This window comes from Python bivittatus, unplaced genomic scaffold, assembly GCF_059951505.1.
Source record: "Python bivittatus isolate LINGU-HERP-01145 unplaced genomic scaffold, Pbiv_v1 ctg000430_np1212, whole genome shotgun sequence".
NCBI lineage: Eukaryota > Metazoa > Chordata > Lepidosauria > Squamata > Pythonidae > Python > Python bivittatus.
In genome coordinates this window covers 5,441,141-5,497,875 of record NW_028277071.1, presented here as the reverse complement: position 1 = coordinate 5,497,875, position 56,735 = coordinate 5,441,141, and the positions used below count along the sequence as shown (strand labels likewise).

Genomic DNA, 56,735 nt, shown 5'->3' with positions numbered 1-56,735 from the left:
CAAAAAGGAGGATGTGTGGATATTCAGTTATTTATAACATTCTCCTTGAAGTTCAAGTATTTTTATTTATTTGCTTGCTTGTTTATTTTTATTTACAGTCCATGACCAATATTTAAAAGAAAACGATAGAAGACAGGCACTCAGAGGAGTGAATATCTTAGTCTCTACTGTACTGTATATGTGTACTTTATCTGTCTTTGTGTGTGTGTGTGTGTAACCCAAATTGGGTCAATTAACGTCCTTCTTATAAGTGTTTACTTTCCATTTCGTAATAATATTTCTCAAATTAACAGTGGTTGGGGTTGTTTTGAATGCTGGTTCTTAGATTTAACATCTACATTTTCAAACTCTACAATCATACTTGCCATTAACTTTAATGCTACAACTGGACAACACAAGAAGGTTCTTTTTCAGCAATATAAAATTGCATGCTCCTCATGAACCAGTTTGTCTTCCAGAAAATCTAAAGATGCTGGGTTTAATACAGGGGGATGGAGACTGGGGTAATTGACATTAAAACATGACTTGAAGATCCTTCATATTTTAATTTATTTCTGACATTATTATAAATATTTACATTCCAGACCACTGCCTACCAACTCTTAAACATTTTATAAGCAATACATTTGTGAAGACTTGTTACACAGAAGAACAAATTGATTTATTCTCAGTTGTCCTAGAGGCAGGACCAGAACCGCTGGGTTAAAATTACAAGTAAGTATTTTTAGGCTAGATGTCAGAACCATACAAGCTATCAGCCAACTACCAGAGGAAATGATGAGTTCCCTTTCACTAGAGGTCTTCAGACAGAGGTTGGATGATCATCTGTCAGAGATGATCCAGTGAATCCTGCTCTGAGTGGGGATTGGATTATATAACCTCTAAGATATCTTTCAGCTCTATGATTCTATGACTTTTCCAGATCATAGTGTACCAAGCAGGCAGTTCTTTGCCATTATTTCTTTGGTTCAACTTCTTATTTTCTTTTTAATATATTGAATTATATATTAATAAGCACAAAATTCAAAGTATTTAATTTCTAAAATTTGTTTAAAAAATTTAACTCCCCAAAGAGGCAATTACTTTTGAAGTTTTAAGCATACCAGTCATGGAGATTATTTTCTCTCTATCTTTCAAACCCATATTAAACTATAATAACTCCATTTTTGAAGGAGTGTTTGATGGATCTGCTACTCTCTTAAAGATTAGTAGCTCTTCCTGAATTATTGTCATTGTTTGCAGATGTTCAGAGAAGATTATGGCTACATTATATACAAAAAGACTGGCCAGGCTCCTTCCTATTCACATTCAGAGCTTTAATATGCTGATTATCTCTAGTTTTTATAAATAATAATAGTGAACAATAATAGTGAAAGTGGGCAACCCTACTTAGTACCTCTAGTTATGAGAAAGTATTTTGAATTCGGAGAATTTAACTGAGTAGGAGCTAGAGATTTACTAGGTAACTGTTATATATTAACATGTTTTTCCTATTATTTGATACTTTTCTATTAGTTTAAACAGATCTTGGATTTCAAGTATGAATGTGAGTCTGATGTTCACAGAACTGAAGACAGCATTAATTGGCATGTCAGCACTGATAGACATGCACATTTACAAGCTGCGTTTTGTTCCAAATTCTTGGAATTGTAATCCCAAGGTATTTGAAAGTCTCTGGTTGAGAAAATCTTCTTTAGCTGGGGGTGGAGGGCAGGCAGAAGCTATGGGGGTGAGAAATAATACTATTAATTTCTTGTTTTGGCTTTCCCTTCCCTTGGAAGCAAGTTATATCTGAAGAAAGAATGCTGCCTCATGGAATGAATGTGTTCTCTCCCCCTCCCGCCCCCCGCCTCTGTTTGCAGATAAAATGGATTTCCGGAAAAAGAATGGTACAAGAGTCAATGAATTCCTGTTGGCAGCCATTTCTCCCACATGGGAATCCCAAGTTGCTCTCTTTGTGGTCTTTCTCCTTGTCTATGCAGTGACCCTCATAGGAAACACCCTCATTGTGGTAACAGTGGGGTCTGCTCCCCAACTACGCACCCCCATGTACTTTCTGCTAGGGAATCTCTCCTTCCTGGATCTTTGCTACTCTACGGTCACAGCTCCCAAAATGCTGATGGACTTTTTGGCTGAGAAGAGGAGCATCTCCTTTGATGCCTGCATGGCCCAGCTCTTTTTTCTCCACTTTGTGGGTGCTGCAGAGATGTTTCTCCTCACTGTCATGGCCTATGACAGGTATGTGGCCATTTGCAAGCCTTTGCATTATCCTAGTATCATGAATAGGCAGCTCTGTAGTTGGCTTGTGGCAGCTTCCTGGATGGGTGGTTTAATCCACTCTACAGTCCAGACCATCCTCACCATGAGACTGCCCTTCTGTGGGCCCAACTGGGTAGACAACTTCTTCTGTGATGTGCCACCGGTCATTAAACTGGCTTGCACCAACACTTATGTCATCGAGCTCCTCATGGTCTCCAATAGTGGCCTTATCTCTACTGGCTGTTTTGTCATCTTGTTGACCTCCTACACCACCATTCTGGTGAAGATACGTTCCCCTGATGGGCGCCGCAAAGCCCTCAGTGTCTGTGCCTCCCACCTAACTGTGGTGACCTTGTTCTTTGGACCTTGCATCTTCATCTATGCTCGGCCTTTCTCCACTTTCTCAGTGGACAAACTGGTCTCACTTCTTTACAATATCATCACTCCCATGTTGAATCCCTTGATCTACACCTTGAGAAACAAAGATGTGAAGATGGCCATGAGGAAACTGAGAAGCAAGGAAATAATTGCTGACAGTGATGGGAAATAGATGGAAATCCAAATAGCCATTCAGAATAACAGTTTTCCACCTAAGCTGTAACCTACTTCTCATTCATAACCACATCAATTTATTGATTACCTTTATTTCTATAAAAACAACTGTTTATATATATATATATATATATGATAATTTTTCATAAATATTTATTTATATTTCAAATATGTTACTGTGGGGTGACTCTGGGTGGTTGACAGTAAAAATAGAATAAATATTGATTAAAATAGATAAAAATTAATTAATTAAAATATAATAAAAAGAAAAAGCAATGAACTTTATTTCAGTTTACAGCTGAGATTAAACCTTTTTTCCACCTTTTTTCTTTGTTCCTCCATTTTTCTCTGATAATAATAATAATTTTATTGAAATATAGAGGAAATGTTGGAATATGTTCTTCAATAACTTTGATTATAGCAGATTGTGAATCTAAATTTCATTTTTATTTTTTTTCTGGAAAGTTTATTTTGGGGTATTTATAGTCTTAAATGGTTGTGGCAAACACCTTTTTCCTTTCTTTGTTTTTATGAATTCATCTTAACGGTAGTTTCTTTCACAATATGGAATAGTAAGACATTAGGACCTCCTTCTATGTGCAGGGAAATCTTACCTAGATTGAAAAAAAGAGAACTGAACTTCAGTTGCTTTCTTACAGGATAAACAGCTTTTACAGAGCATTTGATTGAAGCAATTGTATGTAAGTGATAATATTTAATGAACAAAAGGTGATGAAATTTTGATTAGTAAATTTTTCAAACTGACGACTGAAGAAGAAATAGGTGGAGAAGGTTGGGGTTTTTAAAAATTGTCATTGTTAGACTAGGAAATCAGGCTTTAGAACTGATGAATTTATAAGGCCCAACTACCATTCTTCAGAAATCCTTCAAGTCTGGTGATGATTTCATACACACATCCATGTAGCTTTCAGGGTAGTGAAACTTTTCGTACATTACTATTTTGATTCTTTGAACATTGAGTCAGTGGGTCATATAATAGTTAGAGGAGATCTGAACCAAATTATAGAACTTTTTTTATACTGCAGTATCTCCCATCCAAATTATATTCTCAGATTTGCAAATTTAACCTAATGAACATTTGACATTCTTTTACTTCTTCAGAATATGAATAGATTTTCTTGTCTTCTATGCATAAAATCATTTTCATTTAAAATTTTCCTTTGGCATGTAAAGTTAAGGCATGAGAAATAATGTAACTATTTCAAACCATGCTCTTGAAAACTGTAATTTATATACATTTTCAAAGTAACCTTTGATTGTATCCTTGTTGAATGATAATTACTTTTTTAATCAGATGAAAGTAACTGAAGATAGGTAGATTTTTTTCCATATGAATAAAGGCTCAATTTCATCATTGTCATTACTATAGTAAAAACATTTATTAAAGGTCATACTATTGTACACATTCCTCATTCGAATAAATAACCCCCAAAATTAAAATTAAATTCTTATAGGAGAAAGTTAAAGAATTCATATTTTATGCATTCCATTTATCTCCTGAGTGATATAATTCTTTAATCTCTGCTCAATACAGACTTAAAAAGTTGTAATCTCATCATACATAATAACATATTTTTACTGCATTGTACAATTTATGCTAAGAAAAAAGGAAGTCCATTAAACTATTGACTTTTTATCATTAAAGGAATTAAGCAACCACTAGGGACACAGAGGGTGTAAGCTTTTGAGATATGTAGATGATATGTTACATTTTATCAATCAGCCAGAAACTTCATTTTAATTTCATTTCATTAATAAATTTCATTTCCTAATTTAATTTCATTAATAAATGAGTTCAGTTCACCATTTGGCTGATAGAGGTTTCCATGGGGGGGGGGAGAGGTAAAAAAATCAAGATGGCAGGTGCACCCATGTGATCAAAGCCCCGCCCCTTTTTTATATTTATTCCATACATATTAAAAAGGGGGCAGGGCTCCAACTGTGCAGTCATACCCAGCATCTTAATTTTTTTGATCCCTCAGTGGACAGCCCTGCTGGTTGCTTTACAGACTGGAGCAAACCAGAAAACCTAATTGAATCTTAGCATTAATTCTGACATGAATAGAGACTGGGAGTTTTAAGTTGCAGTTTCTGATTCCTTTACTTCAAGGGCTCTTGTAATCCCCTGAAAGAATACCTAAAATTGTGCAACTCCTCTCCCCTCACAAATTAAACCAATGATTTCTTTGGGATAGGGTAGGATAAGAAGTAGATGTACCATTTACTTTTAATAATTACATTTCATCTATATGTCACAAAGCTTCTCTAACGTTGTAGTACAGTAACCTCCTGCTTCAGGCTTCCATAGTCTGATAACATTTCCACATGGTCTGTGCGAGTCTGATCAGGTTTAAAAGCATTTTATGACACTTCTGTAAGCTGACTGTGACTCTAAAGGGATCATGAATCACAGCTTGAGAATTTGTGTTGTACTTGGTGTAAAGATTCCTAAGGATCCTTTCTTAGCTGGTAAATTTTAACTTATTTCTAACACAAAAGAAAGAAGAAATATGGAGTCCTTGGGGTTCTCTGAGCTTGGTTGTTTTCTTGCAGATGTTTCATTACCTGACTAGGTAACATCTTCAGTGTTAGAAGGGAGTGGGGTTTGCTGTCTGTTTATATATAGTAGTTTGCCCTGTACAAATCTCATTCCCTTCTAGCACTGAAGATGTTACCTAGTTGGGTAATGAAACGTCTGCAAGAAAACAACCAAGCTCAGAGAACACCAAGGACTCCACAGTTCAACCCTGAGTTACATATATTCTCTTCTATTGGAAAGAAGAAATAGAAAATGGACAATGTTCCTTTATTTGGGATGATAAAGATGAATTTAACTTTGAAGTTGATTTATATTTTAAGAATTTTTCCTATTGTCATTCCTTTATACCCATTCAAGTGAATTGATACGATACTAACCAGTTTTGTCTATCAGGGGTAGCCCTCAAGATTTTCCTTGTGTGACTGCAAATTACCTATTGGAAAACATAGATTTAATTGTCCACACTTTCAGGCTCAAATATTTCAACCATAGATTTCAGTGGTTCTACTCTTCACTCAACATGTTAAACCATAATGTACTTTGTTTGGTTTGGACTTAGTGTACTTGTGAATCCAGCCACTCTGAGTTGTAACCATGGTTAAGACTTCGCAGGTTACAAAAACCCAGCCAATTTTGTCTAACTCCATAACGTATCACCAAAAAAAAAAAAAAAAAAAGCCTAAGAATAGTTGAGCCATGACCCAACCCGAGATAGTGCTATGAACCTAGCTTCATGTTCTACAGAGATGTACAGCTTCCATGGGCTCTAAGGATAGTTAGTTGTCAGGTTCAGCCCAAAGAACTCCACTAGACAGTACAGTTACAGTTCTGTTGCATTTATTAGCTTCCACCTACAAGACAGAATCTCGCCAGACTGAATCTAAACTTCCCAAGCCAGCAAGCAAACACTGAAAATTCCTTAGGGTGGTGCCAGTCTCATCCTCTTCACCTTCCCATGCTCATTCTGGGGGCTAAGAAAATGCTTATCTCCCCGAGCGCGGCCTTCGCCATACCATTCCATCACAATAGTGGGTTGAAGGGATGAATGGATTGGTAGATAGATAAATACTCACACATGGTATAAAGCAAATGTTGACCTAGCAGTTTCCTTAAGGAAATATTCAACAAAAGCATCATGCCATCCCCCCTCTGAAGTGGTACCATATCATCTAACTCCTAGACCAACATATCCATACAAAATTGGAATAGTTTTTTCATGTATTATCTCAAGATAACCTCTCCCACCCCAGCAAAAACTTCATTAAGAATGATTAAGGCTTGAAGACAGTGAGCTGAAGTTCTTGAATATCTATGGACAACCAGATGCCTCCAGAGGCAGCTCAGCGCTAGTGAGCTACTCCTAGAAATCCATGTGTCATTGTCCCCAGCCTTGGAGACAGGACCACAAGGAATTCTTACATAAATTAGTGAGGTAAGAAATGGTTTTGTTATAATGAGCCTATGTCTTATGGGTCTGGTTGATCACTCAGGCAGTGGTGGGCTGCATGCAGACAAACAAGCTGTTACTATATTCCTGCAAATTGGACACATCATATGTAACAGTTTTCTGGGCAGGAAATTACAAAAATGGCCATTTCTAGGTGAGGTAGTTTTCATCCTGGCTCAGCCACTGGGACTGATGGACTGATTCAGTAATTGCCTACATGAGAAATTACATATTGGACTAATTCAGAAGATACAACTGGAGCAGAACATAGTAACCATAGTAGTGACTCACATGCCTTAGTGTCCTGTGCTGAACTTCTGGTTGCCAGAACCAAGAAGCTTATATCAGTCAAAAGATAGATAAGTATTCTTCAATACTTATAGATAAAATCAGTCAAAAGATAAATGAATTATCCTAGTGGCTTTATAGACACATTTGTATCTTATATTGGTAATAAGAGTTTTCCCCTCCACATTTAACTGAGATGTCTTAATTATTTAGGAAAACTGATTTGGTGTGTTTGGACTTTGTTTTAGTGATTAACAATCAGATGGGTTGCTAACATGGTACTAGATGGTTTTATTATTTGATAGTACAATATTGTCACAAATAATGTCACAGTGGTACAAATGAGAAGGAGTATCTAGATGAACAAACAAAAATTAGCATCCATCTTAGTGGAATAGGACATGAGAAACAAGATTTGTGTGCCTTTTTTTTTTCAATAAAGCTTAGGCAATGAAAGCAAGATCCTATGTCATGGTACAGTGTTCATCTTGAACAAGCCCCACTCAGAAGTTGTATAATCAATGGATTAAGAACACCTTGATCCACCAGAAGGATTATGAGCAATGGGTCAGGAGAACAAATGGTAAGTTCTTATTTTATTTCTGACCATCAGTCTCCCATAGTTTTGTTTTTCTTTGGTTGGATTCTTCCTCTTAGCTCCTTCATGCAATTCCCCTTCTCCACTTGCTATTCAGAGGAGAAAGCAAGGATGGCATTTGGGAAGGGGCAGAACAGATCCTTTTTTCCAGGCAAAGGAAAGGGAATCCTTTTTTCCCCCCTTCCCCATCCTTCCCTCTCTTTGAATGGCCATCAAATCATTCATATATATCTTTTGAATCATTTCAACCGGTTAGACCTTTTCTTTCCAAAGCTAGGTTTGCTACACAGATTTGGTGGCCAGAATAAGAAGCTGCAAGATTAAAAAAAACTCATTACGTTTTAGTGTATAGCAGCCACATTCATCATTACTAAACAATGGAAACATGTGGATAATATTTCAATGGATAGATTGAATGACAAGATCTGATCTATGGCTTTTCTTGAAAAAGCATCTGATCAGATTCATTGCATCCCAACCAAAGTAGTCAACTGTTGCTTTACAAAGAATGATGGGATTTCAGTATTTATATAAAAGGTAAGAATCCTGGACATGGGGCAGGATTGAGCATGGGCATGTTAAAATGGACCAGTACTTTGTAAATTTTTAAAATTCAAGTTATAAATAAATAAATAAATAAATAAATAAATAAATAAATAAATAAATACAAACTCTTCTATGGTGCACCATAAGGTTGTAGAACTAGGATTGTGGAGATCCAGCTTTGAGTCTACCCGTTGTCATGAAAGCTCACTGCCTTTGGATCAGCCACTTTCCCCCCTCTCTCTCTTTCTCTCTCTTTCTCAACATATCTCACTGAGAAACTGGGGGAGTGGAAGAAGGAAACATTATGTATGCCCCTTCCAAGTCCTGGAACAAAGTCAGGGGATATAAATCATCATCATCACCAATTATATTACACAACCAAATTAAGAGGAAAAATAAGCCCACAGTATCACAAGTGATTAAGGAAAATCCTAAAGTTTAACCTAAATAATGAAAATACAGTCAGAGCTACCAACTCATGACCAATACCAGTAATTTGGTATACTGCAGGAACAGTTGATTGAATTCAGATGAACCTTGACCAGGAAACAGAAAATTGATGACTATCAATAATGCTTTACACCCTTGTGCTGATGTTGATAGATTAAATCATCCAAAGAAGACTGAGGGTGAGGACTTTTACAGGTAAAACAAACTGTAGAGGCAGAAAAACAAGGGTTTAATAATTACATCAAGGGAATTAAAGACACTATTGAAAGAATCTCACAAAGCTGGGCTGTTTACAGAAAAGGTATCTAAAAATGACTATAGAACAAAATAGCTTGCAATGTGATTATAAAAATGGAAAACAAGAGCAATTGTAGTAATTCCCACTCACCATACTGTACTAATGTTCCTAAAATAGGAAGGGAGGAGTGGGTACAGGTTGTGACAGTTACATAGGTGGAACAGAGGATTAGCACAACAAAAGTCAAAAAGGGCAATGAATAGCAGATAGCTAAATGCTCATATGAAGAAGCAAGAGAAAAAGAGTGTAATGGGAAGCAGAAATGACCTTGAGGGACAGGAAGAAGAGCTGCTACCAAGAACATGGTCAGATAAAAGAAACCTGAGTCTAGCGCAGAACAGTAATCTGAGAAAATGTATCAGACAAGGCTCCCCCTAGTTCCCACAAAGATAAAGGGGTGGGGGGTGGGCAGTGCATTCAGACTTCCAAGATTTTGTTACTATAACTTGATAATAAAAGTAGTATTGGCCTGCACGATTTTGGTTTCCTCATCTGGTCCACCTTGACGGGCTGACACAGAGACAGAGAAACCTCAAGCAGTCCCTCCTGTGAAACAATATGATCACATTTGTATATTAAAAGTCATGGATGCAGATCTTCAGAAGATATTAGTGTTAAAGAGCCCTTAATAGAACCTTCACAGGAAGTAATTTAATTCTTTTTTTAATCAAGTTTGTGTTCTGCATCAAGAATTTCTAATGCAGCTGTCTCCAGACCTCCAAAAACATTGGATTACAGATCCAATAATATCTCCAAATTTGTCCAAAATCCATATTAGTTGAGAATTATGAGTTCTGGTTCATCAGATCTGAAGGGCACCTGGTTGAAGAAAGCTGAACTAGTTTAGGGGACCCATGGAAGGGGATGGGAAAATGTTAAAGGATCTGGACCTCTTAAAATTGGTAATGGAGGGTCTACCCATTTCAAGATGATACAGATCACTATAGCAACTTGAAACAAGGAATTAAAAATCCATAGGGTTAATAAGGGCAAACAGTGGAAGTCTAGCTATCTTGTAAAGTAGGTTTGGTCATGCTAGTGGGCAGTTCTGGGGATTGAGGTCCATTGTTACTCAGGACATGCAGATTGGGAAATGCTATTCTAAGGGATCATCTAAAATTAGACTTCCTTCCAAAAAAATATTTAGTCATCTGTTTCCTAAGAAGCAGGTGGTCCAGATAGACTCTAACCCTGATACCCAACTGGGATTTAAAAACTTCTATCTCCAGGGCTCATGGTGTAATGGCATGTGAGAATGACCTTGGAAGACAGCAGGGAAGAGATGCTGCCTATGGAATTATTAGACAAAAGGGAGAGAAGCCCACAACTGAGTAATGGGCAGAGAAAGAAACTTAGAAAGGATCCGCCCTAACTTTCAGGTGGTAAAAGAAATGGCGGAAGATTTGTACTTTCAGATTTGCAAGATTCTGTTAATGTAGCCTTACAATAAAATAGAATTAGTTCATCTTGTCATGTTTCTTGTCTGGTCTACCTGGGAGGCTGATATATGGACTTATTGCTGTGATATATTTGGAGTTACTTCAATGTTAAGTGGAAAATATTAGCTCTGATTGCCTCTGTTATTCTTCAACAGATCTAAGGATGGAAAATGGAAGTCATTCAGCAGTAACTGAATTTGTCCTCCAAGGATCATCACAGGTTTTGGGGTTACAGCTATTTCTTTGTGTTCTGCTGCTCCTTTTCTATATCATCATCCTCCCTGGGAATATCTGCATAATTGTGACAATTCAGAATAATCCCTCTCTGAAATCACCCATGTTTTTCTTCTTGGCCAATCTGGCCTTGCTGGATATCTTCTACAGTTGTGTCACCCCTCCAAAGCTCATTTTCAACATCTTCTCTGGCTGCAGGACAATTTCCTATTTAGGTTGTATTACTCAGATATTTTTCATTCATTTTCTAGGAGGAGCTGAGATGTTCCTCCTCATTGCCATGGCTATTGACCGGTACGTAGCCATCTGCCATCCATTGCACTATGCCACAGTGGTAAGCAGAGTCACTTGCTGGGCTATGGTAATAGCTTCATGGATTGGAGGATTCATACATTCCATCATCCAGGTCATTCTCATAATTCCACTTCCATTCTGTGGCCCCAATAGGTTGGATAACTTCTTTTGTGATATCACCCAGATTATCAGATTGGCTTGCACCAATACCTACATTCTTGAGTATGTCATGTTTGTCAGTAGTGGCCTTGTAAGCACTGCATGCTTCATACTCCTCCTCATCTCCTATGGCACACTGCTGGTAAAAGTGAGGATGGGCTCCAGTATAGGAAAAAACAAAGCCTATTCTACCTGCATCACCCATATCATTATCATCTTCATCATGTTTGGTCCAGCCATCTATATCTACTGCCATCCTTTCCAAGACTACCCTTTTGACAAGGTTGTGGCCTTTTTCCACACTATGATCTTCCCCTTGTTGAATCCCATGATCTACACCCTGAGGAACAAGGAGATCAAAGTTGCAATGTGGAGACTGTTCAAGAATATAAAATGTAGACACTGAATGAATGAATTTCAAGCTGAATGAAGGAATATGTGGTTCAATTTTGCATTGTTGGTATTAATTCTTGTTAATTACACTTAATTTGACTTTGCCCTGGAGTAGATCAATTACGTAGGAAACTGTGAAATATTTGGCATATTAAGGGTAGATAACCATTATAGTTCCCCCCATTTTTTTTTTTTTTAGCAGAAAATTTGGCAGTCTGTTCTGTGACTTGTTAGACTATGATTCTAGCAACCCACTACGACCTGCAAAGCTTCAGGCAGTCTTGACACAACACTTGCATTATTAATCATATAAATCATGTTGGATGCTTATAATGGAATTTCACATCCAACTTATCTGAATCCCACATGGTTTGGAAAGGCTTATATACCTATGTGCCTAGTCATAAAGAGTGAAAGAAATATGCATATTCTTGAATAAAGTAAAATCTCCTTTGAGTCCATCTAAACTTGTGATGACTCCATGTAGATCTGTATGGTTGGTCAGATAGAAATGGCTTGTCACTGTCTTTGGGGTGATTTAGAGGCAATCATCCTAAAGCCCTGAGATCTCCTGATAGCCTCCCATTCCAGTAATTATGAATTTCGCCACATTTCACATTGGCCAACCTCAGCTAGGTGGCAGGTCCTCAGTGATATGGTAAACAAACTTCCAAACTGTTTTAGTTCAGAAGCAAGCTATGATTAATTATATACCAATCAAAACAAAAGAAAGGATTCCTGTCTCTGTAGTCCTTTAGGGCACAGATAGGCAAAGTCTCACAGCCCTCTTTGAATCCAACGAATCTTCTCTGACAAGATTTGCTATAAGCTGATAAGAATTTTCCATTGTTTGAGCTGGGGAAAAAGTACAATTGTCTTACTGTAAATACTGAAATAGACAACCACATCTCTCTACCCCAATCAGGGTCGGGAGGGGACCTGAAAGTCCTGATTTCTTCTATTTGCATAACATTAGGACTAACCTCTCCTACCTTTGCTGTGTTTCACCCTTCAAAAAGCGATCAGTGTTAAATGCCCAACCCTGATTCAGAACTGAATGAGATTTTCTGAATATCATGGCCATTATTTATCTGTGAACTTTCCTCACAACTTTTCCTATTACTGCATGACATCTCCCTCCCCATTCCATCCTCATGTTCCTCTTGCAATAGCCAATGAGGTGATTTAAAGATCTGAGGGACATCATGTTGGAGTCTCTTCATGTTTGTACATGGTGATTTACTATGTGAAACAGTGTAGTTTTACCCTAATTTTCCCTAGATCAGAACTGTAAATGGAAGATGGGAGGGAAATGTGTAGAACGATAGTTGGGCAGAAAGAATTTGGTTATGTTGGAAAATGACCAGCGGCAACTTTATTTCAAACTAACTGGGGGGAATATGAATCAGACAAAATCTTTCAGCCTGTTCCAGTTTGATAAGGAAGTTTTGAAGACAAAATGGATATAAGTCTAATGATGCATTAAGAATTCCTCCATGGAAAGGCAAAGGAAGATAATATCTAAAGAAACACATATCACTGAAGAGATTGGTATATACCATAATCAACCTGTCAATCTTAACAACAATTTAATGAAATGATTTTGGCTTAGTGTGAACAAGCAGGGCATTGGGTCCTAAAATTAGGGGAATCCAATTCCAGTTTGAACTAAGGCAGCTTTTCCTCCTAGCTTACAGGGTAGGAAAAGATCTATTTGGGGATGTCAGAATTAAATTGTAGGAACAGGTCCTGTTTTGGGGGAATTCCAAGAGGTGAAGTCCAACAAACTGGAAGACAAGAGCTTGGAAAAAGGTTGGAGGGTCACATGCTGATAGTCAATATCCCTGAAACCACAGAAAAGGAGAAGTTATACCTTGATGCTATTTTTTTAAAGCCCTGTTGCAGAATATGCTGATGGCCACTATTAGTTTTCTTAAAACAGTTTTAAAATGTATACTTTCATGGAAGAACATATTGATGGAGTTGGCTACGGTGCAGTGGAGGAATTCATCTCTGATTTTGAGAAATGGCAGTGGGGGGAGAGAGACAGAAAGCAAAAATGGTTACTCTGGCCTGGGAAAGTAAAAAGCATGAGACAGAGACTCAGAACAGCACTGCCTTGACATTCCTGTCCTTAAAAGCAGGTGGTGAAGGTTTTGGAGAGTTTTTCAAGATTTTGTTAACATTCTGCACAACAATAAAATAGGATTCCTGGAATTCCTGTGGTGTCCATCTGTTTCTTGACCTGTCATAACTCAAAGGGCTGGCAGAAGTCAAGATCCCTATGCGCCACCAATGAAGCATGTTGCTTCTTGTTCTAGCGATATAAGAAATGATTCTCTGAGGACGGTTTCAAGAAAGAAACAGGACAACTTATAAAATCATGGTCCACTCAAAGGATATCATGATTTAGAGAACTTATGTCTCATGAATATATCTAAGGCAGCACTGATTTTTTTTTTTTTAAGTTTGCCTGATGCTATCTTTATAATAAGGACCTTGGAGACCAGTGGAAGGAATTGTACACTGGGGCCCAGTTTGTACAGAAAAACACATAAACTTTTGGCTCTCTTATGGCAGAAAATAGTATACCTGTAGAAATGAATTGCTGCCAGAACTTAAGGCAGATACAGGAAACAAACACATTATCCACCTTTTCTTTTCCTTTCTATCTGCTTAATTTGCTCACTACCCACTTTATTAGTGTCAGGATGAAATCAGAACAAGAGGTTGACTGAAGAGTAGGGCAAGAGCTTCAACGGCTAAATTCAGGTCTTATAAAAAAACTTCCAATAGTGCACCCAGCTCGGCCCTCAAAAGAATTTGTTTTGCTTTCTTTACTTTTCCAGTTCCCATCAGAGCAAAAGGTTTTTGTTCATCTGACTACCTTTAGCTGATTTGTAGCTTATAACGAAGCATTTGATAATTTCTACCTCACATATAGTTTTCTGAGACAGGAAAGTACCAGATATGTCTCCCAGAAATGGGACATGTTAGATGTTTCTCCATCTTCTGCAGACACAGCACAGGGAGGCATGAAAATGGTTTTAGATTCAGGATACAGTATTTTTTTTTTTTTTTACTAAAGGATACATAGCTAGTGGGAGAAAACAGGTACTGCTAAATCTAGCAATCAAGAATAGGTTCTGGGCTCCCCCCTTTCCAAAAATGCACCCTTGCTCCCAGTTAACTCTATCTAAAATCACAAGCTTCCATTGCAAAGGAGGCCACATTTTGTCATCAGTTCTCACTGGTGATAATTGAGAGATTATCCTGTGTTGCAAGCAATTCACTAGTTTAATTTTGCAGGTAGCACAACTGCACCTGTTTGTAAACCTAGTGTCCAACTCCTGGATGAATACAGCCATGTTTTCTTCATCTCTCTATTGTGCAATTCCACAGATAGGATTGTTTTTCCTGCACTGAGATATTTAACCCTCCAGCAAGAGTGATTTCAGGCAAAGAGCTGAAGATCTTGAATATCAACAGACAGCTAGATACCTCCAGAGGCAGCTCAGAGCCAGTGTGCTGCTTCTAAAAATCCATGTCTCATTATCTCCAGTATCAGAGACTACAAGCAATTCGTATATGAATCAATAAGGAAAGGAACTGTTTATTCTGAGTTCATCCCTTGTGAATTTGGCTGGTGTCTCATGCAATCGTAGGCTGGATGTAGACCAAGAAGCTAAGACTAAAACCCTGTAGGATGGAGACGCCATGCATGAGAGTTTCCTGGGCTGGAAATTACAAAAACAGTCAATTCTAGATGGCATGGTTTTCCTCCCAAGATCAACCATTGTGATTTGTGGACTGATTGTCTCAAAACTGGGTTACTCCAACATATTTTATGTGGACCTGCCCTTTGGAATGATTCATAAGATACAGCAAGACTGAGTGACCAAGTTACTGACTCAGAAACCTTAATCTACTACTGTTGTGCCCAGCGATCTTCACTAGCTACCAATCTATCAGGATCAAAAAGCTCACGTTCATAGAAAGGTAGGTAAAGGCTCCTTTGAGTGAGGCTTCATTCCTGGTCACTTCATGGACATGTTCATAAGGTTTCCTTGGTAACCTTTGAGTTAAACCAGGTAGAAGGGTTGATGTACCTTTAGTATTTTAGAAAAAGTAATGTTTTTATGGGGACCTTTTTAGCTGCTAACTTCCATTCGTAGCTGTCATTGTGCCAGACAGTTTTATTATTTGATAGTATTTATAACAAACAATGTCAGGATCATACAAAGAGAAGTAACATGGAAACAAACCTACTTAAATGAGACAGTGAGTTATCAAAATTAGTTAAGCAGGATATGGAAAGCAAAGTTTGTGTTGCCTTTTTATTTTAACTTTTTTAAAGACCTTTTAACTCACTCTCTCTGTGTGCTGCTGCTACACACAGACACCCACACATACAAACAAACATTCAGGAATAAGTCAGGGACACGTTTTGAGCCCGCTGTCCAGGGAATATCAGAAGAATCACATACAATCCACGTGCTACCATCTGTGATATAGGAACAGTCTTACCCTTAGAGCAGTTTATATGACACCTTGTTACTTTTCCCACCCACTGCCCCATCAGAAGCACTGAATCCACCTCTGAGAGATCTAAAAAGCCAAGCTGATCATTCTGGAGAGGATCTATCCATCTGATCCCTAAGAATCAACACTGACTTGGTGGCACTTAATCAACCAGAGACTGCGTGTTCACACTCTGGGACCTGGAAGTAGTTAACTCTTCCAGCTCCTGAGACTTTCACAACTGAGAGTATGGGTCAAGGAGAACGTTGTTTCAGCAGGGAGGATGTTTCTTTCCTTCCTGTGTAGAGAAAGGATTTCTTGCTGTAATTCCTATTCACCATATTATTATGCCTAGTGTAGGACTGGAAGGGTGAGGAGTGGTTGTGATAGTAATAAAAATGGGACAGAGGGACAGCATAATGAGAATCAGAAAGGAAAAAGAATAGTAGATAACTCAACATGCACATTGAGAGAAAGAAACACAAAGAGAAACCTCAAGCTGTTCCTTTTTTCATAAGAACCTTCCTCAATAAATATTCAGTCCCCTTTCTGAAGAAAAGTCTCCTTTGAAGTGCCTTCATTGGGAAGAATCTCTTCAAACATGCTGGCGCTTAGACCTGACTACTTGAAGAAATCTATACTGGACTGAACTCTCTCACTGTTGTTCTTGGGCTTGGCCTGACATCAGGGTTGATTTGTTTGATGATCTATTGGTTTGTTTTCTTGGCTGTCCATGGTATTCTCAGGAGTCTTCTCCAACACCAAAGTTCAAAAGCATCAATGCTCTTCCGATCCTGCTCTTTTAAAACCCAACCTTCACTTCCATAAGAGTGTCACAGGGAATACCATTGTTTGCACTATTCTGATTTTGTAGGTATGGACACATCATGGCATCTGAATATCATTTCCAAGGTCTTCATGGCTAGTCTACCAAGTGCTAGTCTGTAACATATCTCTTGACTGCTGATCCCTTTACTGCTGATGGTTGATCGTAAAAAGCGGAAGCTATCTACCGCCTCAATATCTTCATTGTCAATTTTGAGGCTGGTTATTGTATCTGTTGTCATTAGTTTGGTCTTTATATTTAATTTTAGTCCCATTTTTTCACTGTGCTCTTTGACTTTTATTACTAGAACTTGAAGTTCCTTTGCATTTTCAGCTATCAAAGTGTCATCAGCACAGCACAGGTTATTGATGTTTCTTCCTCCAATTTTAAAACCATGCTCATCTTCTTCCAATCCAGCTTCCCTTAATATATATTCAGCATATAGGTTGAATAAGTAAGGGGAGAGTATACAGCCTTGTCTCGCTCCTTTGCCAACTTGGAGCCAGTCTATTTCACCATGTTCTGTCTATACTGTGGCTTCCTGACCTGTATATAGGCTTCACATGAGGACAATGAGATGTTCTAGGATTCCCATGCACATCTTTTAAAAGGAGATCATTTATAGTGCAGTGAGTCACCTTTCACATATACTGTTAGGGATGTCCCACATTTGACAGTAACCCAGGAATGGGTATACATAATCTGGGCTGGAGTGTGACTGAAATCTTCTTACAGTATAAATAGTAAGACACATGCAAACATTTATTCCTACTTCAAGCCAGTTCTAAATTTCAAAGGAAGAAGTCATCTTGCTCAAATCTGTTCCTTGACACACTCCACAAATTAATATGGCCGTGTTTCTATACCAAAAGTCATAGGTGCAAATCTTGGGAAAATATTAGAGTTGAAAAGTCCTTAAATCAGTCTTCATGGTAACTAAAGGTTTTAAGATAAGGTGTTGCTGATTCTTTTAATCAATTGCAGAATGTGTTCCATACCAAGAATTTCTGTCTACAACCTCATGTCCTACAAAAATGTTGAATTCCATGTCCAGTAAAGCCTGCTAATCTGTTGAAAATTCATACTTGTTGGGATTTATGGGTTTGGGTTCATCAGATCTGGAGGGCACCCACTTAGGGGAGGCGGAGATACAGTTGAGTATTTCCTGGACAATGGGAAGAGACAGAAAATGTTGAAGGATCATGCAGTCTTAAAACTGGCAATGGAGTGTCCATACAACTTAAGGCAGTGGTAACCGCATATCAAAGTAAAAGAAAGTATTGACAATCCAGATGGTCAATAAAAGTAAACAGTGGCAGTCTAGCTGTCTTGTAAAGCAGGCTTTGATCATACTAGCTTGAAATCATAGGAGTTGAAGTCTATTATATCTAGAAGGAATCCGACTGAGAAAGGCACCTGAGATAGACTTTCTCCTAATAAAGTAGTCACTAGTTCTTTGGAAAGCAGATGGTCCAGATAGATTCTAACCCTGATACCCACCTGGGATTAAAAACTACTATCTCCAGGAGTCACAAACCTATTGCTGTGTTATATTTGGAGTTACCTGAATGTTATATGGAAAACATTAGCACTGATTGCCTCTGTTATTCTTCTACAGGTCTAAGGATGGACAATGGAAGTCATTCAGCAGTAACTGAATTTGTCCTCCAAGGAATATCACAAATATGGGAGATACAGCTATTCTTTTGTGTTGTCCTGCTGCTCTTCTATATCCTCCTCCTCCCTGGGAATATTCTTATAATTGTGACAGTTCTGAAGAATTCCTCTTTGGAATCCCCCATGTTTTTCTTTTTGGCTAACCTGGCCTTTCTAGACATTATCTACAGCTTTGTCACTCATCCAAAGCTCATTCTCAACATTATCTCTGGTTGCAGGACAATCTCCTATTCAGCCTGTATCACTCAGATATTTTTCATTCATTTTCTAGGAGGAGCTGAGATGTTCCTCCTCATTGCCATGGCTATTGACCGGTACGTAGCCATCTGTCATCCATTGCACTATGCCACAGTGGTAACCAGAGTCACTTGCTGGGGTATGGTAGTAGTTTCATGGATTGGAGGATTCATACATTCCGTCATCCAGGTCATTCTCATAATTCCACTTCCATTCTGTGGCCCCAATAGGTTGGATAACTTCTTTTGTGATATCACCCAGATCATCAGATTGGCGTGCACCAATACCTACACTCTAGAATTCATCATGTTTGCTAGTAGTGGCCTAATGAGCATTGCATGTTTCATCTTCCTCCTCATATCCTATGTGGCCCTGTTGTTGAAAGTAAGAATGGGCTCCAGCCTAGGGAAAAGCAAAGCCTCCTCTACCTGTATCACTCACATCATTATCATCCTCATTATGTTTGGTCCAGCCATCTATATCTACTGCCACCCTTTCCAAGAATACTCTTTTGACAAGGTCATGGCCTTTTTTCACACTGTAGTCTTCCCTTTGATGAACCCTGTTATCTATACCTTGAGGAACAAGGAGATCCAAGGTGCCATGTGCAGACTGCTCAAGAATATTAAATTTATCTATTAAATGAATGAATGTCATGACAGAGTAAAGGAATGTATGGTTCAGTGTTGCATTTTTGCTTATTAATTAGCAGTTTTGGACTTTGCCCTTGGACAGTAGAAAAGCATTAACTTTATAGTACACTATCAAATTTGTGGCATACTAGGGATAGCATAAAATAATTTATCACTCTCAATTTCTTCTTATCAGCAAATTTGACAGTCTATTCTGTGATTTGGTGGACCATGATTCCAGCTGTTTGCTAAGATCTGTGAAGCTTCTGTGTACTTCTGACAAATCCAATGCATTTTTTTACTCAAAAAGACATAAAGCATATCTGGGTTGACATTATGGGATTTGACTTCCAATTGATCTGAATGCTATGTGATTGTATTCCTCTGTGGCTAATAATAGTGATGGGGCATCTTTCACATATGAAAATCCTCCAGAGTACCCCCAGATCTTCTGGTATCAATGACCTCTGCCTAGACATCTTTGATTGAGTTTCAAACAGGTGGATCTCCAGAGTTCATAGCTAGTTTCTCTGACAAGGGGTACTCATACAATAATAATTTTAAAGTAATTATCATGTCTGAAGATCTACCTTGAAATCAGGCAGGCAGGCAGTCCAACCCTTTAGATGGAAATCATTCATGTGTAAACATCTGTTGCAGGTGAATTAAACATATTTAGTGCATGGTCCTATGCCTCTCCAACTAGAAGTAGGACCTATTGATTTCTATGCATTGTACCTCTGAAGAGGCATTTATATGACCATCCTGTTAGTCTTATTACAGTTCTGTGAATAAATTTTGACAGTGTGAACTGAGAGTGGGTTGACTCCAAAGTGAGTGGGAACCAATTCCAGACTTTGAAAGAAGATAGATCTTCCTCCTACCTTACAGTGCAGAGAAAATCCTATTTGGACAAGTCACAATTAAACTGCTGTATCACATCATGTTGTCAGGGCTTTCTAAGAGCTGAAACCCAACACACATGAAGGAAAAGAGGCTGACAAATAACTCAATTGTCATATCCTGATATTTAATATCCATAAATGTGCATCACCATCATTATTATCATCATCATCAACATGGCATGTTGAAGCTAGCATCCTCTTGATTGATTGGACTATTATTCCCATCAGCCCCGTGCATTGCATGAAGAGATGAGGACACTCTGAAGGGTACCAGCTTGGAAAATCAGGTCTAATAAATAAACTTAATGCAGAACAGATTTTCAGAAATGTTTGCCTGGTGTTCATTTTTTTAATAAGGACCTTGGAGACAAGTGAATCATACACCAGCACTCAGTTTGTCCAGGGAAATGCAGAACCTTCTGGCTCCCTGATGGCACACATTTGTAGAGATGTATGAGTGCCAGATCTTAGGTGGAAGGGATGAAGGATATAGCTACTCACCCTTCCTTTTCCTTCCTCTCTCTGTAATTCACCCTCTACCATCACATAACCTTCTGAGTAGGAGGAAAAGTGAATGAGAGGCTAATGGAAGACCAGAGCAAAGGTTTGAAGGGCTGTATTCACTTCTTCTAAAAACCCTTTAATTATGGACACAATTCTGTGCTTAAGTTTAGGTTTTGTTTGGAATTTTTCCCCTAGTTCCCATCATAGCAACATGTACATGTTCATCAGAACGACTTTAACTTCTTTGAAGTTTACAAAGAAATATGTGCTATTTTCTACTTTGTGTACATTTTTATGAGACAGGAATACAAAGGACAGAGGTCAACTTATAGATACTCTGCATGTTAAGAAACCCCACCAATATTCTGATTTTTCTAATAGAGATTTAGTCCATTTTTGCCAGTCCTCATATAAATAGATAGATGGGATGTATGGATATTTTCACAGGTTGGAAGCATGAAACTGGTTTGGATTCAGTACGTATGTTTTCGTGAAAGATATGCAAATAGTGGGAGAAAACAGGCATTGCTAAATGAGAACGATTTCTGAACTTCTCTCATTTCTGAGAATGTTCCCTCATTCCCACTCCATCATCAAAAATCTCCCTCTCCAAATTCCATTTTTTTCATCTCGGTCTCTTTCCTGTAGTTCCTTTGCAAATCTCATTTCAAACCTTGAGAAAGAGGGAGAGGGAAAGAAAGAAATTCACATCTGGCCATCAGTCTTCATTGATGATCAAGCATCCAGGATTGCCAGCCAGCTACAAATTTAATTGAGAGAGAGCAAACCAACATCCTTTTATTATTGCCTACAAGTCAGATAACCTAATTGTTGAACTATGTGGTTTGCAACCTTATTGTCCAGCTCCTGATCCCATTTATTGCACTGTTCCATATTCAGAATTGTTTTCATGGATTACCTCCAGATTAACATCCTCCCTGCCAGCAAGTTCAGCTTTAAAGACTGATTTCAGGTAACAAGGCACTGAGCTGAGTTTGAATCTCCGTGAACAGCCAGATACTACCAGTGGTAGCCCAGAGTTATATGTTGCTTCTAGAAGTCCATGTGTTTTTATCCCCAGTGTCAGAGGCTGAATCCTCATAAAATGGAGACACCATATGTGAGTTGGAAATTACAAAAAACACCAAAACACACCTTAGATGTGGTTGTTTTTCTCCTGAGCTCAACCACCAGGACTGATGGACTGATTCACTAACTCACTCTATGAGCAGTTACTTTTTGGAATAATTCAGAAGGTAGAACTGGGTCAGAATATAGGGACAATATTAAACCTGTGTTCACAGAACTGTACAGGATGTCAGCCTGTTACTGAGTCTGGATCAAGAAGCTCATATTTGTAGAAAGGTAGGTAAAATCTGTCAGATCCTTCAAGTCTGCTTGGCTCTTGGTGGCTTCACAGATATGCTTATATCATTTTCTTGGTGATAAGAGACTTCTCCTCCATGTTTAAATGAGGCAGAACTGCTGACAAGTCTTCAGTATTTTAGGAGAATTGATGTTTTTACCAGGATTTTTTTAGGTACTAATTCTCACCCATAACTACTGTTGTGCCAGATCCTTTCATTATTTGATAGCACAAAGAGAGTCATGAGTGTAACATCCAGATGAACAAACATAAAATAGAAGTCTTAATAATCAAAACTTGTGGAGTAGGGCAGAAGACACAAGGTTTGTGCTACCTTTTTTATTCAATAAGGCCCTTGGAAATTAAAGCAAAGTATGGCATCTCACTATGGTGTTTTATCTTGAACAAACCTCACTCAGAAGTTGTACAATTAATGGATTGAGAACACTTTGGTCCACTGCAAGAGCTACCAGCAGTTTTAGGAGAGGAGAACAAATGGTAAGTCCTTAATTTATTTCTGGCCATCAACTCTATCCCAGTATCTTTTGTTTTCAGTTCTTGCATTCTTCCTCCAGGTTCTTCCATGCAAACCACCTTTTCCACTCATTTGATAGAACAGATTGGGTTTCTTTTCAAGAAAAAAATCCCCTCCCCCCTTTGGGTTTCCATCAGATCGTTTTTCTTCTGAGCCATTAACACCTGTCAGATCCTCCAGGGTATAGTAGATAGATTGTGGGACTAGGATTGTGGAGATCCAGGTTTTGCCATGGAAGATCACTGAGTGACTTTGGATCAGACACTTTTTCTCTGTCTCTCTCTCAATATACCTCACTGAGAAGTTGGGGGGAATGGAAGAAAGGTTTGGGTGTTACATGGGTAAGCTGAGAATACAGAATCTGTTATACTTTCTCAACCTCTGTGTGCCAATTCCTTGTAACATAGTTCCTTTGCAGCCAGTGAGAGACTCTCACCTCATCCCACATCCATTCAGACTCTCTGTGGTACAAGTAAGAGGATCCATTTGGTCTCAGCTGAAATCATAATGAATAATGAGCTGCCAAACGTAAAACAGAGTGATGGTAGGCAACTTTTTGTGTGAAAGTTTGCTACATTGGTGACTACTGGACTTTGTCTATTTTTAAAACTCTCTCTTGGTGTTACTGCCTCATGTAGAAACATGCAAATATAAATTCAAACTTGCTTTTGGGGGTAACTAGAGAGCACATTTAAAGACATCTCCTCTTGTAGTTATCAACTGGGCCACTTTTAGTCAACAGGCTACTCTCCTATGATCTAGATCTTAATGAATGCTTAACAGGGACTAAAGGTGTTGCTTTATTGATTTATTTAATCCATTTGTATACCATGTTCCACATCAAGAATTTCTAATGCAGCTGTCACCAGTCTTGGACCCTACAAACACGTTGAATCAGAATTCCAGGTTGTGGGTTGTGGTTTATCAGTTATGGAGAGCAACTGGTTGGAGAAGATTGAGATAGAGTTTTTCCTGGACAGTGAGAAGTGCTAGAAAATGTTTAAGGATCATGCTCTCTTAAAATTGACAACCAAGTATCTATGCAACTAAAGAGGGCAGCAGTAACAGAATAGCACAGTAAAGGTGGGAATTGAAAATCCATGTGATTAATAAGTGTAAACAGTGGAAGTCTAGTTGTCCTGTAAGGCAGGAATTAGTCTTGTTGGCTGGGGATAGACATTGAAATCCATAATATCTGGAAGGATCCAGACTGGTGAAGGCTATTTCAGATTAGATTTCTTCCCCAAAAATATTAATCAACAGTTCCCAGGAAAATAGATGGTCCAGACAGACACTGATATCCAACTGGGATTTAAAAACTACTGTCCCCAGGACTCATAAACCCATTGCTGTGATATATTTGGAATTACATAAAGGTTAAATGGAAAAGACGAGCACTGATTCCCTATAATTTATATTCTTCTATAGGTATAAGGATGGAAAATGAAACTCATCCACCAGTGACTGAATTTGTCCTCCAGGGATTTTCACAAATCTGGGAATTTCAGACATTCCTTTGTGTTCTTCTGCTGCTCTTCTATATCATCATTCTTCCTGGGAATATCCTCATAATTGTGACGATTCTGAAGAATCCCTCTCTGGAATCCCCCATGTTTTTCTTCTTGGCCAACCTGGCCTTGGTCGATATCTTTTACAGTTGTGTCACCCATCCAAAGCTCATTCTCAATATTGTCTCTGGTTGTAGGACAATCTCCTATTTAGGTTGTATCACTCAGATATTTTTCATTCATTTTCTAGGAGGAGCTGAGATGTTTCTTCTCTTTGCCATGGCTATTGACCGGTACGTAGCCATCTGCCATCCATTGCACTATGCCACAGTGGTAACCAGAGTCATTTGCTGGGCTATGGTAGTAGCTTCATGGCTTGGAGGATTCATACATTCCATCATCCAGGTCATTCTCATCATTTTACTTCAATTTTGTGGCCCTAATAGGTTGGATAACTTCTTTTGTGATATCACCCAGATCATCAGATTGGCTTGTGCCAACATCTACACTCTAGAATTTGTCATGCTTTTTAGCAGTGGTATACCAAGCACTGTATGCTTCATTCTCCTCTTTATATCCTATTTGGCACTGCTGATGAAAGTGAGGAAGGGCTCCAGTATAGGAAAAAACAAAGCCTCTTCTACCTGCATCACCCACATCATTATCATCTTCATCATGTTTGGTCCAGCCATCTATATCTACTGCCATCCTTTCCAAGACTACCCTTTTGACAAGGTGGTGGCCTTTTTCCATGCTATGGTCTTCCCCTTGATGAACCCTGTTATCTATACCTTGAGGAACAAGGAAATCAAAGTTGCCATGTGGAGACTGCTTAAGAACATTAAATTTAGCAGATAAAAGACAAGATTATAAGATAGGAAAATGTGGCTTGGTGTTGCATTTTTAGTAATTAATTCTAGTTTCCTGGGACAGTACTGTGTACAGGAACAACAAAATTAAATTAACCGTGTATAATGGGACAGTAAATTTAAATTAATACAGAATAAGTTGCCAAATCTGAGGCATACTAGTGCTAGAGCCCTGTAATAATCCATTCTAAAATTCTTGGTAGCAAATCAGGGAGTCTGTTCTATAATTTGGTGGGCTATAATTTCAGCAGTCCATTAAGATCTGTGAAACTTTCTAGTCTGAGCAAACAAATGATATTTCAGGCTCAAAAAGAGTTAAAAGTACAATGGATTGAGATTATGGGATCTGAATTACATGATACATCCATGTAATTCTTTTTGACAGCAACATAGAACTGGTTTAATACTGCCTTCTTTGGGGGTGTTTTATTAACTTTCCAATGTAGGTCTTGGATTTCTTGTTGAATTTCCCATCAAAGTATTAACCAGGTTCACCACTGCTTACATTTTTTAGATTGGCCATGTTGATTAGTAAAAACTATTTTGCTGGACCACATACCTGCCTGGGTCAACTATATTTCAAATTCTTCCTGAAGAATGAAATGATTTGAACCAGTCACAACCTGTCATCCCTACCTCAATTTAATAAAACTGTTGTGAAGTCAACATTGCTAGAGGTCTAAATGAGGGCATTAGAACATACAAAGATTCACATGTCAATGTACAATATGCTAAATAACTTCACCAACAGATATCAGGCTCTGAGGGTAGCTCCACAGATCTTTTGCACCTGTATTTCCATATATATAGCAGGTGGACTCCAGCTTTCTTAGGCAGAGTCTGTGAGAATGGGTATTTTTGCATGAACGTCAGCTTGTACAGTTTTAAAATATTGGGCATGTTTGAAAAGCTACCCTGTAATCATGTGAATACATTGACATGTAAACATTTTGCAGCCCAATTAAATGTACTTTAGTGTAACATCCCATACTTCCCCATCTAGAAATAAGTGTCATTTAATTCTCTGGCTTTTATATTTGAATAAACTTGCATATGATGTGCTATAAACCATGCTGCAACTTAGTTAAACAATTTTGAAATAGTGCAACATGTGGGCTGGCTTTGAGAGAGAAGGCAATCCTTCATAATTCACAGTGCAGAGAAAGATTTGCTTTATTAACCTGCTCTAAATAATTGTGGAGGCTATACTTAAACTGCTGGAACAGGTCATGTTCTTGGGAAATTCCAAAAACTGAAATCTAACACACTTGTGGAAGAAAAGATGTGGGAGAAAGGCTGGACTGTTATGTACTGAAATGCCATATCTGTAAACAACAGAAGTGGAAATGTTAGGTTGATACTAAAGAATAAGAATAATGTCATGCTATAGAACAGTGTTTCTCAACCTTGGCACCTTGAAGACTTGTGGACTTCAACTCCCAGAATTCCCCACCCAGCATGTGTGTTAGATTCAGTACAACTACATCATGCCTAGTGTCTCCATCATCACCTTTTTGTTCTCCCACCTAGTCCTTCCTTCCATTTTGATATAACTGTTTGCTGTGGGGAGGGAAGAGTGGGAACTGGGCATTGGTCAGTGATAGGAATCATAAAACTAGAAAGAAAACCCATGAATCAAATAAGTCAAGAAATAAAGATTGTTTGGCTTTGTTCTCAAGAGGGGATATCACCTTCAGGATCTGCCCAATTCTTCCCCCAGCTGAAGAATAGGGTATCTTCAAAACAAGCATCCATATTGATTCTTGCACTAGCAATATGAGAAAAGTCCCCAAGAACTGCTTTGAGAAACAGGTTCCTGATGGAAATGGGTAGACTTTCTGAAGCCAGCACCCTCTCGATTAGTTGGACTATAAAACCCATCATCCCCCCACTGCATGAAGAAATGGGCCTGTGATTTAAGACACCTGGAGAGTATCTGCTGGGGAAAATCCTGTCTAATGAGTAAACTTAATACAGAATTGATTGTCAAAAAACTTTGCCTGGTGTCAACTTATTGATAAGGTCCTTGAAGACCAGCAGAAGGAATCATACACTAGAGCCCAGATTATTCAGACACCCACAATCTTCTGGCTTTCTGAAAGAAGAAGTAATATACTTGTGGAGATCAAGGCTTATTAGATACTTAGAGCAGGTGATAAATGGCCATGTTACCCATCCTCCCCTTTCCTCTCTTCCCCCAATGCATCCGACTGCCCATCTCACCCACAATTGCTACTAGCCCTAGGAGGAAATGTCAGCAAGAGGCTGACATAGGAACAGGGCAAGAGTTTCAGGGGCTGAATTCACTTCCTAGAAATAGCCCCCAGTAGAGGCCCAACTCTGTCCCTTGAAACTTTCTTTCCTTGGATTTCTTTTCTTTCCCCCATCACAGAAGAATGGATTGGCTTATTAAAACTTACATATGTAAGTTCACATAGAAACATTCGATCTTTTCAACCCCGTCAGTGGGGGATTTAAGATGACATAGATTTTTATGAGACAGAAATGCAGTGGACAGAAAACATCTCATAGAACCTGGGTGTGCTTATCTCTGGACTAACAATTTTTCATCTCCACATTCAGGGAAAAAAAAATACCCAGTCCTTTGGTATTTGTAAAATAGGTTGACTAGTATGCAGTTTTTGTCTGTCTCCATATGCATAGACAGAGACCTAGATGTTTCTGGTGTTTCTGGTATTGGAGACTCCCAACTCTGAAGAGCCTACTGATAACTACTGAGAGGTGGTCTGCGATTGCTAGCCAACTACACATTTAACACAGAGATGACCAACCAACAACCCTGACATAACTCCTACTAGAGGTTGCACTGTAGGAATCAAGCAAAGTGAAAAACAGAAGGTCCGGAGCAACATCTGAGAAGAGTTAAGGTAAGGCTTGATGTGTTACTATTTTTAACAATGGCTTTATCTGCTGATGTTATTCTATTTGCTATTTCCATGTGCACTGCTGTGGTTCGATAGTTTAGTCTGTATTTCAAAGGTTGCTGTAATTCACTTTATGAGTAGGGTGGCTTTTTATGGGTAGGGGTGACCTGAAAAGCAGTCAATACATTCATTCAATGAAGGAATGAATATATTCCACATAAAACAGAGAATGTCCATAGGGCACAATGGCTTTGAAAGATCTCTCCTTCCAGATCAATCCTGTATGTAGACCCTCAAAAGATGTGTTAGAAATTAGGTGCATCTTCCAGAACTTGTAAACTCACTTTTAGCTCTTCATTTTGCAGAGTAAATGAGCCATGACTCTGTATTGTGGGCAAAAACAATGCTTTCCCAAGTTGGGGCCTTGCTATGAACAATGAGGCCATTCAAAGTTTTTACCACTTTAGCAACAAATATAGGGTCCAACCTGTTCTGGTCAGAGGTCTCCTTGTTACAATATGCTAGTTTTGAAATGAATCTGACATCACCTCCAGGGAATCTGAAACACCAGCTGACCTAGACAGAGGAACAACTAAACATCTTAGGTAGACCAGTGGCTACATGTTTTCCAACCAGCTGTTTTAAAGGTTGCATGTACGGCCATGTATAGAAATAGAAAACAAAGGACTTGTAACACAGTCATATGTGGGCTGCAAACTGCAAGAAAAAGTTTTAAGTAACAGTAAAGAATTATGCTATTTTTTCCTGCCATCTAGTAATTACCTAGATTTTTGCATAGAAGTTATGGAAGCCTTACTTGTTACAAATTTCCTCCTATTTAACATTCCCATCATTATTCCACTACAGGGATACACAATAAGGATGGACTCAGGCAACCATACCGAGTTTCTTCTTCAGGGATTATCAGAGATCTGGGAAATGCAGGTCTTCTTCTGTGTCCTCCTCTTGATCTTCTATGTCATCATTCTTCCTGGGAATATCCTCATCATTGTGACTGTTTTGAAAGATCCCCAGTTGGGATCCCCCATGTTTTTCTTTTTGGGCAACCTGGCTTTGATGGACATTTGCTACAGCTTTGTCACCCCTCCAAAGATGATTGTCAACCTCTTCTCTGGATACCAAACCATCTCTTTCAAAGGCTGCATGATACAGCTTTTTTTCATCCACTTTCTAGGTGGAGCTGAGATCAGTCTCCTTATTTCCATGGCACTGGATCGGTATGTGGCTATCTGTCACCCACTGTATTATGTAACTGTAATCACCAAGCCAGCTTGCTGGGTTTTAGTGGTGGGTTCATGGGCTGGAGGATTCATGCATTCCATAATCCAGGTCATTCTCATCTTCCCACTCCCCTTCTGTGGTCCCAATAAACTAGACAACTTCTTCTGTGATATCACCCAAATAATCAGGTTGGCTTGTACCGATACCTACACTCTAGAATTTGTTATGTTTATCAACAGTGGCCTTGTAACCACTGGATGCTTCATCCTCCTCCTCATTTCCTATGGGGCACTGCTGATCAAAGTGAGGACAAGTGCTAGCCAAGGTACGGGCAAAGCATCTTCTACTTGCATCACTCACATTATCATAATTTTCATCATGTTTGGTCCAGCCATTTACATTTACTCTCATCCCTTCCATGACTTTCCCTTCGACAAAATGGTGGGCTTTCTCCACACTGTGGTTTTCCCTTTGATGAACCCTATGATTTACACACTGAGGAATAAGGAAGTCAAAGTTGCCTTGTGGAGACTGCTGAAGAACTGCAACATTTAGAGGGAGACATTTATTTTTATTGGTATATTGTTTAATTGCCTTGTGTTGGATTACATAGCCATACAGTAGTATCTACAGAGTAAGCGTCAAATCTGAGATAATGCCTAACATTGGCATGTAATTCTATTTTTTAAAATAAACAGAAGTCAAATACTGCCTTCTTTATCTACTAATGAAATGTGCTGGTATGAACATTTATTACAAGCTCCCACATTCGTTTACTGTTTTTTATTTGCTTGGTTGCTCCTACCAGCTTGTTTGATCATGTACATAACACCAACATAGCGTGTAAACAGAGACTCTCCATAATTTGCCGCCTCGACAACAAAGAGAAATCCATTTTGAATTGTTGTAACAGATTGACTTTAGGAATTTTTCTGAATATTAGATTATAAACTATGTTTTATTATGTAAACTTTTAGATACTAGAGTAAGAGGTGAATCTATTTTATATTTATACCTGTACCAAGGAAAGTTGGAAGGTCCTTTTTTTTCCTATGCCCCCCTTTTCTCTCTCTCTCTCTTTTTTTTTTATCTTTCTTCCACCCCTTTTTTTTATTGTTTTTCTGTATTTTTAACCTTTTGCAAAAATTAATAAAATTTCGTAAAAAAAAAAAGGGAGAGAAAACCAATTTTGGATGACTGGATCATGTATTGATTGCCATAAATCTAATGCAATCGTTTCCCAGCCTGGACAGCTCCCAGGACTTGGTTGCCACCATACTCAACCATCACCATGCTGCCTAGACAATGATGGAAATTCAAGTTCACGTATTGGGAAGTTGCCCAGGCCAAAAACCAGTGACCTAATGTAGCACCTGCAAAAAAAGGCTCTGTAAACAAATTCTGATGTAATATGTTTATTTATTTATTTATTTATTTATTTATTTAATAGACTTGTCCCTGTCCATCTCCCCACAATGGGGGACTCTGGGTGGCTTACAACAAACTAATACAAATGGAATAATTTTCCAATATTCAGGAGATACTTTGTTGGGGGAAGACAATGCAGTACCAGTGAATACAGAACATCCTAACCAGGGTTATACAGTATGTGTGAACTATACACATGGGTTGCAGCAAATGGATTTGATTTAGGCATCTGGCTTTGCAGCATGTTACTTCATTATACACTGGAGGCTAATGATCAATGCAAACGTTAATGTAGTTGTCACGTGTTCCCTAGGTTCTACCTCAGAATGGTGGAAACAAAGGTCAGTTTCAACAAACTTCAAAGCTTCCACCACACACGTGAACAGTTTCTTGGGAGATTAACAGGTTACTATGAGGCTGAAAAAATTACAAAGCAAAGGAATGTAAACAAAGCAAGGAATGTAAATGAGCTCAGAGCTGCTCTTTACATAAGGCTGCAGCGGGCTGTCACTAACCAGACTGCTTGTTCTTTTGCTTGGTGAGTAGCCCAACAGACTTCCTCTGTTCTGCTCTCCTTTCTACTCGCCTGGTGTGGGGACTGGGAGGCCTTATGTCATCTTCACCTGACAGGTCCAGCTGCTCAAGGATTGGTCAGCCTCCTGGGATGTCTGCCTTTGTCCTTCCTGAGGCTGATATTCCACAGGCTCAGCTGGAGCACCTTCTTCAGCATCAGACCCAGAATCTGAGTCCAGAGCCTGAGCCATGACACAATCCTGGTGAGGAGGAGCTCCAGATTCCGCAACAAGAAAACTGTAGAGCTGGAGGTTGCCCACTCCTGTTCCATAAGGAAGGGATACTATTCCTGAACCTTTTGCAAGTCTGAACGAAGCCAGCTGCTGGATCAGGCACACAGCTGAATGATAGCAGTTGCAGCCAAGAGATCCTGTCTGTCTCCTTGACATTTCCATACCTACATCATGCATAGAGTCTCCAACTTCACCTTTTCTTCTCCCACCTAGTCCTTCTTTCCATTTTGATATAACTGTTTGCTGTGGGGAGGGAAGAGTGGGAATTGGGCATTGGTCAGTGATAGGAATCATAAAACTAGAAAGAAAACCCATGAATCAAACAAGTCAAGAAATAAAGATTGTTTGGCTTTGTTCTCAAGAGGGAGTATCACCTTCCAGGATCTGCCCAATTCTTCCCCCAGCTTAAGAATAGGGTATCTTCAAAACAAGCATCCATATTGATTCTTGCACTAGCAGTATGAGAAAAGTCCCCAAGGACTGCTTTGAGAAACAGGTTCCTGATGGAAATGGGTAGACTTTCTGAAGCCAGCACCCTCTCGATTGGACTATAAAACCCATCATCCCCCCACTGCATGAAGAAATGGGCCTGTGATTTAAGACACCTGGAGAGTATCTGCTGGGCAAAATGTCTAATGAATAAACTTAATGCAGAATTGATTGTCAAAAAACTTTGCCTGGTGTCAACTTCTTAATAAGGTCCTTGGAGACCAGCAGAAGGAATCATACACTAGAGCCCAGATTATCCAGAGAGACCCACAATCTTCTGGCTTTCTGAAAGAAGAAGTAATATACTTGTGGAGATCAAGGCTTACTAGATACTTAGAGCAGAAGTGGTAAATGGCCATGTTACCCATCCTCCCCTTCCTTCTCTTCCCCCAATGCATCCGACTGCCCATCTCACCCCAATTGCTACTAGCCCTAGGAAGAACTGTCAGCAAGAGGCTGACATAGGAACAGGGCAAGAGCTTCAGGGACTGAATTCATTTCCTAGAAACAGCCCCCAGTAGAGGCCCAACTCTGTCCCTTGAAACTTTCTTTCCTTGGATTTCTTTTCTTCCTCCCATCACAGAAGAATGGATTGGTTTATTGAAACTACTTCCACTTATGTATATAAGTTCACATAGAAACATTCGATCTTTTCAACCCTGCAAGTGGGGGATTTAAGATGACATAGATTTTTATGAGACAGAAATGCAATGGGTGGGAACATCTCATAGAACCTGGGTGTGCTTATCTCTGGACTAACAATTTTTCATCCCCACATTCAGGAAAAAAAATACCCAGTCCTTTGGTATTTGTAAAATAGATTGACTAGCATACAGATTTTGTCTGTCTCCATATGCATAGACAGAGACCTAGATGTTTCTGGTGTTTTTCCTATCACAGTGTTGAAAGAGAAAATTGATTTTGAGTTCAGGATATTTTTTGCTGAAATAGATGTAGGTAATGGGTGACAACAGGCACTGCTAAAGCAGGCAGTCAAGAACAATATCTGCACTTCTCCCCCATCCAAGAAAGCACACTCACTCCCAGCTAACTCTAACATCAGAAACCTCTTGTTCCAAATACCCTGTTTGCATCTCAGTCCTTTTTCTCCAGTTCCACTCCAAATCTCATTCTAACATGGAAGGAAGGAAGGAAGGAAGGAAGGAAGGAAGGAAGGAAGGAAGGAAGGAAGGAAGGAAGGAAGGAAGGAGACTCCCAACTCTGAAGAGCCTACTGATAACTACTGAGAGGTGGTCTGCGATTGCTAGCCAACTACACATTTAACACAGAGATGACCAACCAACAACCCTAACATAACTCCTACTAGAGGTTGCATTGTAGGAATCAAGCAAAGTGAAAAACAGAAGGTCCGGAGGAACATCTGAGAAGAGTTAAGGTAAGGCTTGATGTGTTACTATTTTTAACAATGGCTTTATCTGCTGATGTTATTCTATTTGCTATTTCCATGTGCACTGCTGTGGTTTGATAGTTTAGTCTGTATTTCAAAGGTTGCTGTAATTCACTTTATGAGTAGGGTGGCTTTTTATGGGTAGAGGTGACCTGAAAAGCAGTCAGTACATTCATTCAATGAAGGAATGAATATATTCCACATAAAACAGAGAATGTCCATAGGGCACAATGGCTTTGAAAGATCTCTCCTTCCAGATCAATCCTGTATGTAGACCCTCAAAAGATGTGTTGGAAATTAGGTGCATCTTCCAGAACTTGTAAACTCACTTTTAGCTCTTCATTTTGCAGAGTAAATGAGCCATGACCCTGTATTGTGGGCAAAAACAATGCTTTCCCAAGTTGGGGCCTTGCTATGAACAATGAGGCCATTCAAAGTTTTTTACCACTTTAGCAACAAATATAGGGTCCAACCTGTTCTGGTCAGAGGTCTCCTTGTTACAATATGCTAGTTTTGAAATGAATCTGACATCACCTCCAGGGAATCTGAAACACCAGCTGACCTAGACAGAGGAACAACTAAACATCTTAGGTAGACCAGTGGCTACATGTTTTCCAACCAGCTGTTTTAAAGGTTGCATGTACGGCCATGTATAGAAATAGAAAACAAAGGACTTGTAACACAGTCATATGTGGGCTGCAAACTGCAAGAAAAAGTTTTAAGTAACAGTAAAGAATTATGCTATTTTTTCCTGCCATCTAGTAATTACCTAGATTTTTGCATAGAAGTTATGGAAGCCTTACTTGTTACAAATTTCCTCCTATTTAACATTCCCATCATTATTCCACTACAGGGATACACAATAAGGATGGACTCAGGCAACCATACCGAGTTTCTTCTTCAGGGATTATCAGAGATCTGGGAAATGCAGGTCTTCTTCTGTGTCCTCCTCTTGATCTTCTATGTCATCATTCTTCCTGGGAATATCCTCATCATTGTGACTGTTTTGAAAGATCCCCAGTTGGGATCCCCCATGTTTTTCTTCTTGGGCAACCTGGCTTTGATGGACATTTGCTACAGCTTTGTCACCCCTCCAAAGATGATTGTCAACCTCTTCTCTGGATACCAAACCATCTCTTTCAAAGGCTGCATGATACAGCTTTTTTTCATCCACTTTCTAGGTGGAGCTGAGATCAGTCTCCTTATTTCCATGGCACTGGATCGGTATGTGGCTATCTGTCACCCACTGTATTATGTAACTGTAATCACCAAGCCAGCTTGCTGGGTTTTAGTGGTGGGTTCATGGGCTGGAGGATTCATGCATTCCATAATCCAGGTCATTCTCATTCTCCCACTTCCTTTCTGTGGTCCCAATAAACTAGACAACTTCTTCTGTGATATCACCCAAATAATCAGGTTGGCTTGTACCAATACCTACACTCTACAATTTGTTATGTTTATCAACAGTGGCCTTGTAACCACTGGATGCTTCATCCTCCTCCTCATTTCCTATGGGGCACTGCTGATCAAAGTGAGGACAAGTGCCAGCCAAGGGAAGAGCAAAGCATCTTCTACTTGCATCACTCACATTATCATTATTTTCATCATGCTTGGTCCAGCCATTTACATTTACTCTCATCCCCTCCATGATTTTCCCTTTGACAAAATGGTGGGCTTTCTCCACACTGTGGTTTTCCCTTTGATGAACCCTATGATTTACACACTGAGGAATAAGGAAGTCAAAGTTGCCATGTGGAGACTGCTGAAGAACTGCAACATAAATAAATAAGTAAAAGTCAAATATTGCCTTCTTTATCTAATAATGCAATTTGCTGGTATGAACATTTTTGCAAACTCCCACATACATTTACGTTGTTTTTTTTTTGCTTGATTGCTCATACCAACATATTTGATCATGTACATAACACCAACCCAGTATGTAAAGAGATGCTCTGCATAATTTGCAGCCTCATCAACAAAGAGGAAACCAATTTTGGATGACTGGATTATGTACTGATTGGCATAAATCTAATGCAGTAGTTTTCCAGCCTGGACAAGTCCAGGACTTTGGTTGCCACCATTCTCAACAATCACTGTGCTGCCTAGACAATTATGGAAATTCAAGTTCACGTATTGGGAAGCTGCCCGGGCTGAAAACCACTGAACTAATGTAACACCTACAAAAAACAGCTCTGTTGACAAATTCTGATGTAATACAAATGGAATAATTTTCCAATATTCAGGGGATACTTTGTTGGGGTTTTTCATGGAAGACGATGCTGTACAAATGCATACAGAACATCCTTCCAGGGTTATATGTGTGAACTATAGACGTGGGTTGCAGCAAACGGATTTGATTTAGCCATTTGGCTCTGCAGCGCATTACTTTGTTATACACTGGAAGCTAATGAGCAATGCAAATGTAAATATGGAATTATTTTTCAGTAAATTAGATATACCCAGATTTGCAGATGTATTGAAACACAGATCTGTTGAAATGTGTTTCAAATCACCAATCCTTAGCAAATGTTCATTTGAACCCCCATAATACTTCTCACTTTAGCCTCTGCCAATGAATATTAGTACTCCTTTTATGTTGTTGTCTGATGAAATCAGCAGCCCAAAACGTGGTTCTGAGGAATCCAAGAGTTGTGAAATCATGTTGGAATTATATTTTGATACATTCGAGTTACAGCCTTGGATCCAACTGTTTATTTACAAAACTGAACCATAATTTTGGTGGTCCACTGATAGGTGGGGCTTGTGATATTTGCCCCCACTACTTCCCTAAAAAGATCCTGATCCTTCAGGATAATTTTCTAAAGTTTTGAATTTTTTTCTCTTGAGAAAGTCAGTCCCCTTAATTTGGCTTGGTTATGTACCCTTGCAATCTGTTGGCTGGATCCAAAGATGACATAAACTTCATCAAGGAAGAAGAGCTGGATTGCCTTAAACAGCAGTTAGAATATTAATTTTGTCCAAGATATTGCAACTTTGAAATTCATGGGTTGGGGGTTCCTGGCCTCATATAGAGAACAGCCACAAAGACTGCAGGACCCAATCAGTTGTGGACATCCGTGTCTTTGAGAGCCATTGGAAGGGCTCCCAACAAATATCATCCATGTTACAGAATCACCCATGATCTTCAGGACCTGGATGGGTATTTACAGACTGCCCATACAACCACATCCTATATGTCAATGAAGATTTGCTTTTCTACCCCTGCCATGTTTTGCTCCACACAGCCATCAGTTGCCATTTAGAGCAGCTCCCATTAGCTATCACAATGAAATTAAAATTCAGTCAAAGCAGAATTAAAACTGTATTTTAATAAAACCAGTCAAAACTATGAAGATGACAGAGGGAAATCTAATTTAGACTTCCCAAGGAAAAGGACAGAAGGTCCCATCATTTTCTAGCAGCCTCAGAACTGTCATCTTAACATATCTGGAAGATGTCATATTGAAGAAAGCTGATAAAGAGGTAATCTTGCTCTCTCCTTCAAACACATGATCAGATGCCTCCTAGGACATTCCAAAAGGGGCCATATTAGAAGTTCCCATGCATTGCTGGTATTTCTTCTATCCACAAAAGGTGGAATCAGACAGGAAGAAAATGTTAGAGTGCCAAATATGCAACTCATTATGAGTACTTTGTTCAGAGTACTTGGGGCTGCAGACTTGAAAAAAGAAATGAGACGACAAATGCAAAGCAGATTGCCTATCATACACTTTTGATTAATGCCCTTGAAGGGGCTCTAATTTTTTTTTTTTTTAAATGGGCCAACCTTTTAATTCAGCCCTGGGGTAGGAGCAATGGAAAGGGTTACCCTGCAAGGTAACTCCGTTTCTCCTTTAATAAATACATCTTCGCCTCTCATTCTCTTAGGACCACAAGCAATACAGGGATGGAGTATGAAAAGCCTTCTGCTACCCCAAGGGCTTCTAAATATTTGAAGGGCAGAAGGGTAAATAGCAGCTACATCTCAGACGTTCAGCTTCTCTCTCTCTCTCTTTCTTTTTTATACTCATCACTTTCCTTCTGGCTCCCTTGTACAAAAGAGGAAGGTTGCACAAGAAGACTGGTGTAAGGATGGAATGGAATTCATGCTGGTTAGATTCACATTTTTAAACTCAAGTCCTTTGATAGAAGAATCGATCTTCTCCAGGCAAGACTTACTTCCTTCCTTCCTTCCTTCCTTCCTTCCTTCCTTCCTTCCTTCCTTCCTTCCTTCCTTCATTCATTCATTCATTCTGTCCCAAAATATACATTTTTATCTGAATTATTGTGTATTCACTACCTTTAAAAAACAAAAATATAAATTAACATTTTTATGGATTTCAATTTTTTTTCCTGCACTTCTCCTGATGTTGTTTAATCCAAAAAGAAAGACTATCATGGCTATGTACATAGGTATTTCACTAATAGCAAGAAATCATCCTAAGCTATTAGTCAGCTAACATCTTAACAGTAGACTTAAAAAAACAATAATAATTTATTCTGTAGTCTGGACAGGGTGGGAATAGAAAATAAGTAAAGATGGTAGTAAAAAAAAGATAAATGAGATTTAAGACAATAGATTTAAAATAAAAACATGCTAGTTAAAAATTATTTTTTTCCACATTAAAAAAAAAACACAAGCAGGTTTTAGCTGAGTAAATGTGCAGACATTCAGAACTCTTCTGTGCACAGCTTTCAAAATGTCACTGCTTGGAAACCCATTTCTTTCTTAATGATTTTGGTAGATGAAACAAGTGAGGTTACAAACAGCAAAACTTGTTAAATTAGTCAATCACTCTGAGCAATTGGAATGTCCTCCCATAGGTTAAATAGTTTTAAAACACAGGTTTACAGCTGAATTTCATTCATGAGGGAGAGCAATATGCCCTATTCTTCTAACAAAGGTATATGCCTGTTACACTTGTTTTCAAACGTGTTTTAAGTTTGGTTCCTGACTTCCATCCAAAAAAATAGCAATTCGTCCTGATACCCTTAAATGCTGCATCGTAATGGGAAATTCAACCCATCTTCCTTGGGCCAAGGCATGCAACTGGCTCAGTGAAACAAGAAAATGTATAAAAAGTGATTTTTGGAAATGTACTACGTATGTTGTTTAATGTTCCTTAAATTATTCCCCTGCAGAAAAACGAATTGTAATGATGGAACTAAGCAATCGTACTACAGTGACTGAATTTCTTCTTCAGGGATTATCAGAGATCTGGGAACTACAGTTGTTCCTTTGCGTCCTTCTCCTGCTCTTCTACCTTATCATCCTACCTGGGAACATCCTCATCATTGTGACAATTATTAGTGACTCCCATCTGGGATCCCCCATGTTCTTCTTCTTAGCCAATCTAGCTTTGATGGACATCTGCTACAGCTGTATCACGCCGCCAAAGATTGTAGTCAATTTCATCTCTAGCAGCAGAACCATCTCCTTCCAAGGTTGCATAGCTCAGATCTTTTTCATTCATTTTCTTGGCGCAGCAGAAATGATCCTTCTTATCGCCATGAGCTTTGATAGGTACGTAGCCATCTGCCACCCTTTGCATTATGCCACCGTTATGACCAGGGAACTTTGCTGGGTCTTTGTGTTAGGTTCATGGGCAGGAGGTTTCATCCACACTATGATCCAAGTCATGCTTATTAATCCACTGCCTTTCTGTGGTCCCAATGAATTGGAAAACTTCTTCTGTGATATCACTCAGATCGTTAAACTGGCTTGCACCAATACTGATACTTTAGAGTTCATCATGTTTGTCAACAGTGGCCTTTTAACCACTGGATGCTTTATCATCCTCCTCATCTCCTACTGGGCACTACTGATCAAGGTGAGGATGGGCTCCAGCATAGGAAAGAGCAAAGCCGCCTCTACCTGCATCACCCACATCATCATCATTTTCATCATGTTTGGTCCAGCTATTTACATCTACTGCCGTCCCTTACAGAATGGTCTCTTTGACAAGGTGGTGGCCTTTTATCATACTGTGGTTTTCCCTTTGATGAATCCCATTATCTATACACTGAGAAACAAAGAGATTAAAGCTGCCATCCAGAGACTGCTTGCAAGATATAACCTTTGCTGAAGAAAGGGAAGAAAACCAGGATGTTTTCATACACAATAACTATCTGTAGAGGTGCCACAAAGTAAGGCCGTGCAACGCTTTGGATTCAGATCCAAAAATGCACTTTGGGGCATGTGGAGGCCCTGACCTCATACCTGCCTGCAACTCTTCAAAGGAGCCTCTACTTTTCATGGCACTTTTGCAGAATCTCCAAAGTACTTTTTCAGAATTGAATATGAAGCACAACATAGTTATTTATAAAGTAATGGTGTACGTTGTATGGGATTTCATGGATGAGAGTTGGTTTAGCATAGTGGTTAAGGTTCTGGATTAGGAGTGGGGAGACCCAGGTTCTAGTCTTCCCTTAGGCATGGAAGGCAGCTGAGTGACTTTGAGCCAGTCCCCTTCTCTCAGCCCCAAACAGCATCAGACTCTGTGATAAACTGGCTGAATAGCAAAGGGTGTGTTGCATCATGCATTATTAGCTTTGCTGTGAGACCTAGGCAGCTAAGTGCAAACACAGAGACCTTGCACCATGCAGACAAATGGAAAGGAGAAGAAGAAAAAGATTGACTATGTTAACAGATTTATATCTTTCAAAGGTTTTTTCCCCCCTGCACTTTGCATGATGTTGGTTGCCTTGAAAGGGAATAGCATGATGGGATGGATGGATGGATGGATGGAGGGATGGAGGGATGGAGGGATGGAGGGATGGACGGAGGGATGGAGGGATGGACGGAGGGATGGAGGGAGGGATACTTTTCAACAGCTTTAGTGAGACTGAACCTGTTGAGAAAAGGAAGAGCTAAATCTGGTTACTCGCAGGACCACACCTCTCTACTAATGGACTCAACTAGAGTCAGCCTGACCATTTTGGTCATGCCAGAAGAAACAGCTGATTGTCCCCCATTTCTAGGAGATGGGGGGGTGAAGCCCAGAAATCTTATTTTCCCATGGTTGTACTAGATTTCTGGAATGGCCTCCAGCTGGAGGTTCATTTGTCTCCATCCTGATTTACCTTTCAGAAAAAGTTGAAATCAGAGCTTTTCTGAAGGGCTTGGAATGACTGATGCCAGGAATTTTTTGGTTTTAAATATACTTATAACTTTTTTTTTTTGCATTATTATGTTTTGCTTGTTATTATGAGTAGCCGAGAGTCTGTTTTGATGGCAGCAGGATGTAAATGTAATAGAGAAATAGATAACTAAATAAATAAACAGACAAATAAACACTTCTAGCAATGGACATAACTTGGGTCTCTACTGGACTTCCGTGACTGAGAAATAGTTAGCAAAATCCTCTGGAGTCAGGAAGGGTTTTTCAAGAATGGGTGGACCACTGCCTTCTTGAAGGCCAGAAGCAGCTCTCCATTGGGCAAAGATGCACTCACCTTCCTTTGGATCCACCCAGCCAATGCTTTCTTCCAGAGTAATAATTTCCACTTTCATTACAAGGGATGAACCACATATACAGTAGATCACCCTATATTTTGATTTTTTTTCTGGGAATATACAGGTGGGTGGGGACACATGTACCTCTTTCCTGCATACCCAGAAATGTAGCAAGGCAAGTACTTTCACCAAGAAGAAAGAAAGGCTCCATTGACTTGTCTTTGTGGTCACTAACAGTCAATGATGACTTGATGGGACATAATCAATCAATCAATCCATCGATTCAGGATTAGTTTTGACATATTGCTTTGTTTGCAGAGGTATGTTGTTAGACTGTAGGGCCTCCAGAGCACAATCCTTGTATGCTGGAGGAGGCAGAGGAGCCTAGATAAACGTGCCTCTCTCTGCCTGGGTGGTTAAATATCAAGTAGCACATCCAAGCAAAGTGTCCTGGAGCATCTCTACATAATGCCAGTGCCTCAGTCCAGGCCCTTGATGCTGGATGGCAACCTGGATGTGTGCTGCTCCCACAGAACAGCCAGCCTGCAGCACTGGGTGCCCCATCAGCCCTCCAGGAAGACTGTAGAGCTAAGAAAAGTGAACAGCTCTGGAGGGGTCAACAGAATCCTGAACATGTATGTTTCAGAAGGAGAGGGGCATCTATGTAGGCCTGTATTTATATACGCACATGAAAGAGATTATATGTGTCAGGATGGGAGATCCCAGGGCTGCAGGCTAGGCTGAGGAGTTTTTTTAAAAAAAAAACTTTATCTAAGGAGGAAGACAATGGCCAGTGAGCAGTGTCTCTTGCAACCATCCTTCTAATTTGCCTATTGATTTTGTTCAACCTTTTTTTGTTTAGCACTACCTCACACATCACACAATTCTTTTGTTTCACTCTGTTGCTTCAATGCACTCTCTTACTTTTCATTCTCCTGCAATTTAGTTTTCTCTTTTGCTATAGTGTTTCGGAGGAATCTGAGGGTGGAGATGACAGGGGCAGAATGAGAAGCTCGGTGAAGAAGGAGTATGAGTGCCTCTGACTTTGTGCTATTGGTTTTATTTTTATTTTCATTTTGTTTTGTTTCGTTTCGTTTTAATTGTGTTGGAAACAGGAAGCTGAAGCAAAAACTCCAAACGTAGCAACTCCTGAAAACAGTGTCTTAGAATGAGTTCAGGTCCACCATAGGACTCCAGACATCAAACAGCTGTGAATCAACAAATCTGCAATCCCCAAAGAAATTTAAAGAAGGTGAAGACTTTTAAAACAAACAAACAAACAACGTTTCATGAGATGATTATTTATTTATTTATTTATTTACACTACTTTCAAAGCCTTATATAGCTACCTGGATTACAACCACAACCCTGAGTGGTGCACAAAACAAAAAAAAAACTCCAAAACAATCAAAAGTAAAAGTCAATAAAACTCTATAACAATTCATGGTGCCCTGGGGCGACACTCTCCCATATATACACATACCATCTTGCTGGGCTCCAGCCTCATCCTACCCCAACAGTTGTGGGAAGAGCTATCTCTTCAAAGCCTTTCTGAAGGCAAGGAGCATGGGGGCCTCCCAGATCTCAGGAGGGAAAGGTGTTCCATAGGGTAGGGGCAGGACAGCCCCATGTAGATCATACTGCAGTAATCAGGAAGTGAGCAAGGCCTCCGAGTCCAGGAATAGCCACAACTGGAACACGAGATGGATCTGTGCAAAGGCCCCCCTAGCCACAGAGGCCACCTGCTTCTTGAGCAGGAGCCACAAGTCCAGGAGGACCTCCTAATTGCACATCAGCTCTTTCCAGGGGACAAAGCTGACATATTACTGGCACAATCTGATCTAAGGCCTAGTTGCATGGTCATTTCAAGCCATACCCAAGGCCTCAGCCAAACTGTGCTCCAGAGACTCTGGAAAAATCCAAGCTCCTTCTGAAACTCAGTTGGGTCCATCAGTTGCCTGAGGTGGGCTGACTAAATAGGCCCCAGTTCCCTGCAGTGAGGGTTGCTTGGAGAACTCCAGAGCCAAGACATCCAACCCACAATGGAGGTTGTACACTAGATCTGGTGTTTGTCTTAGGGCAGTGGCATAGTGATCTGGGTTTGGGGGATGTTAACATCAGTCCCTTGCCATGGTCAAATGTGATCTGACCATGGCAAGGGACTGATGTTAACATCCCCCAAACCCAGATCACTATGCCACCATCCTGAGACAAACATCAGATCTAGTGTATGACTTCTATTGTGGGTTGGCCCTCAGTAAGTTGGTTTAGTTCCATGTTTGCCATGGTAGCCATGAACTCCTGACCCCTGGCCAAAGAGTACGGGTTGAATTTCCCAGGACCATAAGCCTGTGGAACCCACTGCCAACTTGGCCATGGAGTCAAGGAAGGGATGCTGCTACAGTGCAGGGAAGGAGGTGAGTGAGCAAAGTCCCAACTGATCTCTGTGCTTCAACTTCACAAAGAGAGTCTCACATCTGGCCGTATCTGAGGCAGTGCTGTAAAGGCTATCAGCAACTCCCAGATAACACCAGACATGCCCCCACCCCTGGCCCAGGGTTGCGGCTAGGGCCACACACAGGAGGGCACATTTCAGAAAGGAGAAACCCTCCCTCTGCACCCAGACAGGTTTTGTTGATGCAAGTCAGGGTGGCCCTCTCATCCACAATCAAGTCATGGATGAGATAGGCTTTACTGCTGGCTGATCTGGCATTAACTAGCAACAGCTTGGGTCCAGAGTTATTGGTGCTTCAGAAACCCTGGCTTGGGGGGCCAGAATGTGGTATTGGTCTTAAGCACCAAGGCTGTCTGCCCTGAGAGTGGCCCACCCCTTCTCCCACCATGCCTTTACCACTACACCAAACTGGTTTGACTCTACAATAAAAGCCAAGTTGAGCACAGTCATTGGGCTTTTCACTTATCAAACTGGGAAAAGCTGTCTTGACTATTCCTTTCCTTCTTTTCTCCCTCTCTCCTTGGAATAACCGAATTACCCATTTTTATTTATTTATTTGCTTTCTAGCCCACATTTCATTGAGGAGCTCAATAGTGTTCCCTTCTTTTTCCCCACAACAGCCCTGTAAGGTAGGTCGGGCTGAGAGAGGATAATTGGCCCAAAGTCCCTTAGCTCACTTCCATACCTAAAGGAGGACTAGAACCTGGGTCTCCCCATCCTAGTCCAACACCTTAACTACTATACAACACTGACTCTTACATGTCCAGGGCGGACTTACACATCTGCTTTCCCCATTTGTTTTACTCTCCTGCCATTTTCCACCACCACCATCCCCCTACCTACACACACACACACACACACACATTATGTCAAAAGAGAAACCAAACCTTGAGAATACCTTGATTACTTTTGAGAATAGCTGCACCATGTTCTCCTTGGTTGCCAAGATATACTTTTTAACTAACTCCCTTGGAGAAGAAAAAGCACCAAGGAATGGCTGTCTGTTTCTGCTTCCAGAATTATTAGCAGTTCTTTTTTGGTTCTGTTCCCTCCTGATTTGCTCTTCCTCAATTCATTGTGCTACTTTACAGGTATATCATTTCATATCATGCTTAAAGAGAAGGACTTTGAGCAGTTCCATCTGGTGCTGAGCAGAGTTTTGGCAGAAGTTGCTACAGCAAACCTCAAAGAACTTCTGTTGGTGTTTGCAGGTGGGTAAAAATTTGGAATGAGGTGAAGGGACCGTCCCACTTCCAGCAAAAGACAAGCATAAGATTACGTTGCATGTCCACATCTTCCTTGAACCTGCGAGATCCATGTAATATTTAGAATTGCTTGCTGAGGATTTTTGTTTTATGTATTGTCGTAGGCTTTCACGGCCGGAATATGATGGCTGATGTGAGTCTTCCGAGCTGTGTGCCCCTGTTCTGGAAGTTTTGGTTCCTAACGTTTTGCCAGCATCTTCGACTGGCATCTTCAGAGGACAGGAGCACAGACATGAAGATGCCGGTCACAGATGCTGGCGAAACGTTAGGAACCAAAACTTCTAGAACACGGCCACACAGCCCGGAAGACCCACATCAGCCATCGATTTTTGTTTTCCTTTTCTTCCTTCATCCTCCTTTACTTTTTGGGTTATGCCTTTTCTGACTGTAACCTTGAGAACAAGGAAAATGTTTTGATTGCTCTGTAAGCCATTCTGGATGACCTTCCAGCTGGAGTGCAAGCTACTGTAAATGCTTGAAATAACCACATAATGAATAATATCTGAACTCTGTAGAACTAGAGAGAAATGGAGATGAAGAAAGAGAGAGAGAGATACAAAAGCAGATGCACAAAGGAAAAAAAATAATTTCTGGATTCCAGAAGAACACAATTAATCATTAATTATTAATTCGCTCTCTACTTTTTACAGTAGCTCTGAGATGAACATAATTTAACATCTGGGCTTGGGTGAAGTATAACAAGTTGCAAATGACCCAACATTGCTCTCAAACCTTAGTTATCAACCTTTTTTTTAGTAGCTTTTTCAAGAGTAGTCAGGACTCAATTATACTGTTCACATGTAATTTTCCATCTGGAAGAAGTCTAGCCCAATTGTAAATCACTGGCTTTGCATGTCATGTGCCCCAATTAAAACCTCAGCATCTCTACTTAAAATGATCAGGGACGAGATGATGTGAATGTTTTCTGAGGAGTAGTTTTATGTGTGAGTACAAAGATCTGGGCTATATGGCTAAGTAGAGAGCTAGTTTGGTGTAGTGGTGAAGGCATCAGGCTAGAAACCAGGAGACCTTTACTAAGGACAGCCAAAGAGCTTCTGAATTAAATTATTTAATTTAATGTTCTATCTTCTGCCAGTGGCCAAGCATTGCTGAAGGTCCCAGAATTAGGAGATGGTGGTGTTATTTAGCCCATGTTTCCAACTTTCAGATATGTGGGTTTCAGCTCTCAGAATTCTCAGCAAAACCTATGCTGGCTGGGGAATTCTGGGATTCAAGTCCACAAATCCAGAAATTGCCAAAGCCTATTGTTATTTGGTTTTATTTTATTTTTTTAAACTAATCATTAGTAGTATATTATCTTTGAATGTGAGGTTCTATGGGCTATCATGGGTTACTTTAAATGTTGAGAGAGAGATAATTTTATATAAATAGGCTATTAACAAAAGTCATGAGTTAGCTATATATAACACTATGCTGGAACATAGGATAACTATGAGTTGTTTAATTTCTGCTTACTCTCTTCAACTCAGCTGCAGAAAGGTTAAAATGTTTTTTCTGAATACACATACACAGACCAAAAAAATATGTATTTTGGAGAATGGCCTGTTTCTCCATGTAGACGAACCTTTGCACAGAGTGCAGAATCCACGTTGTTTTGAATAGAGCTGATAGGATGAATAACATCTGGATCACTAGATAAGAAGGCAGCTGATCCACAAATCAACCTTAACTTGACTTCATCTATGATGGAAGTGGCTTGTTCATAGTCTGTTTTCCCCTGCCAATTTTCTCATTGATAGGTAAGAAGCGAATGGCATGGAGAAACAAGACTACGGTGACTGAATTTGTTTTGCTGGGCCTCTCTCCATCTTGGGAAATGCAGCTGTTCTTGTTTATCTTCTTCTTCCTGCTTTATGCAGTAACGCTGTTCAGCAACTTCCTCATCCTCCTGGTGATTTCAAAGAATCACCACCTTTTCAACTCACCCATGTTCTTTCTGTTGAGTCATCTGGCTTTCCTAGATATCTGCCTGGCTTCCTTTGCAACCCCCAGGGCTCTCCTTGGTTTCCTTACCCAGCATCAAGCCATCTCCTTCCCGAGCTGCATGACACAAATCTTCTTCCTTCACCTCTTTTCAGGCAGTGAAATGCTTTTGCTAACAGCTATGGCCTATGATCGATACGTGGCCATCTGTCACCCTCTCCACTATACCTCATTCATGAGCCGGTGCCACTGCATGGGGTTTGTGGCAGCCTCTTGGGCTGGTGGGCTCCTCCACACCAGTGTGCAGTTGAGCTTCACTGTAAATTTGCCATTCTGTGGACCCAATCAGATAGACAACTTCTTCTGCGATATCCCCTTGGTCATCAGGTTAGCTTGTGTGGACCCGTATCCCTTAGAGGTCATGATGGTGACCAACAGTGGCATCTTATCATTGGTGTGCTTTGTGGCATTGCTTGTCTCCTATGGACTCATAATGTACACAGTTCGTTCCAGACACCCCTCTGAGGGGTCCTCTAAGGCTTTCTCCACATGTACTTCACACCTCATAGTGCTCACCATGTACTTTGGACCTTGCATATTCATTTACTTGCGCCCACATGCCCGTTTCATCTTTGACAAAGTGATCTCCATCTTCTATACAACAGTTACCCCTTTTCTCAATCCTGCTATCTATGCTCTGAAGAATAAGGAGATGAAGGCTGCAATGGGAAAGTTGGTGGTAAGACATTCAGGACAGGTCTCTGCACAAGTTCATGCTAATCCAGCAGGAAAACTTTCCTGGTGGAGACACAAGAGGAATTGGTGTCCACGCAGGTCCGTCTTGAACTCAGTGTCATTGTTACAAATTGTATAATCTATGGATTGTTGAATTAAAGGGCTAATTTGAAATAAATAGTCAAAACAATCTGGTACAAGAGATACTATGAATCCAGGTCAGGGACATTAATAACTTTATCCATTTTTCCCTTATGTTTATGAAATATAGAACAAAGTTCTCACTTCTAATCCCTCCTTTTGCTGGGTATTGTGTCTCTTGCCTTCACAGGTAAGACATGATGACAACCACAGATATCTTTCAAGTGCCCAGTCTAACCTACAGCCCTGGAATTTCCTCATAATCCCCCATTCCCGCTTAGCTTCTTAATCCCCATTCCTGCTTAACTTCTTGATATCAGCCAAGGAAAACTAGATGCTATCACCTAGCTGGACAATGTCTTTGAGATGAGCTTAACTCTTGAAAACTGTTTCCATGCATTTTTCTTGCCAATGCGATGGAAGTTGTGCCATTGGTTTCTTCTAGGATTTTTGACTTCTCTATCTAGCAGATAATACTGGGGTTCTGAGACCGCCTCCCATCCAAGCTTGAACTAGGGTTGACCCTGCTTAGCTTCTGGGACCAGAAAAAATAAAGGCAGGTATGGCTTTACATTATGTCAGACTTATATTGATAAAATAGATTGGTACAAGGGTAACAATTTTTACAGAAGAGTTCCAAAACTGATTGTTAATTCAATGGGAACTTTACAGTGCACACAGGAATATAGAGCTTGCTAAAAGTAGACTTTGGGGATAATGCTTATACTTAAAGTAAATGCTGAAATCAATGGAAATTCAATGAATCACAACTCAGTTGAGCTTGGTTGGTTTCATTAGGACCAAGGTTCAACTTTAATGACTTACATAACAACTGCAATAAGAAAGGGAGATGCCCCATTTTAAAATACATTGATTTAATTGTTTCAACAAGTTTGGGTATGATAAAAGGGTAAGTGCAAAATAAATGAAGAGTTACTGTTTCACATGGAGCCCTGGTTAAAATCCTCATGGTGTGGTAGTTATCAATTTCAAATAATCAAATTGTTTAAATATGTATGTGTTAGATTTTGTTAACTTTTTCTTACTATAAAAACCAGTGCAAGGTCATCTCAATTGCTCAAAACTTACAAAATAAAACAAGCTGTACTGCCCTGCAAAATTCATAAGAATTCTCTATCTGCTGGTCTGGTTTAGCAGTGCTCAATAAAGCATCTGATAAGATTATCTCCATGCCGAGAGCCTTAAGTAGACAGAATTCATCTTCGGTTGTTATCGTTGTTGTTAAAAAAGCTTCCTACATACACAGTGGCACCATTGGAGGAAATTAGTCTATGCCTTTAGCATTCAACTGCAGGGTGGTTAGGAAAGTGTCAGATAATGCTCTGCTTGGCAGAGTTGGAGACGTTTGCTTGGTTGGCAAAGCTCCCAAAAGAGGCCAGCTTTTACTTTGAATCCTTGTATTCTATAAAACAAACTTGCTTTTTGTTCTCTATAAATCAAAAAGAAAGAGAAGGAGAAACAGCAGCAAAGAGCACCCTGCCTAAGAACATTGAAGCCAGGAGCTCAGACATGATGAGCTACTCATCAATGTTCAGTCATTTCTGTTCTTCTACTGACCCAAACTTGGTCAGGCTCGGAAATACAATTATAAACTACAGTAGATTCTGGAGTCGTGGTAAACATTATTAAAACCTTCGTGTCATGCAAATATGCCCTACCTCTCAGTTCATCCAATCTCTGTTAAGGCTGAGATTAATCATGGGCTGCTTTTACTTCCAGCATCATCATAGAGAGCACTGAATGTCTCCTATTCCACATCAGCAATCATCAGAACTTTCTGCAATGTAGTTTAGCTTACAACCTTTTCTAGGCATCTTGAGAATAGATTGGCTTCACGGTCTCAATCCACATATTCATTGGGGCCAAAGTATCATAACTTTTGATCCCTCAGCATGCAAGACTCACAGCCTGCAGGGCTGCAAACCCCCATCACTCACTATCCTGCAACATAGCGGAACAGAAGTTCTCTGCTGCCTTACCTGTTAAATTTGCAGATTGTGTTGAAGCCTTTGGAAAAGGGAAAGTGAAGACTGTGCCCCACGTCAATTCTGGTGAAAGTCTCCAAGGACTTGACAGGCAGTTGGGTCCCAGTGGCAGCAAATGAATCCTTGACAGAAAGGATGGTGCTGCTGGCCTTGATTGAGGCAGTGGTGTACCCTCTGCTCAGGCAATCATTGCTTGACTTGGTTAGTTTGGAGAACTAGTGATATGTCTCAAACCTGCCTTTAACAGCAAAAGTTATTGAGGAGGTAGAAGGGCTTGTAGTTACATAGAACCCTGGACAAAATGAGTTATTAGAACCCTTTTCAGTGAGGATTCAGACTGAGCTGTAGTACTAAGATGGCACTGATTGCTCTTTGGGATGATGTGAAGTAAGACCAGAATGGGGAAAGTGTGAGCTTCCTAGTCCTCTTTGGTTTCTGACCTGCCTTTGATACCCTCATTCATGATATCCTTCTGAAGGATCTCTGAAGGTGTGAAGTGTGGGTACAGTGTTACAGTGGGCCTCCTCCTTCCTCCAGGGCCAGTTGTATTTGGTGGTGGTGGGAGAGAAGAGACTGAGTTGGAAGACCCTTCATTGTGCAGTTCCACAGGACCTAAGTGTCCTCTACTATTTAACATATCTGTGAAGCCTCTGGAAGAGGACATCCATAAACATGAGGTCAGATATCACCAGCAGATACTTGTGTATCTCAACTCTGACCTGAAAAGGCAGTGTGGTCAAAGTGCTGTCCTAGTGCCTGGAAGCTGTTAGTGTCTAGATGTGGAGGAACACACCCAGGCTCAATCCGTGCAATACAGAATGGCTGTGGACTCAGAGGCCAACTTGTCTGGGATTCATTGGTTCTGGATAGAGCTGTGCTCTTTCAAATATGGATTGAAATCTGGGCATCCATCTGGTCTCATAGTTCTTGCTCAGTGACCAAGTGGCAACTGTGGACAAGTGGCTCTTAGCACAACTCAATCTTATGAACCAGTTATCACCTTTCTTCAACTAGGAAGTCCTGTGCATAACTCAAGATCTGGATATCTGTGGGACCATCTTCTGCCAGCAGTATCTGCCAACCCAGTAAGATTGAGCAGGAAGTTCCTCTTTGGGTCCCTACTTTATGAGAATGCCATCATTAAGGACCCCAAAATAAGGTTTTCTTGATCACCACTCCTAACCTATGAAACATCATTTTCTCTGTAGAGTAGCCCCAATCCTCATAGGATTCAGCAAAGTCAGATGTAGATGCTGCCCTTGCAAGTCATGTTTGCTTTAATAGAAGAATGTTTTCATGGAGCATCAAGATTTGGATTGTTAACATTGTCTTTTTATACTATTTCAATGTTTGTTATGCCACTTAGAGCTGGCTATGAGTGATGTGGCCTATGGACGAATTCATTCACGAATAAATCCTTTCATTGTACTACCCATCTCATTCAAAGAGCTTAGATTTCTGCAAAATATCACTACTAAATACCACTACCCCATGTCAAACATAGTTGGTTCCTCTAAAATAATTGACTGATGAGAACTTACAGAAAACCTTCATTCGACCCTCCTCCTCTCCTGCTTGGTCTCCTATCTTTTTTGTTATGAATGATGTCTCCCAAGATATACACTGCAACTACCAGTTCCTGAACTCTGTAACCATTAGAGATCACTGTCCTCTTCTCCTCCATGCTGATCTCTTAGAACATGCATTTTACCAAGTTAGATCTCCAGCAGTCTTCCAATTTGATTTACCTGAAAGAGTGTTACAAGTATTTAGCTGCTTCTAATTTTCATTATGGGGAGTGTGAAAATACGGTAGCGTCCTATAGATCAACCAATGCCCCAATGGTGTTCTTGCAATGTCTTAATCATCTTTTTTATGATATGTGGGGTAAATTTTTGATTAGGTATTTGGACAATGTGTTAATTTACTCTGAGGATTCTGCTCTACACATTGCACAATTCTGGGGACTTCTTCCATGTCTTCCTCATTATTGCCCCTACACCAAGCCAGAGAAATTCACCTTTGACTTGTTCATATGGGACTCTTGCAGCTAACATAGTTCCTTGATCGGAATTGAAATGCAACTAGCTAAAATAGAATCCATCTATTTTGGGAGCCCCCCTCCATGCTATCAGGAATATACAGCTTTTTCTGGGAATTACCCATGTTTACTATCAATTTGTTTCTAATTTTGCTCCACTAATCCCACTAGTGACATGTCTTACTAAGAAACTTAGTGGCCTTCTTGGATGTTCTGTTGACATTCCAATGGTCAACAAACCATTTTGTTTGTGTTTGATCATTTGCTTGTTTTACTCAAATATGCATTTACTTCTTAGTCTATCCCGTCATCCAGGTCCAACTCACCCCTTTGCTGAGGAGGCAATACTTCTATTTCACTTTGAGAGCTGTATTTTTATTATTTGCACCAGCATTTAAGGGCAACCTCCTTTCTCATGCAAAGAACTTTTGGCCATCAAAGTTTCAGCACTGCCAGCACCTGCTCAATGCCCTATCAAGGTCCAAACTGATCACAAGAATTTGGGATGCTTAATAAAATGAGAGTTTCCTTGTTTTAATGTTACCCTGGCAGAACAAAGAAATTTTCACTTGCTGAGATTTTTGGCAGCTAGAGTTCAAATGGAGAACTCTACCCTTGGCCTTGGGCTGCGTGGCCACCAGAGAGGACTCAAGCAAGCAGCCAAAGCCATATTCCATGGGGAAAGTCCACTGCAAATTGAGGCCATTCTCCTCTCTTCTTCAAGTCACCTCTCTAGGTGTGCTGCTATGAGTTGCAACATTGACTCACTAACTTTTTAACAAGCCTCCTGAGTGTTGGAGTGAACTTGCTCCCAGGGTCACCACTGAATATATCTCTTTATCTTATGGGATGAGAGGTGGTTTAGCATTACATGGAACCACCAAGTGTCATCAAAGACTGCAATATGAGTCTTTTCCTTTTTTAAGCCTCTTCCATTCTGTCTCCCTTCCTTTCTTATTCTCCCATCTCACTGAACATCTGCAGTTTTGTTGGAAGTCACAAATCTTAGCTGAGGCACTGAAAAAGAATTTCTTTCCTGGTGAGCTTGATTTTACAACTTCTTCCATGGGGTCTTTTCTTTTTTCCTTAAAGTGTTTGAGATAAATTATGAAAGCTTTCACAAACCCCAAGAAGCATTACAAGCTATCTGGCTATCTTAGTTAAATTCATCTATTGTTTAAGATTTGCTGCTTCTCAAGTCATTGTGAATCCATCATTTACCTTTCCTGTTATTTTTAGCACACACATTACACTGGGCTAGTGACTTTCGATGTTTTATTTAATCTTTAGAGAGGCAGTTTGGTGTAGTGGTCAAGGCATCAGGCTAGTTCTAGTCCCACCTTGGGCACAAAGCCAGCTGGGTGGCCTTGGGCTAGTCGCTTTCTCTCAGCCTAGCAAGAGGGCAATGGTGAACCACTTCTGAAAAACCTTGCCAAGAAAACTGCAGGGACTTGTCCAGGCAATCTCCAAGAACCAGACATGATTGAATAGAAAAAAAATATTTATATTTATTGTTGAATATTATTGCTTCTGCTGTTTTTGGTAACTCACCTAAACTGGCAGGTTGGGATGATCATTCTTGGTCCTCACTAATCTTCTGCATGTCAAGATGAGTGTGAAATTAATTGGCTGCCTGGTGTCTTGATAGAGGAAAAGAAGTTATTTAAATAATACTTTTCTCAGAAAGCTGTTGCATTGCAGGCAACTGGCTTATCCATGGAGTTTCTTGCACAAGGTGTTTGATAGTGTAGAGTTACTTCTCTGTCCTTGAAGACCTCCAGAGGTCCCATCAATCTCAGCCAGCACAGCTTTTGACTGGGGTGGGAGATCTCTTTGTCAACACATCTAGAGCAGTGTTCCTCAACCTTGTCAACTTTAAGATGTGGGGACTTCAACTCCCAGAATTCCCCAGCTGGCTGGGGAATTCTGGGAGGTGAAGTCCACACATCTTAAAGTTGACAAGGTTGAGGAACACTGCTCTAGAGGGTACTGATTGCAGTATTTGCTATAAGAAATGTTCACTGCTTTAGAGAAAATCAGAACAAGGAATGCAGGAGAGAAAATGCTGAAAGGAGGGTTAGCTTATCTAAGAGTCCTGAAAGTGGAAACTTGTGAACAAGAAGTTAACTTAAAATTCTTGATAATGGTGATAATGAAGAAGAGATGACCCACAGACCCAAGATGAAAGTCACTGTGGAATATATACCAAGTTTAGCCCCTGTTGTTGCAGGAGTGAGAAGGTAGGAAACCCTTGTAAGAAAACATGAATGCTGTGGTTGGTTGGCTCAAAATGTGCTTTAAAGGGCCAGACTGTTGTCATCGTCGTCGTCATCAGGAATTCTTTTAATCCTGAGCCTTGAAAATCAAAAATGTAGGTCTGTCTACTTATTGAGGAGCAGAAGAAGAGGAAAAAGTTGGGAAACCCTGGCTAAAACCACAATAGGAGCTGGGAAGAATATATAACCTTATGGGGAAAAGATGTATAGATATCCTTATCTCTAGAATTCTTGGAGCTCCTGGTGTTACATCAATTATATTAGTATTCTTTCCAAGATCAAAGAATCTAAAAATGATTGGGGCATTTTTGATGGGGACATCCCATATTATTCTCCAAGGCAACTAGGGTGCAAGTGAGATCGAGAAAGTGATTGATTCAAGCTACCCGCTCCTAACCAATCAGCATTGTGGCTGAGCAAGGATTTGGAGTAGACCTTTGCTGTAAAAGCCCATTTTCCCTCCACAAAACTACTCTTTCAGGGACTTCTAGCCTATGAGTTCCCAGAGGGGTAGCCAATCAGGGGGCCCTTCAAATGCCTTCTCATGACTGTCTCAATCCAACAACAGCAAGAGGGACAAGAATCAGCAGTGGCATGAATGAAGTTCAGGTCTCCCTGAAATCAATAGAGTGAGGGTTGATGTGCTGTGTGGGAACAGATAGCCAGAAAAAGATTATTAGCCCTCTCTGATTAGCATTCATTTGTTTGATCCTCATCTTGCCAGCTACTTGTTGAATCTTATTTGGGGAAAGTGGAGTAGGTAAGGAAAGGGTTAGGTGATGGAAAAATCTCCTTTGAGGTGAGCTGAGCTTTTGGTAACTTTATGGATATATCTTTAGTTTGCTTGGTAACAGTGCAGACATGGTCTGCAAATGCCTTTTTCTAATCTTATGGTCCAGTCCTGGGGTCCCAGTGGCCTCTTCTCCAAGTACTAACTGGGTTCAACCCTGCTTGCTTCTTGAGATCTGCCAAGATTGACTAGGTCTTGACTAGCTGGGTGAGGAGAGTGTTGCAAGGAGAAAAGGAAGAAGTGGTGAAAGATAGCATGGGTCTCTCCTGGCTTTTGATTCAGCGTTGACAATGATACCCCTGCTCCTGCCTTTTCCGGGGAGACTCCAGTTTCCAGGCAGGCAGCAAGACAATCTAGAGAGCTAGCCTGAAATTTGCAACTGGACCACAGGAAGCAACCTTTGGGATGGGCACTGGAGGAAGTGAATGAAAAACATCTAGCTCACTGGGAAGGGGGGTGGTATGCAGTGGTGTGCTGGTAAATGTTTAAGAACCAGCTCTGTGGTTTCCATTGCTGCCACATGGCACTGTGCCGGTGTCTCTGGAAGACGTTATTGGCACACTAGGTGCAGTGGCTCAGCTCTGCTCTCAACCAGCTCGCAAAATTCCAGACAATGTAACAATCGGCACTTGTGAGTTAGTGCAAGACGGCTCCAGCACAACACTGACTACGTGCCACGTGAGCCCTGTCTTTCTGGGCCTCTGTCTCTTCCCCTGTGATCAGATTGTCAAAGTAGTATTATAACAGAATAAAGAAAAGAAATCTGGAAAAGACTGATACCTGGAACATTCTAAACCTTAACGATGTGGGAAATTATACATATAACCAGGACATACACACACAGCTTATTATTTTTCTCTGTGATGCTTTCTTCTCCATTCTGTACCTCAGCTACAGAAACTGGCCTTTACAAGATGCTCCAAGGAAATCAATCCATGGTGGAAGAGTTTGTCCTACTGGGCCTGTCCCAGACCAGAGAAGTCCAACTTGGCCTCTTTCTCCTTTTTCTCCTCTTTTATTCTCTGATCCTGCCAGGAAACATTCTCATCATACTGACCATTCAGAAAGAACCTCAGCTGAGCTCTCCCATGTACTTCTTCTTAGCCAACCTGGCTTTTCTGGACCTCTGTTACTGCTCCATCACTCCTCCCAAGATGCTGGCTGACTTCTTCTCCAGCCACAAGACCATCTCCTACAAAGGCTGCTTAGTCCAGATCTTCTTTCTTCATTGGCTAGGAGGCTCTGAGGTTTTCCTTCTCATTGGCATGGCCATTGACCGCTATGTGGCCATTTGCCACCCTTTGCGCTATACCAGTCTCATCAGCAAAGTGGTCTGCTACATTTTGGTCCTGACATCCTGGTGTCTAGGGTTCATGCACTCTATTATCCAGGTAATCCTTATTCTCCCACTACCATTCTGTGGACCTAATGAACTGAATAATTTCTTCTGTGATATCACTCAGATCATCAAGTTGGCTTGTACTGACATTTATGCACTGGAATACATCATGTTCTTCAACAGTGGCTTGGCCACCTTGATGTGTTTCATCCTTCTCCTCATTTCCTATGGGGTCCTTTTGGTCAAGGTGAGAGCAGATTCTACCAAAGGAAAGAGTAAAGCATTCTCTACATGCATCACCCACATCATCATCATCTTCATCATGTTTGGCCCAGCTATCTATGTCTATTGCCGTCCCTTTCAGGAATTCCCCTTTGATAAGGTGGTGGCTGTTTTCCATACAGTGGTCTTCCCTTTGATGAATCCCATGATCTACACACTGAGGAACAAGGAGATCAAGCAAGCCATGTTGAAATTGTTAGGCAAAATTAAAGTTCAAAGCAGAAGATGAAGATATTTAATATCAAAGGCATTTGAAGAGTTGTGCCCTGTCCATGCTACACATACCTGCTGAGGTTTTGCAAGCAAGTGGCAGAAAAGCCACTCAGTTGTCTGTAAATATATGAAAATCAAAACCATGACAGAATCAGAGTGAACCAAAGTCCAAACCTAACTCAGGAACATCAGCCATAAACAATTTAGTTCAAATATCAAGGCACCAAATAAGTGTCAAGGAGCAAAAGTCAAATTTTTGAAATGAATGTTGACAATTGAATTCCAGCCTGACTGAGTGGATGAAACCATATTTCTGTGAACTCCTTCACTTGCCCTTTCTCCACTCCAGCTTGTTCTGCTTTGTTTCGGGAAATCTGACTTCTTCACTTTTTTCCCTGAATGCTCAGATCCCATCTCTGGCATCAGCCCTCACTCTT

The 56,735-nt window shown here is 40.1% G+C and overlaps 9 protein-coding genes across 9 annotated transcripts; all 9 read left to right on the top strand.

The window, feature by feature from the left end:
* Positions 1-491: 491 nt before the first annotated feature.
* LOC103059045 (olfactory receptor 4Q2-like) lies at positions 492-2,809 on the top strand. The gene is made up of 2 exons (XM_025175953.1): positions 492-503; positions 1,886-2,809. Exons 1-2 carry the CDS (start codon positions 492-494, stop codon positions 2,807-2,809), a joined length of 936 nt encoding a protein of 311 aa, XP_025031721.1.
* Positions 2,810-10,600: 7,791 nt separating this feature from the next.
* Positions 10,601-11,530, top strand: LOC103063478 (olfactory receptor 4N2-like). The gene has a single exon (XM_007444993.2). It carries the CDS (start codon positions 10,601-10,603, stop codon positions 11,528-11,530), a length of 930 nt encoding a protein of 309 aa, XP_007445055.2.
* A 6,960-nt stretch (positions 11,531-18,490) lies between these two features.
* LOC103060853 (olfactory receptor 4N5-like) lies at positions 18,491-19,420 on the top strand. The gene has a single exon (XM_007445333.2). The coding sequence runs from the start codon at positions 18,491-18,493 to the stop codon at positions 19,418-19,420; it is 930 nt and encodes a 309-aa protein (XP_007445395.1).
* Positions 19,421-24,156: 4,736 nt separating this feature from the next.
* On the top strand, positions 24,157-25,086 carry LOC103049797 (olfactory receptor 4N5-like). Its single transcript, XM_007445223.2, has one exon. It carries the CDS (start codon positions 24,157-24,159, stop codon positions 25,084-25,086), a length of 930 nt encoding a protein of 309 aa, XP_007445285.2.
* Positions 25,087-28,864: 3,778 nt separating this feature from the next.
* Positions 28,865-29,779, top strand: LOC103058677 (olfactory receptor 4N2-like). Its single transcript, XM_007445324.2, has one exon. The coding sequence runs from the start codon at positions 28,865-28,867 to the stop codon at positions 29,777-29,779; it is 915 nt and encodes a 304-aa protein (XP_007445386.2).
* A 4,444-nt stretch (positions 29,780-34,223) lies between these two features.
* Positions 34,224-35,144, top strand: LOC148215335 (olfactory receptor 4N5-like). Its single transcript, XM_088144107.1, has one exon. The coding sequence runs from the start codon at positions 34,224-34,226 to the stop codon at positions 35,142-35,144; it is 921 nt and encodes a 306-aa protein (XP_088000233.1).
* A 3,370-nt stretch (positions 35,145-38,514) lies between these two features.
* On the top strand, positions 38,515-39,441 carry LOC103068223 (olfactory receptor 4N5-like). The gene has a single exon (XM_007445288.2). It carries the CDS (start codon positions 38,515-38,517, stop codon positions 39,439-39,441), a length of 927 nt encoding a protein of 308 aa, XP_007445350.2.
* A 5,623-nt stretch (positions 39,442-45,064) lies between these two features.
* LOC103059541 (olfactory receptor 4K1-like) lies at positions 45,065-47,349 on the top strand. Its single transcript, XM_007444254.2, has 2 exons — positions 45,065-45,084; positions 46,323-47,349. Exons 1-2 carry the CDS (start codon positions 45,065-45,067, stop codon positions 47,347-47,349), a joined length of 1,047 nt encoding a protein of 348 aa, XP_007444316.2.
* An 8,029-nt stretch (positions 47,350-55,378) lies between these two features.
* On the top strand, positions 55,379-56,314 carry LOC103059294 (olfactory receptor 4N2-like). Its single transcript, XM_007444253.1, has one exon. It carries the CDS (start codon positions 55,379-55,381, stop codon positions 56,312-56,314), a length of 936 nt encoding a protein of 311 aa, XP_007444315.1.
* Positions 56,315-56,735: the final 421 nt, after the last annotated feature.

Coding starts and splice junctions, on each gene's coding strand:
- LOC103063478 (XM_007444993.2), top strand. CDS start 10,601: ATGGAAAATGGAAGTCATTCAGCAGTAACTGAATTTGTCCTCCAAGGA.
- LOC103060853 (XM_007445333.2), top strand. CDS start 18,491: ATGGACAATGGAAGTCATTCAGCAGTAACTGAATTTGTCCTCCAAGGA.
- LOC103049797 (XM_007445223.2), top strand. CDS start 24,157: ATGGAAAATGAAACTCATCCACCAGTGACTGAATTTGTCCTCCAGGGA.
- LOC103058677 (XM_007445324.2), top strand. CDS start 28,865: ATGGACTCAGGCAACCATACCGAGTTTCTTCTTCAGGGATTATCAGAG.
- LOC148215335 (XM_088144107.1), top strand. CDS start 34,224: ATGGACTCAGGCAACCATACCGAGTTTCTTCTTCAGGGATTATCAGAG.
- LOC103068223 (XM_007445288.2), top strand. CDS start 38,515: ATGGAACTAAGCAATCGTACTACAGTGACTGAATTTCTTCTTCAGGGA.
- LOC103059541 (XM_007444254.2), top strand. CDS start 45,065: ATGAAGAAAGAGAGAGAGAG. Junction 45,085..46,322: donor ATGAAGAAAGAGAGAGAGAG/ATACAAAAGCAG, acceptor GAGAAACAAGAC/TACGGTGACTGAATTTGTTT.
- LOC103059294 (XM_007444253.1), top strand. CDS start 55,379: ATGCTCCAAGGAAATCAATCCATGGTGGAAGAGTTTGTCCTACTGGGC.